The sequence below is a fragment of the Callorhinus ursinus genome, unplaced genomic scaffold (assembly GCF_003265705.2).
Source record: "Callorhinus ursinus isolate GAN/ISIS: 27379988/994484 unplaced genomic scaffold, GSC_fseal_2.0 scaffold1, whole genome shotgun sequence".
NCBI lineage: Eukaryota > Metazoa > Chordata > Mammalia > Carnivora > Otariidae > Callorhinus > Callorhinus ursinus.
The window spans coordinates 85323260-85377228 of NW_027397063.1; the positions used below are offsets into that span (position 1 = coordinate 85323260).

At 38.9% G+C, this 53969-nt stretch overlaps 2 protein-coding genes across 4 annotated transcripts in view; both read right to left on the reverse strand.

Moving 5' to 3' along the window:
- CLDN11 (claudin 11) overlaps window positions 1-832 on the reverse strand; it is a 15135-nt gene extending 14303 nt beyond the window's left edge. Inside the window, exon 1 of the mRNA XM_025869634.2 lies at window positions 348-832. Within this exon, the coding sequence (XP_025725419.1) occupies window positions 348-573 (226 nt within the window). The 5' untranslated portion in view covers window positions 574-832. The remainder of the gene's footprint in view (window positions 1-347) is intronic.
- Window positions 833-15885: 15053 nt separating this feature from the next.
- On the reverse strand, window positions 15886-46171 carry SKIL (SKI like proto-oncogene). Of its 3 annotated transcripts, none has more exons than XM_073897394.1 (7): window positions 45924-46171; window positions 42537-44323; window positions 27922-28015; window positions 25506-25738; window positions 21606-21847; window positions 21094-21318; window positions 15886-20229 (listed from the first exon to the last, which is right to left on the reverse strand). In XM_073897394.1, exons 2-7 carry the CDS (start codon window positions 43636-43638, stop codon window positions 20071-20073), a joined length of 2055 nt encoding a protein of 684 aa, XP_073753495.1. In that variant the 5' UTR covers window positions 43639-44323; window positions 45924-46171; the 3' UTR covers window positions 15886-20070. The 3 variants fall into 3 exon arrangements, with proteins under 3 accessions (XP_073753495.1, XP_025734831.1, XP_025734838.1); XM_025879046.2 differs by having other exon boundaries at window positions 27922-28019; window positions 42541-44323; window positions 45942-46167; XM_025879053.2 differs by having other exon boundaries at window positions 27922-28019; window positions 42541-44323; window positions 45924-46167.
- Between the last annotated feature and the right edge of the window lie 7798 nt (window positions 46172-53969).

The following is a 53969-nucleotide window of genomic DNA, read 5'->3' on the forward strand; positions in this document are numbered from 1 at the left end:
GGGGGGGGGGGGGGGGGGGGGGGGGGGAGGGGTGGTGGCGACACCGCTTCCCTATAGGACCGGAGAGGTGCAGAGTCAGGGAGGGGGCGGACGGACGCCCCCACTGCGGGGGCAAGGGATGGGGAAAGTAAGACAACCCCCCCACCCCCCCCAGCCTACGAGAGCAGACCTAGCGGAGCTGGGAGGGCCCTGACTTGGCCAGAACTAACCTTTACAAAAAGGTGGGACTGAAGGTGTCAAATATGTGCCCTAAGGTCTAGAGTGTTTCTGTGACCGCCATCTAATGCGCCCATCCAGTCTGCCCCGAGGATCAGGGTTTGCAGCAGCCACTCAGGTGGGGTCCTTACCGGGCAGGATGAGGATGTCCACCAAGGGCTTGCAGTGGTACAGCCCCGTGGCCATGACGCAGTCAGCCCACAGACCCTTGGAGCCCAGTTCGTCCAGCTTGCGGCAGGTGGGGATGGTGTAGCCGCAGGTCACCACCCAGTCATTGGTGGACGTAGTGACGATAATGCCGATCCAACCCACGAAGCTCGTGACGAAGCCCACTACCTGCAGGCACGTGGCCACCATCGTGTCCGCCACCCTGGCGTCCCCGGGCCTCGCCCCTCACTAGCTGTGCCCGCGCCCGCGCCCGCGCCCGCGCCCGGGACTGGACGGCGCCTGCCCCGGTCGTCTCTTGCGCGCGCTCGCGAGCCGCTGACCCGCGACGGCCGGACGTGGGACGCTGGAGGCGGCGGCAGGCCAGGAAAGGCTGCGAGCCCAGCTCCGACGGCACGACGGGCGCACGGCAGGGACAGCGGCGCGGCTGGGCAGTGCGCCCCCGCCCCCCTCTTTAAACTCCGTAGACCCGGCCGGCGAGCGCCAATCGGCAACGGCCCGGGGCGAGCCGGCCAATCGCGGGGCGGGGCCCGGGGTGGGGTGTGGGGGGGAGCGGGTTAGGGAGGGGGGCGATGCCTCCGCGCTCAGCCCCGTGTCGCGCGGTCCAGGTTGGAAAGTAAAATAATTCGTTCCAGGTCCAAGAAATGGAGAGCGTCAGGCGCGAGTTCTGTTTTGCTGCAAATTATTTCTCTTCTTGCTGCCCGTCTCACATCTCTGCCTCTGGGTCTCCTCTTTGCTCCATCCTCCTCCTTCTCCCCATTCGTTGTTTCTTCCCAGCTGAGAGCAGGGACCGTGGTCCTCCCAAGGGTGCCCGGTACAGTTCCTCTACCGCCCAGGACAGTAACAGCAGAGGAGCTGAGAACTGCCTGAGGAACAGAGGCGAAGCACCCAGCATTCCGTAGTTACCAGCGGAAAGAAAATGATCCTTTCCTGTGGGTGACAATCATCAGGGGTGGCCATGGCCATAATAACGGTGTCAATAACAATAGCAACTCACATTTATCCAGCTGTACTGTCATGTTCTATGTGCATGCATTATGTATCACCTCATTCTCCTAATAACCCTCTGTGATAGGAACAATTGTTTGCGCGTAATTCGCGTGAGGAAACAGCATGAGAGGTTAAATTGCCCAACGTCACTCAGCTGGGAAGGGGGAGAGTCGGTGGGCCCATCTCACCTTCCCTCGTAAACCATTCCTGGGAACCTCTCCTGATTATCACTTTCTGAAAATCCCTAAAAGGCTCAAGTTCCCCTTTTTGACACATTGAAAGCTAGGCTGACTGCTCTGACAGTAGGTTAGTATCTGCGCTCCACCGAGAGCTCGGCCTAGCCTAGAGTGAGCGCTCTAGGTGTGTACCTATCATCACCATCATCATTAAGCTTCCTTCTCTCCGTGCATTCAAATAAGACCCATTGTATGCCCTTTTATATCATGCAGAGAAGTCCTCCTTGGGCTATGTTTACATTAAACAGTTTCAATCCCCTTTGATAAATTTGGTTTATCTTATTCTAGCCCTCTATCAACAATCATGAGATTTAAAGATGAGGACAGTTTCAGCAAACACAAAACTTCCTATTCAATACTCTAAATCTAAGATCTGGATTGTAAATCACAGCTACTAAGCTTTCCCATATCTATGCTGGGTGTCAGGGCAAATCTCGGTATCTTCTAGGGAAGACTAGCCTTGAGGAAACCCCAAGGAAATCAGGTGCACAAAGAGAAAAGGCTGACAAATAGATGACAGAGTGTCAAGCAGGAGAGCCCACAATTGCCCCAGAGAGCACAGAGGATAGCAATACAGGCTGAGGTACCTGGCTTCAAATCCGGCCTCTACCACTTACTAGCTGTGACACCAAGTTGCTTCATCTCTCCGGGCCTCAGTTTTCTTGTGTAAAATGGGGATGAAAATAGTGCCTACCCCATGGGCTGCTTGATTATCATGTGAGTTAATATACATATAGAACTTAAAACAATGGTACAAAGTACATGCTCAATAAACCTGAAAAATGATCCAGAGCCCTTGCTTCTGCACTCTTATGTTCTCCCTGCATTCATACAATCCGATTTGTAGAAACTACTGTATAGGAATATGTCCTTTTTTTGAGGGAGCCATTGTGTTTGGGGGCGATGTTTTCAGATATTTCCTCATAACAGTTTTTAAAAAGAGAGAGATTTTGTATTAAGTACAATATAAACTATAAAACCCATGCAACATCAATTCACTGAGAAAGCAACTGTGAAATCTGCACTCTTGTGACTCCATTAGCATTTGACATTTGAACAATAAAGATTCGACCAATCAGAATTCAACAATGCTCAGGTCACCCACAGGTGACACACACAGGTATTTGTAAAGCCAGATTTCAGAACTCAGACCCTAAATGGTAGAAAGAGCTGTCAGTTGTTAAGAACTTGGACTAGAACCTCCTGAGTTTATATTCCAACTTTATTGCTTGGGTTGTCCCTTAACCTACGTAACTCTCAGGTTCTCCATCTATAAAGTGAGAATAGCAGATGCCCCACTGGGTTACTGTGAGGGTCAAGTGAGAGGACTTATACAAAGTTAGATGATAGACGATAGATAGATAGATAGATAGATAGATAGATAGATAGATAGATAGATAATTTATGTGTACATACACATATATATTATAAATGGGCACTCATGAATGTTAGCTACTGTTAATATATTCATAGGCAAAATAGACCAATTGAAAATATGAATTGCTTTTGATAAAGACTAAAGCTAAAATAATTAGGCTATAATTATCATTATCTATTAACAGAAGAGAAATCCTGAGATGAATGTCTAAACAATCACAACACAGATGTACAAAAGGTCACTGGAGGAAGACCAGCAAAGCATAACCTGTTTGAATAAATTAGCTCCAAACAAAGAGAGAGCATGTCCCTTGGAAAGGAAGTGGGGCAGCATGGAAGCAGCACAGGAGAAGGTTTAGTGGCCCACAGACTCCAAGGCTCTCTGTATCGTGGGGAAGTTCCTGAAGCTTTTAGCTGAGGGACTTTTCCTAAAATCATCCACATTCCTTGGCTGTGGTGATTCTTCTCCCCAAGCCTTCCTTGTGATTAGAAAATGACTTCCCATATAGTGTAACTTAACTGACATTCCTCGTCTCCCACACACCCAGGTACCCTTTTTGTTGCGAAAGTCAGTTTCTCAGGGTCCAGTCACCCCAGATCATTGTCAACAGTGGGTCCCCAGTACTCCCAGACAAGGTCTTTCCAGTTAATTTTCTCTCGGAAAACTGCCTTGCCATCTCTTCACATTTCTACAGTATATCACAGAACTAGTAAGATAAAGCTGAAATCTGATTCCACGTCTTCTGACCCTAAGTCCAATATTCTTTCTATTATTGAAAGTGTAAGAAGGGTCTTTCCTTCCTTAATCTTACTCAAAAATAGGGGCGCCTGGGTGGCTCAGTCGGTTAAGCATCTGCCTTCAGCTTAGGTCATGATCCCAGGGTCCTGAGATCGAGCCCTGCATCCAGCTCCCCGCTCAGTGGAGAGTCTGCTTCTCCCGCTCCCTCTGCCATCCCCCTGCTTGTGTGCACTCTCTCTCTCTCAAATAAATAAATAAAAACTTAAAAAAAAATCTTATTCAAGAATATGTGAAGGAGAGTGTGAGACCTAAGCCCCACAGGTGTACTAAACAAAGAAGGTGGCCTGGTTAACTGTTCTTCTACAATTACCATCTAAACCAATCAGTCATAACTTGTCATTCAGTTAGAGCACTAATGCACACGGCATTGGAAAGTGGGTTTGCTGACAAGCCGCAAAAAGCCCACATAGAAAGCAAAACTTGGGCCAAAGGAGTGGGCTTGCAGCGACTACTAGTGGTTGTATTTTCTCATTGCATGGTTGGTAAAAACATTTTCTGTGTAAAGGGGCCTATGACTGCGAGAAACATAATTAACAACTTCCCACATTCCAATGTGTGATCATTAGACCCAGATGGAGTGTCCGCTTCTTTGTAAAAAGCTTTCCTCATAGAGATGTCTGGGTGGCTCAGCTGGTAGAGCATGCAACTCTTGATCTCAGGGTTGTAAGTTTAAGACTCATGTTGGAAAAAAGTTTTCCTCGCATATTAGGAAACACTCATTTCTTTAGAAAACCAAATGTGAAAACTTAGGACATATACGATACCACTTAGGTGAAATTATTCATTTGAAAATTAAATACTTTTAGTAAGACCCCCTTGTAAAGGATAAACTCCTCTAGTAGTAACACAAAATTGCAAATACACACACATTTTTAGAAATACTGTAGTACAAATTCATAGTGTAAACAAATGTATCCAAACATAGACATTAAATGAAATGCCCTGTGAATTTGGGGGTTTTGTCTATCTTGTTGATCACTGAAATCTGAGTGTGGCCCAGCATCTGACAGTTATAAAGGCACTCTGTACATATCTGTGGAATGGAGCTGAATTGAAATGTTCCCCCAAAAAAGAGAGACTGCATTTGCAAGCCTCCAAGTTTCACTAGGATGCTGTTTTTGTCTGTCCGGGCTGCTAGAACAGAATACCATAGACTGGTTTATAGACAACAGCAACGTTTCTCAGTTCTGGAGGCTAGAAGTACAAGATCCAGGCACCAACGATAGATTCTGTGTCTGGTGAGAATCCTCTTTTTGGTTAATAGACAGGAGTCTTTTGGCTGTGTCCTTACATGATAGAAGGGTCAAGGGAGTTCTCTGGGGTCACTTTTATAAGGCACTAATCCCACTTATGAGGCCTACACTCTCATGACCTAATCACCTCCAAAAGATGAGGTTTAGCCAGTGATTGTTGGAGGACACAAATACTTAGCCCAGAGCAGCTGGGAATCTGAAGAAGAAGGAATCAGGAGGTAGGGATTAGAACTGGTCTGAGAGCAGGCAAGAGGCAGAGGGAAGGCCCTCTGTGGTCTCAGTACCCACCCGCTGTCCTTGTAAAGAAGAGCCTTCTCCAATAAGGAATGTGTGCTGCTCAGGTCTCAAGCAGGAGAGTCTCTGACAACCTAGAGATACTGGCTCCATCAAGGTATCTCCACCGAGAGCAGAGCAGAGCTTTCACGAATGACTTCCATCTAGAATTTCGACTTCAACTACTGGGGAAAAAAACTGCCTTTTCGGGGTCCCATTTCTTGGCCTTCTTGATGCAATTAAAAAAACCATTCCTGCAGAAGCCAATTTATTAAAAATTTCCCCTCCTTCCACTCGGAGATAAAGCAAAATAATGAAAAGTTGGACCTGGATTGTTAGGTCTGAGTCCTTTCCAGAATGTTTTCTCTCCTCTGCCTTCAAACAGCTGTTCATCTGCTTCTCTACCAGAAGTTTCAGAATACATTGGATGGGATAGGTCTCATTCAACCTCTAAGATCATACGTCCCAAAGACCGGTAGAAGTCCCTACTTTTAATTCAAACCAGAGATCACATTTTCTGAAAGTAGAGTAGTAGTGAAGTATGTAAGTACTAAAAGGAAAATAAGACAATTAACTCAAAGGCCACACCATTAAATTCTCTTCGAAATTAAGAGCAGGTGTTTCCATTTACCCACCTAGGACATCAAAATACAGAGCAATCTCTCAAACTGTAAGTCTTGCACTGAAAAATGTATGAATTACAAAATAATCAAAACTATCGTGTCCTCTTGTTATTCATTCAATACGTGATATAAGATCATAAATTATGTTATCAACACTACTTTCTGACTCCAGATCATACCACTAGTCACTAAAGAATGACTAGAAAAGAAGTCTACATCTCAATTGTACTGATTGTTTTCTTTTGTTTATTCATGTGTTTGTTACATAAAGATTCTACTTTATGAATTATCCTGAATGAGAACATTCCCGGACACCAAGATCCAAGGGAGACATTAGAGCAGGTGGTTAAGAGCACTGGGTTGGAATCCTAGCTCCATCACTTACTAGTTATTTAACTAGTTGGGCAAGTTATTTAACCTCTCTGTTAAGTTATTCTGTTTAGTAACTAATAATATTCTATTTCTTGCCAGTAAAATAGTATTTAAAATAGTAATTATTTTACAATAACCATGAGAATTACTATATGTAAAGTGCTTGGAGCAGTGCCTGACACATATAAGAACTTAATAAATATTAGCTTTTATAAGTAATCAGTTGGTTTTAAATCTATTTGAAACCAACATTATCTTCATATTACATAGCAGTGAAATTCAAAAACATTTCATAATCTGGTAGCAGACGAACAAGAATTTGAAAGGAAAGCAAATTGCATCTCTTCTCTAACTAAAGGAGAAGGCCTTTTTAACAGCCAAGATATTTCTAGCACTTCTCTCTTTTTGCCATTAAGATTTAACAACTAGATACAATTCCTTTTTAATTCTACTGTTGGTAATATTTTTGCAGAAATTAGCTTGGCCACTGGAGGGCTCTCATAGTCTCTCATTAACACTATATAAAAGTGATTCGATAAAAATAACACAAAGAATGAACATTACAAATACTAATAAAACATATGATACATCCTTTTATAAAAGTAATTTAGCAATATATAGCTAAAGGATTTAAATATGTATATTCTTCGATCCAGCTTCTAAAAGTCTTCCTAAGAAAATCATTATGAAAGTATTCAATTAGTTTTTTTTTAAGTATTTTATTTATTTATTTGAGAGAGAGAGAGAACATGAGCGGGCAGGGGAATGGGGACGCAGAGGGAGAGGGACAAATAAGCAGACTCCCCACTGAGCAGGGAGCCCCACGAGGGGCTTAATCCAAGGATCCTGGGGTCATGAACTGAGCCGAAAGCAGAGACTTAACCAACTTATCCACCCAGGCGCCCCCAGTTTTTCAGTTTACATTTCAATTAAGTGTTCAGCTAAGAAGCAAATATGTTGGGATGCCTGGCTAGTGCAGTCAGTAGCATGGGACTCTTGATCCTGGGGTCATGAGTGCAAGTCCTGTATTGAACATAGAGCTTACTTAAAAAAAAGAGAGAGAGAAATATATTATAAAATATGAATTTCAAAATGCAAATTGTTAAATTTCATTTAGAAATATCTGGATGGTTGGAGATTGGTTTTTAAATACATACAAATATATGAGGAAAATCAATGCTGAAATGATAACAAGCAGTTCCTTTAGGTAGTGAGACTGAGGGTTCTTTCCCTCACTCTTGTTCTTTAGGCATTTTCCAATTTTCCATAATGAGTATGAGTTGATTTTAAAATGAGAAAAAGTGGGATGCTTGGGTGGCTCAGTTGGTTAAGCGACTGCCTTCGGCTCAGGTCATGATCCCAGCATCCTGGGATGGAGCCCCCTGTAGGGCTCCCTGCTCCGCAGGGAAGCCTGCTTCTCCTTCTCCCATTCCCCCTGCTTGTGTTCCCTCTCTCTCTGTCTCTCTCTCTCTGTCAATTAAATAAATAAAATCTTTAAAAAATAATAATAATAAAATGAGAAAGTTTTTTAATTTTTTTCATTTAAAATGCTTTCAATATTTTTAAATGTCCATTATTATAAGGGTCTATAAAGAGTACTCATGTCCCTATACACTATGTGACCATCCTGATAATTATGTCACTCCCTCCCTGGCAGTCCTTTTCACCTTCAGAACATAGTCCGAACCCTTTAGGATGCAAGACCACACAGACCCTTTGTGAACAACCCTCTCAGCAACCTCTCCCCTCCTCTGTACAGGCCCCCACCCCAAGCAACCTCCATACCAGTCATAATGAACTTTCTGGCAGTTCCTCATAGAAGAATGCCACACTGTCTCATTCCCTATGCTTTACACCTGCCCTTCACCCTGTAGGAAAGGACCTTTTTCCACCCAGCTATTTTCCAGTCACCCAAAATTAGCCCAAGAACTTCCTATGACAGGACTTTCCCTGCCTTTTCCTATAAAGTTCTGAAGGTTTCCCAAAGCACCTTGTGTATGCTTATATCAAAACATAAATTACCGGGGCGCCTGGGTGGCTCAGTCATTAAGCATCTGCCTTCGACTCAGGTCATGATCCCAGGGTCCTGGGATCGAGCCCCGCATCGGCCCTGCTCCGTGGGAAGCCTGCTTCTCCCTCTCCCAATCCCCCTGCTTATGTTCTCTCTCTCGCTGTGTCTCTCTCTGTCAAATAAATAAATAAAATCTTAAAAAAAAAAAAGTCTGTGGCTAAATAGGACAGTGGTAAGCCAAACAATGAACCTGGTAGCTCTAAGCTCTCATTCTCCCACAGAAACATTAAAAAAAAAAAAAAAGGCACTTTGTCAGTGCTCTGGAAAATAGTCAAAAGTTTATAGCAACAAAGCAAACACCCAATCAAAAAAAAAAAAAATCTTCTAAAACGATAGGAATGTTTGGGGATGTTTTGTTCGCCCTTTCTCTTCCCCTCCCCAGTGTAGCCGCAGTCTTGATCTTGAAGCACCAGCCCAGTTTCCAGATCCCTCCCTTGAGCAAGAGGGAGCAGAGCAAACCTTATTTGAAAATCACTGTGTACATCTGGGGCGCCTGGGTGGCTCAGTCAGTTAAGCGTCTGCCTTTGGCTCAGGTCATGATCCCAGGGTCCCGGGATTGAGCTCCGCATCGGGCTCCCTGCTCTGCAGTCTATTTCTCTCTCTCCCTCTGCCCCTCTGCCCACTTGTACACTCTCTCTTTCTCAAATAAATTACTAAAAATCTTTTAACAAAAGAAAATCATTGTGTACATCTGTTCTGACTTGTCTGGGAATACTTGAACTACTGACAAAGATTCTCATCTTCAATTTGCCTAACTTGGAACTTAAGTGGAAAAAGCAGTGGGGACTGCTTATAAACAATGCAAGGTGAACTACAAATTCAAAGATGCCTGGGACAAGAGATAACAAGGTAGAAATGATCAACAGACTATCTAAGGACTGAAGGAGAAGCTAGGATGATATTCTTTGGGAAATTAGAACATTCAAAAGCAGCTCTGTATGTGAGGGAATTTAGAAAGCCACACACATGCTGGCAAGATGCATGCCCAGAAAAGACCCCAGAAGGCTTAAACTTTCAGTTTGGGCTGACTCCTAGGCTAAGTGTTGAAGGAGTGCTCCAACATGGAGTCAAATTGCAACAATTGGGAGAAATATTTGTACTTCTTTGTTTGCTTTTCTGTTTTTCTTTTTATATTTTTTGTGAGTTCTTGTTGTTTTGTCTGTTTAGCTACTGGCATTCAAGAAAATCTTTCAAAACATTAGCAGAACATGAACTAGAGGAACAGATACTTTGGTGACCACACACAATAAGGAACAGTCTTTGCAAAATAGTGTGGAAAAGTCAACCAGGAAATTTCTATTTGGCAAAACTGTCCTTCCAAAATGAGAGAGAAATGAAGACATTCCCAGACAAACAAAAACTGAGGAAGTTCATTTCCACTAGACCAGTCCTACAAGAAATACTAGAGAGAATCCTTCAGATTGAAACAAAAGGACACTCAATGGTAACTTGAAGCTTTAAGAAATAAAGATCTCCAATAAAGGTGAATACTTGGACAAATATAAAAGCCAGTATTATTGTAATTTTGGTTTGTGGTTACAGTCTGAGTTCCACATGATTTAAAAACCAATTGCATAAAAAATAATAAATCTACATTATTAAGCACACATATATAAAGATGTAATTTGTAACATCAATAATAATAAAGCAGGGGGAATGTAGTGTCATAAGAGCAGAAGTTTTATATGCAATTGAAGTTAAGTTGGTATCAATTCAAATTAGAGTGTTGTAAGTTTAGGATGTTAAACATAGGCTTCATGGTAACCACAAAGAAAATGTTTATAGAATATACACCCCCCAAAAATGAAAAAGGAATCAAAATATGTCATTACAAAAAACTCAACTAAACACAAATTAAGGCAGTAATGGAGGAAATAAGGGACAAAAAAAGAAAAAAGCCATAGGACTTACAGCAAACAAATAGCAAAAAAAAAAAAAAAAAAAAAGGAAGAAGAAGGAAACAAATAGCAAATGGCAATAGTAAGGCCTTTTTTTAATCGGTAATTACTTTGAATATAAATGGATTAAACTGAGATTGGCAGAACGGATTTTTTTTTATTTAAGATCCAACTATATGCTGTGTACAAGACACTTTTTTAAAACTATAAACACAGATTGAAAGTGAAAGGATGGAAAAAGATACAGGAATACCTCAGAGATATGTGGGTTCAGTTCCAGATTACCCCAGAGAAGCAAATATCACAATAAAGTGAGTCAAATGAATTTTTTTTGGTTTTCCAATGCATATAAAAGTTATATTTACACTATACTATAGTCAATTAAGTGTAGAATTCCATTATGTCTAGAAAGAACAATGTACATACTTTAATTAAAAAAAACACTTCAGGGGCACCTGGTGGCTCAGTCTGTTAAGCATCTGCTTTGGCTCAGGTCATGATCCCAGGGTCCTGGGATTGAGCCCCTCATTGGGCTCCCTGCTCAGCAGGGAATCTACTTCTCCCTCTTCTTCTGCCCCTCCCCCTGCTCATGCTCTCTCTCTCTCAAATAAATAAAATCTTTAAAAAAAAAAAAAACAGGGGTGCCTGGATGGTTCAGTCATTGAACGTCTGCCTTCAGCTCAGGTCATGATCCCAGGGTCCTGGGATCGAGCCCCTCATCAGGCTCCCTGCTCTGCAGGAAGCCTGCTTCTCCCTCTCCCACCCCCTGCTTGTGTTCCCTCTCTCGCTGTGTCTCTCTGTCAAATAAATAAAATCTTAATAATAATAATAATAATAATAATAATGGATAAAACAACCAGACAGAAAATCAATAAGGAAATAGAGGTCTTGAACAACACAATAAACTAATTAGACCTAACAGATACATACAGAACATTCCACTCAGTTAACATCAGAGTACACATTCTTCTCAAGTACATATGGAATTCTCCATGATAGAACATAGGTTAAGCCATAAAACAAGTCTTAATAAATTTAATGATTGAAATCATACAAAGTATCTTTTCTAATCACAATGGAATGAAACTACAAATCAATAACAGAAGAAAAACAGGAAAATACACAAACTGGAAATTAAACAACTCAATCTTAAACAACCAAGGAGGGGTGCCTGGGTGGCCAGTTGGTGGAGAGACCAACTTTTGATTTTGGCTCAGGTCTGATCTCAGGGTTGTGATATAGAGCCCCATGATGGGCTCTACACTGAGCATACAGCCTGCTTAAGATTCTCTCTCTCCCTCTCCCTCCCTTCACCCCGCTTAGGTTCTCTCTCTCTCTAAAAAAGCAAACATGCAAACAAGGAGTCAAAGAAGAAATCACAAGGGAAATTAGAAAATACCTTGAGATAAATGAAAATAAAAACACAACACTGCATACCAGAACTTATGGGATGCTAATTAAATTTCTATTCTAAGACAGAAATTTATAGCTGTAAAAACATCCATCAAAACAAAAAGAAAGATCTAAAATCAATAACCAAACTATAAATCCTGAGTAACTAAAAAAAGAAGAGCACACTAAACTCAAAGCTAGTAGAAGGAAATAATAAAGATTAGAGTGGAAATAAATAGAGAAGAGAAAATCAATAAAATCAAAAGTTAGTTCTTTGAAAAGATCAACAAAATTGACAAACCTTTAGCTAGATTGACTAAGGAAAAGGACAACTCAAATTCCTAAAATCAAAAATGAAAATAGGAACATTTCTACTTATTTTACAAAAATACAAAGGATTTTAAAAGAATACTATGAACAATTATATGCCATCAAATAAGACAACCTAGATGAAAAGGACAAATTCCTAGAAACACACAATCTACCAAAAACAACCCATGAAGAAATAGAAAATTTGAATAAACCTATAACTAGTAAGGAGATTAAATCACTAATCAAAAACCTCCCAAGAAAGAAAAGCCCAGGGCTTCACTGGTGAGTTCTACCAAACACTGAAAGAAGAATTAACACCAGTCTTTCTCAAACTCTTCCAAAAATTCAAAGCACAGAGAATATTTCCTAACTCATTCTATGAAGCTAGGATTATCCTAATACCAGGACCAAATACACTACAGAAAAAGAAAACAAAAACAAAAACTACAGACCAATATCCTTTATGAGCATTGATGCAAAATCCCTCAACAAAATCCTAGCAAACTGAAAAATATATAAATGCATCAAATTAACATGGTGTACACCTTAAATTTACATGTTGTACATCAAGTATAGTTCACATAAATAAATAAATAAACAAACAGCGTATTAAAAGAATTATTTACCATGAGCAATAGGATTTATTCTTGGAAAGCAAAAGATAGTTCAACATACAAAAACCAAGCAACGTAATACATCACAGTAATAGAAGGGGGGAAAAAAAACACATGATCATCTCAGGTGCTGCAGAAAAAGCATTTGACAAAATTCAACACCTTGTCATTATAAAAACACTCAATAACCTAGATATAGATGGAATTTCTTCAACATAAGTAGGTCATATCTGAAAAATCCACAACTAAAAAAAAAGAAAAAGAAAGGAAAAGAAAAAATCCACAACTGACATCATACACAATGATGAAAGATTGAAAGCTTTCCCTCTAAGATCAAGAACTAAACAAGGATTCCTGCTTTCACTACTTCTATTCAGCATAGTATTGGAGGTTCTAGCTAGAGCAATTGGGCAAGAAAAAGAAATAAAGTCATCCAAATTAAAAAGGAAGAAGCAAAATTATCTGTTTGTAGATGATGTGATCTTACACATAGAAAACCCTAAAAATTCCATGCACTATAAAATTGTTAGAGCTAATAAATAAATTCAGCAAAGTTCCAGATACAAAATCAACACACAAAAATTAACTGCATTTTCTACACACTAGCAATGAACAATCTGAATGGAAATTAAGAAAATCCCATTTACAATGCATCAAAAGGAAACTAATATATAAGAATAAATCTGAGGGGAAAGTCTTGTACGTTGAAAACTACAAAACATTGTTGAAATTAAAGACATAAATAAATGCAAAGCTATTCCATGGTCATAGACTGGAAGACCTAATATCGTTAAGATGACAATACCATCCAAATCGATCCAGACTTGGTGAAATCCCTATCAAAATTCCAATGGTGTTTTTGTAAAAATAGAAAAACCCATCCTAAAATTCATATGGAATATCAAGGGACCTCAAATAGCCAAAACAATCTTGAAAAAGAACAAATATGGGAGACCCATTTCAAAACTTGCTACAAAGCTACCGTAATCAAAACAGTGTGGTACTGGCATAAGGAGAGATACATAGACCAATGGAATAAAAGCCCAAAGAAAAACCTTCTCATATATGGTCAGTGATTTTGGACAAAGGTGTCAAAAACATTCAACAGGAAGGACAGTTTTCAACAGATGATGCTGGGAAGTGGATACTCATGTACAAAAAAAAAAAAAGAAATTGGACCCCTTAACCTTACATCATTTACAAAAGTAACTCAAAGTGGATCAAAGACCTAAATGTAAGAGCTAAAAACCATAAAATTCTTAGAAGAAAACATAGGGGGAAAGTTTTATGACACTGGATTTAGCAATGATTTCTTGGATAGGATACCAAAAGTACAGACAACGAAAGAAAAAATAAGTAAACTGGACTTCACCAGAATTTAAAACTTTTGTGCATCAAAGGACATTAGAAGTGAAAAGGTCACCTACAGAATGGGAGAACATATTTGCAAATCATATATCTGATAAAAGATTAATATCCAGAATATATAAAGAACTCCTACAGCTCAACAACAAAAACAAATGATCCAATTCAAAAATGGACAAAGGACCTAAGTGGACATTTCTCCAAACATATACAAATGGCCAATAAACACATGAAAAGATGCTTAACATCTAAGCCACTAGGGAAATGCAAATCAAACCACAGTGAAATAACACTCTATATCCATTTGGATGGCTATTATCAGTAAAATGGAAAATAACAAGTGTTGGTGAAAATATGAAAAAATTAGAACCCTTGTGCATTCCTGCTGGGAATGCAAAATGATGCAGCCACTGGGAAAGTTTGGTGGTTCCTCAAAAATCTAACTGTAGAATTACCCAATGATCCAGCAATTCCACTTATGGGTGTATACCCAAAGGCTCAAAAGCAGGAACTTAATCAAATACTTGTAAGCCAATATTCATAGCAGTATTATTCACAATAGCTAAAATGTGGAAACAACCCAAATGTCCATCATCAGATGAATGCATTAACAGAGTAGGATATGCATGTATATATACACACATATATTTACAATAAAATATTCAGCCATAAAAGGGAAATTCCAATATATGCCACAACACAGGTGTATCTTGAAAACATTTTGCTAAGTGAAGGAATGAAGGAAATCAAACACAAAAGGACAAGTATTTTATGATTCCACTTAATACAAGATACCTACAATAGGTAAATTCATAGAGACAGACATAGAATAGAGGGCATCAAGAGCTGGGAGTGGTGGGAAAAGGAAGTTATTGTTTAATAGGTACAGAATTTCTGTCTGGGATAATGAAAATGTTCTGAACACAGTGGTAATGGTAGAACACTGTAAATGTAGCTAATGCCACTGAATTACTCTTAAAAATAATTAAAATGTTAAGTTTTATGTTATGTATATTTTGCCATAAAAAAATTGGGAGGATATGGTAATCAGACTCTAGGATGGCCCTCAATAATCCCTTCCTCCCAGTATTCCATACCCTTGTGTAATACCCTCCAACTGCATATAGGCTGGACTTGTGACTCAAGAGTCTAAGTAACAAAAGAAACTGCCATCATTCTCTCTCTCTTTTGGATCATTCATTTGGGGGAAGCCATCTACCATATTGTGGAGAGCTCCATAGAGGAGGGAAGTAAGCACCTGTCAACAGCCATGTGAATGAACTTGAAAGCAGATCCTCCTGCTGTCAAGCTTCCAAATGACTTCAGCCCTAAATAACATAGTAACTGCACACTTGTAAGAGCTCCTGAGCCATCACTCTCAGCTAACCTGCCTTTGGGTTTCTGACCCTCAGATACTGTGTGAGATATCTGTTATTTTAAGCAGCTAAATTGGGAGTAATTTGTTACGTTGTAATAAATAATAATGGCAGAGGTGGGAGTAAAGGAGTAAGGGAAAGGGTGGCTCAGTTGGTTAAGCAACTGCCTTCGGCTCAGGTCATGATCCTGGAGTCCCAGGATCAAGTCCCGCATCGGGCTCCCTGCTCAGCCGGGAGTCTGCTTCTCCCTCTGACCCTCCCTCCTTTCATGTGCTCTCTCTCAAATAAATAAAATCTTAAAAAAAAAAAAAAAAGAAGTGAAAGCAAGAGACCATATACCATGAAAGAAAATAACCACAAAATGCTGGTATGTTCTATACCTGAAATATTGCATGAAATTTCGTATTTTGTCATTTAAAAAAAGATTCCTCAAGTTAATCATTTAGTGTGTAATGACTAAGAGACTTTAAAGGAACAAAAGGAGAAAATGTCATTCTTAAGGGACAAGAAACTTGAGTTCACACAGGATACTAAAAGGGCTTCAAATGAGTTTCATTGGCATTAAAAGTTTTTATTCTGAATTTAATCCACAATCTATACAAGTTATTTACAAGGCATGAAAATGGAAAACAGCACAAAATACGATTGAGGTATAAGCTGAGAGCACAGTATGTCATGTTTCAATAAATATAATTCAAAATTTGTAAACTAAGTGACCAGATAGATGAGTCTTGTTTTATAGTAAAACCATATAAAATATTTATTTCACGTGAGGTAGAGGACAGTTTTGTGTGTCATGTGATGCAACCAACCACAGCAATTTTAACCATAAAACTGTACATCATTGGCAAAATTTTAAATTGAATTATGGTCAATGTAGTCAACAACTTGTTTCAACAGTTGCAGAACAGATATTTCACTGCCTTCACAGGTTAGAAATTCAGAAATAATTTAAAAGACTACTGTGTTGGCTTAAAATTATCAGGATAAGCAAATACTTCTAACAGGATGGTTAAAAGCAAGTATATTTTATTTCTCCCAAACTATAATTCCCCCAAAGTTGTCCTAGATTAAGCAATTCTTTTAGCAGGACTTTTTTACTAGAACTACTTTAAGTATGCTGTGCTTTATTTTCAAGTGAGGTATCTATATTGAAGAAAAAAATCATAAATTTCTTTTACATTCAACTAACTTAATATACTATTTTGTTTTCTGGGCTTAATTTTTAAATTTCAGTTTTTACATTTGATCACTTTCTAATTCAAAAACAGTAGCACTATATAAGACATTTAATTCTACTAAAGAAACAAGCTCCAGATTGCATTACAGTTTCAGAAGCCATCTAAAATGGAAAGATTTTACAAAAACAAAACAAAACAAACAAAAAACTGTCCTTTAAACAAGATGTAATATAGAATACCCATACAAATTTCTTCCAATAATGGATATGCTTCAGTATCCTATACTAGAAAAAAATTTAAGCTGTTTAGTCAATCCCACAATGTATTAATACAGCAGTAATGTGTCCCTTATTGCTGACAGCTTCAATAAAAATTAACAAGTAGTTCTAAGCACAGAAATAGATGTACAGTATGAGCACAACTTATTACATTGATTTTTAATGTCCTGTCGTGCAGATTAAATGCGTAAGAGCAAATGAAAATGAGGATTTTCCCCAAAGCAATCAAAACATAAGTCACTGAGAAGAAAATTTTAGAAGCTGATCAAAAACCTTCAATTAATTTTAGGGAAATACCTTGAACGTGTTTCATATTACTGGAGTTTCCTTCCCATTCTACTTTCCTTCAAACAGAAGCCACAGATGTGCAAATAAATTGGTCGTTCTGTCATGACTTCTAAAACCTATCGATAACCTGCAAATATCATTGTACTCGTCTATTTCACCTATTTTAGTAACTGGTTTTTAATTCAGTATGTACAAATGATTTTATATCTCAACTGGTAATATATTAAATATGTTATAAAATTAGCTCAAGAAGCATAAAACATCATGACTCTCATGGACACAGAAATTCAAGCAAAAGAATATGCTCTACAAAACTAAAGCACAAGCCAAACTTACATTGTTGGTCAAATCTTTTCATAGTGTTACAAGTTGCATCTGTGAAATCAGGCTGGTTTAGAGCTTCCTCAATGACAGCAGATTTTACATTTACTACCTTTATAGATTTGGTACCTTTTACTCACAACAAATAAAGTACAGAAACTATCATCATCAAAATTAAACATCACCCATCACCCAGTAAGCTAATATTCTATCTTTTCTTCCTTCTTAAGATGCTCTAGCACTTTTGATAGGCCGTTCCTTTAATGCAGCTTTTTAAAGTAAATATTTTTATATTTTTCCTAAAAAGAATATTACAAAGTCTGAGGAAAAATCTGCTTGCCTAATAAATTGGCACACAAAAATTAACACCAAAACAAACTTTAAGCTAGCAACCAACACACAAAATGAGCATGCAAAGAATAGAAGAATAAGTTTATATGGATATTTCAGCAGAGGCCACTTTTAAAGTATTACAAAATCTATTTTCAACCTATGTGGTGCAGTTTAACTTAAAATTACTTTTAACTAGAATAGGTATAATATTTACAATTGACTAAAAAGCTCTATTTTCAAGGAAGTTAGAAACCTATGGCACATCAATGGATCTTCTGGAAAATGAAGACTATACAATTTTATGTGGCAAGTTTTCCTTATGCGAAGAACTAGAAAAAATATTTCTTTACTCAATTCTAACTTAAGAGTTTATGATAAAGATGTTTAAGCACTGTTTAGAATTTTAAAATAAAATATTTCAAAGATTAAGCAATTTATTTTAGAAGTTTTGGGTTGAAACTTGTCATTTACAAAGTAACATAAGCACAATGATTTTTTAGTAAATTAGAAAAACAAAATTATAGGGGCTTGAGTTTATCTCCCAAAAAGCTTAACTGTGACACAACTAAAATGAACTTTATCATAAAATGTCTTTTTGATTTTTCTTTCTCCAGATCTAAATAAAAGGTATTAGGAGGGTCTATCATTTTTAACATTTATACCTCCTTGAGGAAACCAAGAATCAACAAATTAAATTGCAGGGTAATATAGTAAAATTTAATGGAAAATAGAAAATACACATTTACATCACACTCTAGTAAAGAAACTATACTTTGAGAAGTACAAAAATTCTTTTAGGATATGTAAGTACCATTAAGTGAAATACGAAAATAACTGGCTAAATGATAACCTACTGATTTCTGAAGTTCTATATCAGTAGAGCATCTATTGTCTACACTGGAAATAGTATACAACCTTAACTCTAGCTGATTTATTTTAAAAATAAATTTAGCTCTCAAGTAATTTCATACAGTACCCTTCACAACATAAACATATAATTCCTGAAATAATAATGTCAATTAATGGTAGCTTCAGGAAACTTCCTTTAAAAAATGCATACTAAGAATTTTACCTAATATCTTGTAAGCCAATAATTAACAAAAATGAAATTTGCCATTAAAGAATGACAGACTTTTCTGTGCAAAAAAAAGTGCAGAAGATTTGCCCCTCCCCCAAACTATGGAATTCCTGTCTTCTAAAAATTATCTAAAAACCTTTTAGTAGCAGGTAACTAAACTTCCCTATATTAACCTACCATACACTACCAGTTGACTGTAAATTCCTGATTTTGATATTAAGTAGTAATTGAAAATGGTCCATTCGTGCAAATATTGATAAGATTTAACATTTAAACATACAAAAATCCAAAATAACCTTCAAGGTATTTAATATTTTACAATTTAAGGAAAAACAAACCCATTAAGGAAAACAAATCCATTATATAAATTTCAGTGAGACCCATAACTACATATAAAAACTGTACAGGAGGATTATGAATCGTATACAAACTGATGTACGTCAATGGTATCAGTTTTTCTCAAGAACATTAATATTTTCACACCTCTATTGACAACATAAAGTTCAAAAATTACATTTTATTCCCTCTTCTGAAGTTGTTGCATAAAAAAGACTTCTAAATATAACCACATTTAAACCAAAAAACAAATTACAACTGCTTTTTGTATTTAATAGCAGTGTATAATAAAGTATGTTATCCTTCCTCATTATGCCTATGGGGTGTGCTATAACCTCATCAATGAAATTCCTCTTTTGACAAAATGTCTCTTAGGAGACACTAAAAAAAAGAGAACTGGTGGAAATTCATTCTATAATATGAACAAAATAAAAGCAAATTTTATGTATAATAATGAGTATACTGTATCAATTTAGAAAGGAGACTGTTAACGAAAAAAATGGAGATTCAACTCCTTCAGTAGCTCTGTATATTTGAAATATGAAGCCACCATTGTATGTAAAGTTGAGTATGAAATATAGTTAACAAAACTGACCACAACTATCCATCACACAATGCAGCTTTTAAAAAGTATACAACTGCTAAATTTGCATTAGAAATATAGGCAGATTATCTAATAGTTCAAATCATATAGTACTGTTTTTAAGCCGGTTGAAAAAAAAGTACAAAGAAGCATACATTTTCATTCATTTGGAAAATGTAAAAATTTATGTACTAATATATAATCTCTTTACTTTCTCTGATCTACAAATGGACAGGATGCCTAGTTATCTTCATGCAGACAAGTTACTCAGAATTCAATAACCAAAGCAAACAAAAATAAACCCTGTTGGGAATACACAGATGAATCGCTTTAAAGGTTTCTATTCTTTAACAGTCTTAGATGATTTCAAAATTTGCAGCTTTAGCTCTTTTATCATCATCTCTAACTTCTGTCTTGCCTCCCGTTCCTGTCGAAGTTCATCTTGGAGTTCTTGCCTATCAGCCTCAGCATGGTCCAATCTCTGTCTCAGTTCTGCCAACTGTGAGATTTAAAAGACTGTCAGTTTTCATTCAGTTTTGTTTTTCCATTTAATCTTCACATCATAGCAAAGACCTACTTTCAAATTACTTTTTACAAAATGAACTACATTTGTAAATTCATGCATACTACAATCTCTTGAGTATCTAATAATATTCATCCAGTTTTGACTTAATATTGAACTGAGAGGGGGAAAAGGGTCAAGAGAACTAACACCTAGAGCACTTTCATTATGCCCTACGGTTTAGTATACCTCTCACACAGCCTACTCGCGTTATTTGTTCATCTTCCCCAAGTTGCGAGCTACTATTCATTTTTGCTCAAGTGCTTTTGAACATAGTGGGCAACAATTCATGTCTGTTAATTTGGTGATTTGAAGGCGCATAAACTACATTAAGATAATACAACATTTGATATTCAGAGAGCTAGAGATTAGCAATTTGGGCAACTAAAATACAGAAACCTAATGAAAGTTTATTAAAGCAATCAAAATAAAAAAAAAAAATCATCGTGGGGGGCACCTGGGAGGCTCAGTCTGTTAAGCATCTGCCTTTGGCTCAGGTCATGATCCCGGGGTCCTGGGACTGAGCCCCACATCGGGCTCCCTGCTCAGCGGGGAACCTGCTTCTCCTTCTCCCTCTGTCTACCACTCCCCCTGCTTGTGCTCTCTGTCAAATAAATAAATAAAATCTTTAAAAAAAAATCATGTTGGATGATATACCATAAACTTGTGTTTAACAGAATTATCTATTTTGAAATCTTGCCCAATGAAATGAGCTTGACAAAAAGTAATTTTAATAGAGAAGGTAACAGCTTCAATTTCCACATTGAAAGGGCAACATTATACAAACTGAGTAATTCTTACCTGTGCTGCATATTCAGCCTCTTTGTCTTTTTCTAAATTTGAATCACAGGTACATTTTTGCTTCATTACCTGCTCTAATTTTTTCTCTAAGTCTTTCTGTTCAATATAAAATTCTTCCATTCTATGAGCATGTTCATTCTGCAAAGATTCAAGCTCTTTCTGTAAATTTTGCTGTTCTTCAGTGAGTTCCTTCATAGCTTTTGAACTACTCAACATTTCAACTTCCTGTAATACGAAGAATAACAATACAATTTTTATTTTGTTTCCATCATGCTAAAAACTTCTATACAGGAAAAAATAGGACAGAAAACATCTGAAATTCAGCTGTCACATCAGTTTTATATATAAGTAATTATCCTGAAAAACTATTTTCTCTAAAAATTTGAAAGAAAATTGCTTATGAGTATAGAACCCTAAATCTTAAACACATTTATAATATCTCTCTTGACTTTTCTTGAGAATGTGCAAAAGTATCTTTTCATAACAGACTATCATTTAAATAACAATTTTACCATCTGAAGTTGTTGCTTCTTCTGCAAAATTGAGTTCAGTTTTTCCTGTTGTTTTACATAAGTTCTCATTACTTCTTCCATGATCTTTCCCTTATCATCCTCACAGATGATATCTTTGACAAGAAGTGGAGATGAAGCTGCAGCATCATGGTCCATTCCTGCCTTGCTTGTGTCTCTGATGAAACTGCAAGTGGTAGACTCGGGTTTCTTTTTACTTGTAGAATTATTTGAGATTGATGGATCTTTGAGAGGCAAAAATGAAGTAACAAAAAATGAACATCACTGTTAAAAAGTCACTAGAACCCACAAACAAAATGAAAAAAAAATTCCATTTACAAATGAAATAAAAAATAATGAAATAGTTAAGAATAAATTTAAGAAAGGTAGAACAAGACCTATACAATGAATACTACAAAACATCACTGAAAAAAATTAAAGACCTAAACAAATGGAAGGGCATCCCATGTTCATGGATTGGAAGATTTAATATTGTTAAGATGGTGTCATGAATTGAATGTTAGTGACCCCAAAATTCGTATATTAAAATCCTAATGCCCCATGTGACGGTGTTAGGAGGTGGGGCCTTTGGGACATAATTAGGTCATAAGGGTGGAGCCTCCATGATAGGATCTATACCCTTATAAAAGAGACTCCAGAAAGCTCTCCTGCCTTTTTCACCATGTGAGGACTTCCACCATGTGTCTGAAGAGAACACAGACCTTTATGAACCAGGAAGCAGGCCCCTACCAGACACCAAATCTGCTGGTGCCTTGATTTTGGACTTCCCAGCCTCCAGAACTGTAAAAAATAAATGTTTGTAGTGTAAGCCACCCAGTCTAGGGTATTTTTGTTATAGCAGCCTCAACAGACTAAGATAGATGATAAATATTCCCCAAACCGATCTTTTTTTTCAATTCCTATTGAAATTCCAGCTGGCTTTGTGGCAGAAATTGACAAGCTGATGCAGAAATTCATATGAAAACACAAGGAATCCAAAATAGCCAAAACATAATATTAAAAAAGAATAATAAACTTTTAGGACTCACAATGCCTAATTTCAAAGCTTATTACAAAGCTACAGAAATCAAGGCTGTGTGTAGCATTGTCATAAACATTTGTCCAGAAATAAACCCATACTTTTATGGGCAACTGGTATTTAACAAGGGCACCAAACAACTCAATCAGGAGAGAATGGTCTTTTCAACAAATAGTGTTGGGACAACTGTAATCACATACAAAGAGTGAGACTGAACCTCACATTGTATATAAAAATTACCTCAAAATGGATTGAAGAGACCTAAATGTAAGAGCTACAACTCTTATATGTAAATCTTTGTGACCTTGGTTTAGGCAATGGTTTCTTAGACATAACATCTACATAAGCAATCAAAGAAAAAATAAATTGGACTTCTTCAGAATTTAAAATTTTTGTGCTTTGGGATGCCTGGGTGGCTCAGTCTGTTAAGCGTCTGACTCTTGATTTTGGCTCAGGTCATGATCTCAGGGTTATGAGACTGAGCCCCACTTTGGGATCTGTGCTGAACGTGAAGCCTACTTAAGATTCTTTCTCTCCCTTCCTCTCCCCCTCCCCACCCCACTTGCGCTCTCTCTAAAAAATAAAAATAAAAAATAAATAAAACTTTTGTGCTTCAAAAAACACCAACAATAAAATGAAAAGACAACTGATAGAATGGCAAATCATATATCTGATATGGGTCTACTATCCAGAAGATATAAAGAACACTTATAACTCAATAGTAAAGAGAGAACCCAATTTAAAAATAGGCAAAGGATCTGAATAGATCCGATAAAACATGGAAAGGCACTAATATCATTAGTCATTGGAGAACTGCAAATCAAAACCATGAGATACCACTTTACAACCATTAGGATGGCTATAATCAGAAGAAAGACAATAACAAATGTTGACAAAGATTGCAGAAATTGGAACCCTCATAAGCTGCTGGTAGAAAGGAAAATGGTACAGCTGCTTTGAAAAACAGTCTGGCAGTCCCTTGAGATATTAAACATGACCCAGTAATTTCACTCCTAAATATATACCCAAGAGAAATGAAAACATGTCTATGTTAAAAATTGTGCATAAGTGTTCATAGCAGCATTATTCATCACAGCCAAAAAGCGGACACAATTTGGGGCACCCATCTGGTTCACTTAGTAGGGCATGCGACTCTTAATCTTTCTAATCTTGGGGTCATGAGTTCAATTCCCACATTTGGCATGGAGCCTACTTTAAAAAAAAGTGGACACAATTTAATGTCCATCAACTGGTAAGTGGATAAACAAAATGTGGTATATTTATCTATACAATAACAGAATATTATTAAACCATATAAAGAAAACAAGTATTAAAATATGCTACAACATGGACTGAAAAAATATTATCCAAGTGAAAAGCCAGACAATAAAAGGTCACATATTATATGATCTCTTTTATATGACATGTCCAGAATAGGCAAATCTATAAAAACAAAAAATAAATAGAGGCTGGGGAAAGAGGAAAATAAAGAGTAACTTCTAATGGATTACAGGGTTTCTTTTTGGGATGATGAAAATGTCCTGAAATTAAATAGCTGTGATTGTTGAACAACTTTGTGAATTTACTGAAAGTCACTAAAGTATACACCTTTAAGTACATTTTGTAATATATGAACTATATCAACAATTTTTTTAAAGTCACTAGAATTAATTTGGGAAAAAAATATAACACCAATATGACATAACAGTATGTTACTAATTAGTGTTCACCATATTTATATGAATCCAAAGAAAGTTGAATTTTAAAAATCTCAAAATTAAAGTACAGAAACCCCCCAAAGAATCTCAGTTATCTATGAAAACAGTTAAATGACTAATGGACACTTCACCTACTCCAAGATAGCTGAAATAATTGTCACACTTGCTTAAGCTGTAAGCAAAGCTCTGCTGCTATGTACAGGGTAAAACAGGCAGCATTTGAGCAGACATGTCTCCTCTGGTCCACAGTATTTTAAAAAACATTGTAACTAGGCGGTTTTTTTTTTAAAGATGTCCAGCCAGCATTCTGCTTTTTATGCCATCTGCCTGGCTCTCATAGCTATGAGTTTTCAATCCTTGCTTATAACATGGCTGTTTCCCTGAGTCCTTTACCTAACAACTCTTACATACTTCTTAGCATTATTTTTTTCTAAGACTTTCATTCTTTCTTTTTTTTTGAGTAATTTCTATACCCAACGTGGGGCTCACACTCACAACCCTGAGACCAAGAGTCACATGCTCTATGACTGAGCCAGCCAGGCACCCCATTACATACTTCTTAGCATTATAAAATGGTTTCTCAATTCGCAGCAAATTAGATAGGACCTTCTGAAGAAAACTGACAGCAAAAAAAGGGCAGGAAAGGAAAAAAAATCACGCAAAAATCACTTGCAGTATGAAACCATGTAGACTACATAACTACATCATTAACCTCTATAGCTGTAACTGTTCTAAAAAAAAGTATAGGAACTGAAGTTCTAAGTAGTCACTCAGAGTTTTGAAAGGTGCATTTTTTTAAGATAAAAGCTTCAATTATCTGGAACTCTCTTAAACAAAAATCCTCTTTAAAAATGCTGACTAAGGGCTCCTGGGTGGCTCAGTCGGTTAAGTGTCTGCCTTCAGCTCAGGCTATGATTCCAGCTCAGTGGAGAGCCTGTCCCTCCCTCTCCCACTCCCCCTGCTTGTGTTCTCTTTCTCTGTCAAATAAACAAATAAAATCGAAAAGAAAAGAAAAGGAAAGAAAAGGAAAGAAAGGAAAGAAAAAGGAAAAGAAAGAAAGAAAGAAAGAAAGAAAGAAAACGAAAATGCTGAATAAACATGTTTATTAAGTGTATGATTTTAAAAAAATAATTTCTAAATACTTACCTAAATGGCTACATAATTCTCTACTTGTTTTTAAATCCATTTTCTCCTGTTCCTCCAGTGAGACATCTGGGTAAGACACCATTTTTTGATGTTTCCCACTACTATGAGGCTTCTCTGACTGTCTTGGTATAGATCTACTTGCCTCCGTCTTTGTGACCTCTTTAGACTGGGATACAGCAGAAGTAATCGACACATTTGGGGCAACCACTTTATCACACATGTATAAGTAGTAGCTAAAAGCAAAGAAAGGCAAAATAGTACATATATTACATTTGGGTAAAAAGTAAAATATGTTAAATCTATTTCTATGGTTAAAAAATTTTATACCAAAACAGACAACCTAACACCTCAGAAAATAAGGATCATAAGGGTATGTGTTGTGGGGAGCGCTGTGCATTGTGTAAGACTGATGAATCACAGACCTGTACCCCTGAAACAAATAATACATTATATGTTAATAATAAAAAAGAAAAGAAGGATCATAGAATTCTTTAAAACTTCAGTACTTTATCAATCAGAGAAAGACATGTATCACATGACCTCACTGATATGAGGAATTCTTAATCTCAGGAAACAAACTGAGTGTTGTTGGAGTGGTGAGGGGTGGGAGGGATGGGGTGGCTGGGTGATGGACATTGGGAAGGGTATGTGCTATGGTGAGCGCTGTGAATTGTGCAAGACTGATGAATCACAGATCTGTACTTCTGAAACAAATAATGCAACATATGTTAAGAAAAAAGAAAAAGAAGAAGATAGCAGGAGGGGAAGAATGAAGGGGAGTAAGTCGGAGGGGGAGACGAACCATGAGAGACGATGGACTCTGAAAAACAAACTGAGGGTTCTAGAGGGGAGGGGTTGGGGGGATGGGTTAGCCTGGTGATGGGTATTAAGGAGGGCACATTCTGCGTGGAGCACTGGGTGTTATGCACAAACAACGAATCATGGAACACTACATCAAAAACTAATGATATAATGTATGGTGATTAACATAATAAAAAAATTTAAAAAAACTTCAGTACTTTAGACAGTAAGTGCAAAATTATGAGTAATTTTTGTTACTTTGCAAAAAGTAATTTCTAGGCACTAAAGAGATACTCACTGGGAAAGAAAACTACAGTCTCATCTCCTTCCCTCAAAACCACCTGAGAACTAAAAGCATGAAGCACTTTAGTGCTGTTTAATAGTCTGAATAGGTAAGGTTTATGCCAGAAAGGACATAGACCATATGCTACTTGGAGAACTATTTTTTTGCCCCCCCCCCCCCCCCCCCCCCCCCCCACGCCCCCCCCACTCCGTGAAAGCAAGGAATCCTCACTCTTTGTTAGAGGCTGATTCAGTCCCACACCACAAGGCTATGGCCTGATTCACCACAGGCCCAATGAGGAGCTCCCAAGGCCCTTCTTACATAGCACTCTGAATACCGCCCAGCTACTGCTACTGGGCAGTCAGTCCTACTTGTTTCAAACCCCACAGAGCAATTTTCCTAAAATACTTTAGTACTTCCTAATTTGATAAAATTTCGATAGTAAGTTGCACAAAACTAAGATTGAAGGGATAACTACCAATTTTGCTCAAAGCTCACATAAAATTGTTCAGCAAATTATCTGAAAGACCCACGGAACACATCTGAGCTAAACACTGAAGCACCGTATTATTAACTATAATCTGCATAACCTTTAGCCAAAAAATGCAACCATTTAACTGATGTACTACTTCATTCCCTAAACTCTAAATGATCTCCTCTTACATCTTATTTTCTTTATACAATAATCTGTATTGTTCTTCTTTACTAATTACATGAATTCTGAGATTTATTCTCAGATTCAGTATTCTGCTAAAAAAACTGACAGGTTTAATAATGCCCAAAGATTTACTTCAAACACAACAGCAATGATGGGAACTGTGCAAATGTAAATAAGACTGAGATTCTTCATCACCATGTTTGAGGGGAATATATATCTACAGCAATAAAAACCTAGGAATCAATAAAAAGTTTATCATCTAAGGTGCATTTTTATTAAAAATAGGAAACTGGATTTTGAAGGACGTGGTTACTATGAAAGCTTCTAAGTTTCAAAAAATTTCTTTGTAAAATACCAAAGTTGCATACCAAACTCTTATTTAAAGAGTTGGTTTACCTCTTACAGGGAAGAAAGGAAATTAAAGGAAAACTTCCAACTTTTAATTAGGGTGAAAAGGAAATGAGGAATTCCTAGAAAGAACATAAAAACACCAAGAAAAGGTTATCTCAAATATTCAACACAATTTACAATTCATTTCATTAACAAGCCTAAAACTAAATAATGAATTCCCAGGAACTAGAACAGTACCTGACATATAGATGTCGAATGAATAAATGAATGAATGAATGAACAAATGAATGAATGAACAAACAAATGAGTCAATACCCACTCACCTGGGGTGTAAAAATGAATGTGTCTGAGAAACATGGTCACCTTCCTGCTTTATAACAGGGTACCATGACTGTAATTCCATTCCTGATGGTGTATCTATCTGTAGAAAAATGTAGAAGGGAAAAAGTTCATCGAGGGAAGATGTGATGGTTAATTTTACGTGTCAACTTGACAGGGCCAGTGTATGCCTCTGAAGAACCCTGACTAATAAGAGTTACATTATTTGAGAGTCCTCTTGTAACAAGGCAGCTTTCCCTTAAAGTACCAAATCTAGTCACTCACAACTATGTAACCTATCCTATCACAGAAACCGTTTCAGTATGCATATTAACATGGATTACCAGAAATGATTTCATAAAATTTCATACTAAGTAATCTATTTTTAAAATCCATTTTAAGGGCGCCTGGGTGGTTCAGTCAGTTAAGTGTCTGCTTTCAGATCAGGTCATGATCCCAGGGTCCTGGAGTCGAGCGCCCGCTGCATCTGGCTCCCTGCTCAGTGGGGAGTCTGCTTCTCCCTCTCCCTCTGCCCCTCATCCCGTTTGTGCACTCGGTCTCGCTCAGTCTCTCTCCCATAAATAAATAAAATCTTTTTAAATAAAAAATAAAATCCATTTTAAATAGTACCTTGCAAATATACAACATTGGTAAGTTTGGATTCTTCTTGCTACTACAATCGGCTAGAATAAACCCCTTCCCTACGGTATTTGTTAGTGGATTAGATAACATTCTATAGCAATAAATACTTTGCCAGGGGAGAGATGTCACTAAGATGGCAACATAGGTTGTTCTTGACTTCACACCCCCTCACAAGAAAAACAACTAACATCTATTCAAGAACAAGACACCACTGAGAGAATCCTTTAACATGGGAGTGTGGAGGTGGTGAGGCTGAAGCACCTCACTGCGCCTCAGAGACCAAGACAGACTGCATTACAAGGATGGATGTTAACTGAACCTACTGTGGTAATCACTTCACAATATATGTAAATCAAACTATCATGCTGTATGCCTTACACTTATACAGTGATATATGTCGATTACTTCTCAACAAGACTGGAGCGGAAAAAAGGTGGATAGACAGATGAATAGGTAGATTTATAATAAAAGAAGTATGGTGAAATGTTTAAAAAAAGAAAAGAAAAAAACAAAACTTAGAAAAAGGGAACCCAGTCAGAGCCTCACAGAGTAACGTGAGTGGAGGAGACAGGACAGAACATCCAGAAAGACCAAGGCAAATCAAGTCTGCAGGTCAGAGGAAGCTGCCCAGAGAGAACGCTACAGATCTGTGGAGGATCCACCTCAAGGATTCAGCACAGTACCTGAGCAGCACATGCTCGTGAGGAAACGCCTCAAAGCTGAGTCATGCTTTTCTGTGGGCAGCTGATATGGTGAGTGATATGAGGGAGGTAGGAGTCCAAAGGAGCAGCCATTTTATCCTAACATGGTAAACTCAAATGGGCATTATTCACTCCACAGCTCTCTGCTAACTTGGCTGAAACACTGATGGGACTGCATTGCACATTTTTACCTTCCCTCTACAGTCTCGCCTCCACTCCCTTCCTTTAACAGGTGATTGATCCTTAACAAACATTTTACACACCAACAAAACAAAACAAAACAAAACAAAACAAAAACTTCACCAGGCTAACCTTGAAACTACTTTGCTTGCTAACACTTATCAGTAAACCATATTTCCTCATAAACTATACATGTGAATAAAGGAAAAGAAGGTAACTGGGTACTTAATGAACATTTTTTTTTTAAGATTTTATTTATACATTTGAGAGAGAGTACAAGCGGGGGAGAGGCAGAGGGAGAGGAAAAGCAGACTCCCTGCTGAGCTGGGAGCCTCACCTGGGGCTCGATCCCAGGAACTGGAGATCATGACCTGAGTTGAAGGCAGACACTCAACCATCTGAGCCACCCAGGCGCCCCTACTTAATGAACATCTATATACCTGATAAGTACTTTATAAACCCTACTTAATTCTAACAAGTACTTCATTAAGTAGGTGTTATGACCTCCATTTTACAGATTAAAAAACTGAGGTTCAGAAACTGAGAAAGAAAAGAATAACCTGTGACCACAAACTTCTCCCTTATTTTCGTTTGTTTTATATGGTCTCCCCACTATCACCAACAACCAGCGCCACTTTGCACACACACCATATTTCAAATCACAGTAATTACCTTGCTCTTTTGGGAAAAGAGTATCTTACAGAGGGAATAAGACTCACATGGTAGAGGAGGGAGCTGAAAAGAGGTAAGGTTTGGGTGAGCAATAAAGACAGGAGGAGGTTAATGGACAACCCCAGTGGAGTAAGAGAGGATGGAAGTGAGATTGAGATAAAGGAAAGATGAGACAAAAATGAGAGCTGGATATTCCTCTGAATGTCTCCACTCTCTTCTGCAACTAGGTAAGGTGTGTGGGAAATGACATCCTCATCCAGTAATTCATAAACACAGCACTCAGGGGACAGCCACTAAATACTAAGAAATTAGGAAAACTATTTTGCCTGATGTCCCAATATTCCAGTTCAGAACCAAGAAACTACATAAAATGGAATAGAAACAGATCTCCAGATGCTAAGCAGTTGTGATTAAAGCAAAATCAATTCGTAAAGTGTCCATGGTTTGATTGGGGGGATCCTGCTAATGGGGGAAAACAATTAGGATGAAGAAACTCAGGAGAAGTCTGATAACCCACGGCCCCAACAAAATGGGTTGAAAATTAAAAGGAAACTGCTTCTGGAGCAAACATTACACAACCTGATCAATCAGGAGAAGATTTAAGACCAATGAAAAGCCAAACATAAAAATATGGTAACTTCTATTGGTGAGAAATCAACATTTTGGTTAAGAATGAACAAGGAATTTGAAAAACTAACGAGATCACAAGATTAGGGAAAATAATGATATTTTCAAAGGATTTAAGAGTATTCAGTGGGGGCCTCTAGGCTCTATACAATTAAAAAAACAAACTCAGGGTGTGGGGAGGGGGGAGTGGCTCAGTTGGTTAATCGTCTGCTCTTGGGCTCAGGTCAGGATCCCAGGATCTTGGGATCATACCTCCCCCCCAACCCCCACCCCACTGGGCTTTTTGCTCAGTGGGGAGTCCGCTTCTCCCTCCTCTGCCCTTTCCAGAACCCTCCCCCCCAACCCCCTCATCCAACCCCCTCATCCAGCCCCCTCCCCCAACCCTGTGCCCATGAGCCCTCTCTCAAATAAACACAATCTTGAAAAAAAAACCACAATCTAGATCAAATATTCTAAAGAAGTTCAGAATCTGAGGCAAAATCAAATGCTTATTTATAAAATAAACCAATCACTTGTTCCCATAGTTTCTCAACCTATAGCTCAGTTCTACAAGTAAATTAGAAAGGGTATTGCTGGCAATGGCAACACTAAATGACAGATGCCAGGTGACAGCTGATAGCCTAAAGAGAGGAGAATGACAAGATGCAAACCCAAAACCTGATTCAAAAAGCAAGACAATCTGAGGGCTTTATCATAGACCAGGGCAAATAATTTATAAATTATTTATATATATTTATATATATATAAATATATCTCAATTGTCCCCTACCTTCATCACAACACGTACAGTAACTGATGTTTAAGAAGTCCTGAGTTAACATGACATGGTTGAATTATATTCTATATTTATGCCAGGTATAAATAGCATACTATATACATATATACCATAACTATATACCTACCACTTAGAAAGATTGAAAACTAAGACATTTTAGAATTCATGAAAAAAGTTAGATTTAAAAAATACTCTGCTGAAAAGAGTAGCTTCATCATCCAGAAAACTCACTTAGGCAGAACATTCTTCACCACAACACTGTATGACAAGAGGTGTTAATAAGCATGGATAAGCTCTCTCTAACAAATCAGTGAAATATAACATCAGCTTGAATTAAATGAGAATTTCTTTTCTAGAAGTCATTTGTTAAACTCATTGTTTAGAAAATAAAGCTCCACTTTAAATGAGTTTTATATCCAAAACAATTCTGGATGTACTGCCCAAAATGTCAACTGTTTCCAGATTTTTTAAAATTCAAATTACTAAAATTGACATATATTCAGAAGTTTTTTCTATTATATCTGGAATCTCAAATCTTCAAAATAGCAAGTTGTAAACTTCTTCACCCGAAGATCTTCACTCAAACTGACTCAGTTTAAAGAAAAAAAAAAGTGACTCACTTTTGATCACATTCATTTCAAAACTCTACAGCTTGATTTGTTTTACTTTTATTCATGATCCAAACTCAGCGTATCTTTATTTCCAGGTCTCTAAACTTCAGATGCCACTGTAAATAATTGCTAGCATGTTAAACACCCATCCCTCTCTAATTTCTGTCCTTTATTTTCTAATATCACACCATCCTACTAACAAAATCACAGTCTAGAGATTTTATAGAAACCTTCCTTAAAGATCACTTAGTGCAATCTCCTAGCCAATGTCTGAATTCCCCATTCAAAATCCCTAACCAGAGGCTGTCCAGCCTCTGCTTCAACAGAGCAGCTTCAGGTCAAGGACCAACTTCCTTACTGTTGTATTTTCAGTACCCAGCACCTGGCATAAAGTATTCCTAATACTAATAAATATTTGCTGAATGAATTCTGAATGACATCTTAGTTCATTAATTCCCAGAGTGGCCTTTTATCAGGTTACTCTGCTACCCTGAAACTGAGAAGACAGTCTCTTTCACACTCAATAAATATCCTTCTACTCCAGGAAGTACCAAAGAAGCCCAACAGTCTCTGGGGCATATTTTTAGAAATTAGATCTACAAATTAAATAATATAAATGATGGGGAAATGTACAACACTAACCATGATAAAATGATGGGATTTAATTTTATCCAACATGTGGTAAGCCATAAACACATCTATAACAACTTATCCTAACTGTGTGTTAAAAACAATTAAGAAAAGCACATATTATACAACAGAACATTCAAAGGCATGCCAGATTTTTTCATTTATTCTGCATTTGTGTCAACATACAAATTAGGTCTTCAAAAAAAGAACAATATAATTAAATGGCACAGCAGTAATGCTACTACTGATCAGGAATAAAAATTAGATACCAAGATATGAGCATCTACTGTCTCTTATCTTACCTTTCAATGTAGGAAAAATTTATTCACTTTGTGTATTTAAAAATTAAAACAAAATACATTACATTACTTGGCAAAGGAGAGAAATAGATCACTTAGTATCTTAAGTTGGAGTCTTAAACATTTTAAAATGCTTTTATTGCCCAACTTCCCCACCATTATCTATCACAAAATGAACAGATGGCATCCTCATCTGAAACACATAGGAAAATTTTCAGACATATTATTTCACTTCAACGGTTCTTTCTCTAAGTCATAAAACAACAAATAATGTCTATGAAAGCAAAATTTAAATAATCCCAAAAAGGTAGAGAAGAATTCATCTTAAATAAATAAAAATTAAGAAATGTTTTGAGTTTCTCTAAATTTCAACTTACTGTGTTATGTACACATGATCCTTTCATAATCAGATTTCCTAATAAAGAACTATTGTATTTTGGTAGTACAATGCTTATTAGTCTTACAATGACAAATAGTTTAGAGAACTTGATTTCATTTACAAAAAAAACCACAATACTTTAGTTGCCACTTTCTAGATACAAAACAATCCCACCCACTCAGCACTATTCATATATAAACATTCCAATTTGTACTGGAATAAATAAATAAATCAAAACCCTTTACAATTCCTAGACTTATCTCCAATAATAAACTTTGCTTTTATGTGGTACTCTAGTTTTTAATTACAATATCAGATATTATCTTTAATGAATGACAAATATTAATGAACTAAAGAAATCAAGGCAATACCTCAAGATATTGGTGGGACTTCCAAAATCTCACCAAAAATCAGAATTAAATTTTTTTAAATATGTGGAAAAAATTTTAAAAACAGAATTTATAAAGAGCTATAAAAGATATAGATTAATTTTTACATTGTGGTGTTCATGAGACAGTAAGCATACAAAGAACTAGCAGATTGGTAAATTTAACAGGTTATCTTAATGATGTGCTTACATAAGAAGTAAAATATAATGCATATTAAATAATCATTACTTTGTACAAGCCCAACATAAATCATTAGCAACCTTACAAAACACATGACTAAGCAATAGTTCCTTAGATATAAAGTGAATATACCTGTCAGGGTCTTTTTACTGTGTTATTATAATACTAAGACATTCAAGTGGCCAATAAATGATTTCAGAAGGACACAAAGACACCCTACCACACAGCTGCCAACAACTCTTACTGAAAGAAACTGAATCTCTCACTAAAGGATCAAGTTTCCTCTATACTTCCAACATGTTGTGAATGAGTGTTTCAACAAATGAAACAGGAATAGTGTTACAAGGTAGCAAATAGCTACTTAAAGAGATTTTAAGGCTTAGTCTTGTGCCTTGTTTCCTTGTAATTATTAGAATTAATCAACCCAATGAAAACTGAAACAATATAGGCACTAACTGCCCAAACACAGATCTTCAGGAATTAGAGCAATGTCTGCTGCTCCCTGGCACTGAAAGATAACCACCTACCTCACAAAGCCAATTTTAAGTTTAACGTGCTTAAAAATGTCCCCAGGAAAAGCAAAGGCTCACATTTTTTTTTAAGATTTTATTAACAGACAGAGAGACAGCGAGAGGGAACACAAGCAGGGAGAGTGGGAGAGGGAGAAGCAGGCTTCCCGCAGAGCAAGGAAGCCTGATGTGGGACTCGATCCCAGGACCCGGGGATCATGACCTGAGCCGAAGGCAGACACTTAATGACTGAGCCACCCAGGCGCCCCAAAGGCTCACATTTTTATAATGTGCAACTATTATCTTAAATCCTTTATGGAAACAAAACCATGCGAAGTCAGTAGTATAGTATCACTCCCTTTACAATGTGAAGGAAAAAGGAGCAAACTGGTAAAAAGTCCTGTTAATAAATTCCTGGTACCTTTAAAAATAATTTTTAAAGTTTATTTATTTATTTATTTAAGTAATCTCTACACCAAATGTGGGGCTGAAACCCACAACCCTGAGATCAAGAGTCACAATGCTCTTCCAACTGAGCCAGTCAGGTGCCCCTAAAAATAAAATTTTTTATACTGGAATTCTACAGTGTCCAATCCATTTAGTATTACAATAACTTAGCAATCTCCATATCACATACATCTTTTCACTAAAATATCTGTATAAATCTAAGGTTTTGCTTTTCTATCCCATTTCAGCATATATGCTTTCTAAAAAATGATGATCTCAGATTATTTTGATTTTCAATTAAAGTATACTGACAATATCAAAATGTAGATTAATTTTATTAAGTGCAATGTAGTCTATTTTTTATTTTACTCTATTTCATTTTATTTGAATGCTGGTAACCCACTAAATTGATTTCATAACCCTCGTGGCCCTTCTCAACTGGGGTTCTCAAGAGACAAGCCCAAATGCCCCAAGGCATCCATTGTATGCAACGAATCAACTTCACTCCAAAGCATTTAGAACGGTACTATATACCATCTTTAGGAGAACTGATGAAACCATCACTCAGATCATTTTCTGTAGGGCTTAATTCTCCTCTCCCGGAAGCCCGGATGAAAAAGGCTGCATGAGTGAAAAATTGCAATTTGAAAAACCTTGCTCCAAGTGAACTGCCTTAAAATTGGTTCGAAAATATTATTTCAACAACTGGTCCTGTATTAATAACACCTGTGTACTGGGCAGGTGCTTTTGCAGATTTACAAAGCATTATGTATGTAAAGGAATTATCACTCTATGTTGCAATTATGAATTACGAAATTTTGTTTTCTTCTTTGCACTTGTTTAGGATTTACTACAATGGGCCTATACTGCTTTCATAATCACACCAAAAAAACTTTTTAATATGGAATAAAAGTCCTAGTGTTACCAAAATGGTCTTTAATGAGTTTCCTAAATTTTTGTATTCCTTGTCCCCACAACATAAACAAAATATGCACTTTTAGTGCTATTTGAAATCTCAAAATAATTTCAATACCATAAATAAAAACAAAATGCTGCCTTGCTTTGAAACTAAACCGGGTTTTCTCCTCGAAAATCACTGGTAACTTTATAGGGCTATTAAGACTTTTCATTCAGTTATTCAAATCTTTATTAAACATCTACCACATTCTAGATTCAGAAACCAGAAGATAAATTCCTGCCCTAGGGTGCCTGCATTTAGTCTTTATGTACATATTTCTGTGACGCACTTCTAAATCTAGAAATAGTTGGAGCCACCCTCCACCCTCCAACCCCTATAAAACTGGGCGCCTGAGGCTCAGTTAAGCTTAAACAGGCTCAGGTCATGATCCCCAGGTCATGATCCTGGGGTCCTGGGAGTGAGCCCTGAATTGGGCTCTCTGCTCAGTGGGGAGCCTGCTTCTCCCTCCCCTTCGCCTGCTGCTCCCCCATTTGTGCTCTCTCTCTCTCTCTGTCAAATAAATAAATAAAATCTTTTTTTAAAAAAGTAATTTTATATTTTTCCTAGTCATTCTTTTTTCTGCCTAGCATGGTGCTGTAATACTTTATTCAGTGATTGAGGCAAACCATACCTTAAGAAAAGGTTTAGAATTTAATTATATATTTTCTTTTTTTGCTTTTTGTAGTCTAATAAAATCCTTAAGTTATTTTATGTATGAACCTTCATTAGACCAAAATTCTGCACGTGGACAAAATACAGGTTCCAGCTGTTACTAAAGCTATTCCCAAACTAGTTCCACCTCTTTACTTGAACAAATTGAGTTCTGGCTCCACGCTTTCCTCTCCCAGAACTCTAAAAGGACTGAAATTAACCCAATTCTTGATTACTTCCTTGTTCTCCCAGTGGCATAAATCATAATGTATGCACAGCTATGAGAACACTACTGGCTGCCTACACATCGATTCAGGTGTACCCTTTTTCTTTTTCCTTGAAGTTTCTTAATTTTTTCCAATTTCTCAGACCAAAAAGAATAAACCTCTAAGTTTTTTTTCAGAAGCCTTTTTAAAAAAGTTAACATTTAAAAAAAAAAAAGTTAACATTTATAACTTTTATATATTTTTTAGTGGTAAAAACAAATATAGGCTCTGTATTTTCTAAACCATAAGGGGGCACTATTCCCAAAGCCATTCTAAAGATTTTATTGGACCGTCTTTAACATAATTCTTATAATAGACCCGTTTCACACTTTTCTTCTTGCATAACTTTGTTTTAGTAAGTAAATATCCAACTAGTATAATTACTGTGTACAAATAACTAAGAGTGAGATACATATGAACCCAATACTGTTATTTTATTTGTGTTAGAAATATCTTCACAGGGCGCCTGGGTGGCTCAGTTGGTTAAGCGACTGCCTTCGGCTCAGGTCATGATCCTGGAGTCCTGGGATGGAGTCCCGCATCGGGCTTCCTGCTCAGCAGGGAGTCAGCTTCTCCCTCTGACCCTCCCCCCTCTCATGCTCTCTATCTCATTCTCTCTCTCAAATAAATAAAATCTTAAAAAAAAAAAAAGAAATATCTTCACATAATTCTAAGTTAAGTCAAAAAGATGTTTGGAGAGAGGCGCCAAGGTGGCTCAGTCAGTTAAGCGGCTGCCTTCGGCTCGGGTCATGATCTCAGGGTCCTGGGATCAAGCCCCACGTCGGGCTCCCTGCTCAGTGGAGAGTCTGCTTCTCCCTCTCCCTCTGCCTGCCTCTCTGCCTACTTGTGCTCTCTGTCAAATAAATAAATAAAATCTTTAAAAAAAAAAAAGATATTTGGAGAAAGGAAAAGTTCCCAAATACATATTAATAAATATTTCAATAATAGTTTGAAGCACCACCCTACATTCCTAGACTCTTCCAAAATGCTTTCACTTCCATTCTCTTACTGGATCAGTTATCCCATTCAACAGTTTATCTGCAAATTATGTGTTTATTTCCAGATCAAACCATCACTTTTCCAAAAAACTCCACATATTCTAAAATATAATGCACTGTTGCTTTTCAAAAATTTATTCAGTTAGTGGGGTGCCTGGGTGGCTCAGTCATTAAGCGTCTGCCTTTGGCTCAGGTCATGATCCCCGAGTCCTGGGATCGAGCCCCGCATCGGGCTCCCTGCTCAGCGGGAAGCCTGCTTCTCCTCCTACTCCCCCTGCTTGTGTTCCCTCTCTCACTGTCTCTCTGTCAAATAAATAAATAAATCTTTTAAAAAAAAATTATTCAGTTAAAAAAAGGAATTCGCTGAGTGCCTCTGACGTGTCAAGCACTAAACTATGTCCTGGGAAAATAGGAAAAAGATAGTCTCTAAATTCAGGAAGTTAGTTATTAATTTTAGAAAGTTAGATAAAAATATTCATACTGGTCCCCCATATGAGCACAAACACTTCATCTGATTCTAACCTTATTTATGCCCACTTAATCAAAATTTATGCTAATCACAAAATGCAGACTATATCACTGATACAGAAATTACCACCAAATCTGCCCCAACTATTACTGGAACACATTTTGTCTCAACACTACTGTTTGTAGTTGCCCATTCTCTCTAGTGTATTTCTTACCTCATTTAGGTTTGGACTAAGAAACGCATTTCCTAAACAGAAAAAAACAGTTTACAAGATGGGAAAATTTTTTTGTACTATTATTATTCCAATGACCTCTGCAGAAATGATGAACTGAAAGGAAAAAGCAAAACTCAAAGTAGTAAAATGTTTAATGGGCTTAAAAAAACGATTTAGTTGATATCTTTAGATCATCTATTTGCATCACATATAATCTGTAGGGTTTTTTTTTCCTAAGCAGAGTAAAAAACCGTATTATTTTACTTAAGAGTAGTCCAGCCTAAATGTTAGAAATCTAAATTTTAATAAAAAAAAAAAAATCAGGGCATGGGGCACCTGAGTGGCTCAGTCAGTTAAGCAACTGACTCATGGTTTCCTCTCAGGTCATGATCTCATGGGTTGTGGGATGGAGCTGGAATCAGGCTCCACACTCAGCAAAAAGTCGGCTTGGGATTCTCTCCTTCTGCCCCTCCCCGCCCCTTGTACACAGGTGCACACGAGCTCATGTGTGCACCACACTCTTTCCCTCTCTAAAATAAATAAATCTTCAAAAAAATATATAAGGGTATACACCATCCTTAACTTAAAGATTGTCAGCCACATTCTTTAACAGTAAAGAACCACCTATGACTACAAGTGGACTTTTCTACTATGCTTGAAAATAATCTTAAGTAAATATCACCCTTCAAATTTTATTTACAAATAACCAATTTGTAGGGCATCCGGGTGGCTCAGTCAGCTAAGCATCCCACTCATGATTTCGGCTCAGGCCATGATCTCAGGGTCATGGAATCAAGCCCTGCATCGGGCTCTGGGCATGGCATGGAGTCTGCTTGGCATTCCTCTTGAGATTCCCTCTGCCTCTCTCCCCACTCACACGTGCTCTCTTTCATTCTCTCTCTAATATTTTTTTAAATGAGCAATTTGCTTAGCAACCTTTTTTCCATAGATAAAACTGTACAAACAACAAAATCAGAATTAGACCAAATAAATAATACCCACTGAAGATGTGGAAAAGAAATATAACATTCTTGCATACATCCACACACTGTAAAATACAATAACCTTATTTCTAACAAAAAGCACAAAAAGCTCTGGTGATATGAAGAAATAAATAGTTTAAGAACACCATTTTGCAAAGCCACCTAGGCAGATCTAAAATCAAATGTTTCTTGTCATGACCTGAGTAAGAAAGAGTTCAAAATATTACCTTTAGTTTCTACACAGAGCCAGTCCCTACTTAGAATACTGACTTTATACCACTTATTTCTTCCATCTAAATATAGCTACTAACTATGCAAATTAATGTAGCTATTAGTCATGCAAATAGTTTGGTGATTGTTACTAATAAATTTCCATCCTTGGAAATAATTTTTAACAGTTGCTACATTTCAATCAACTGCCTACTGAGTTTCATAATTTTGTTTTTTTAATCTAAAACAATACTTTGACTACATTAACTATATAAACATATTGAATTACATTAGTATTTATACTAAACATAAGGTTCTTTATATGAAAGATTAATATATTTAGCATACTCTTCTATTTAAAAAAAAAAAAGAAGAAAGCTTGTCTTGACTTTTTCAAATGAGCTTCCACAAACCAAATAGGTTTGTTTGGCAACCAACTCACTGACTCACAGAAGATAATAATAAATGTTCCCCAGTCAAGGATCTCTCCTAGACCCCCTCCCAGTTAAATACCTTAGTCTTTAATTCAAGTTAATACAGGGGTTATGAACCAATATGCTAAGGGAAATTGATAAGAAAAGTTAATGTTTCTCAAAATTCAGTTTCTACTAAGTTTGCTTTAGGAAAAAGCAGTGAAAATTACTAGACTTCAGTCAGAAGAACTGCATTCAACTGATTCTATCACCCAATAGTTATACAACCAGGAACACGTGACACATCTGGGACTGGTTTCTCATATGAGAAACCTTGATCACAGACCTTCAAGCAAGAACTACCTCACAAAGTTTTAAGGAGAAAATTTTCAAAATATGAAGTGGCAAGCATAATAAACCACTCAAGTATGTATTACACGTGAACCCAAAAGTCTTCTTTCTTAAAGATTTGATTGCTAGAAATTTTCTTAAATTCCCTTAAATTGCTTAAAATTCACATAAAATTGGAAATAATACCAAAATACACTAAAACACTGAAGTAAATCCTGCAAAAAGATAACACAGCCAAAAGGTGGGAAAAAGAAACTCACACCTTCCTCAAATAAAAAAATGAATTCAAATTAATAATTTCTGAGACAATAAAGGACTACATCCAGATGAAGAATGGTTTCAATTTTACCCAAACCCTAGCACATTCAGTTTCAGTTAAGTAAATTCACCATCTTTTCCTTTTTAGCCTTTATCATGGTTCTCAAATGTTTTTCTCACAAACATAGAGCAGGAATATCAGGCAAAGTAGTTCATCCCAAAAATGCTGTCAGAGCAATGAAGATTGGAGCAAGAATATCTGGCAAATAATGTGGTCACCTACGGACATGTAAGAGTAGGGTCCCTAATTAGCTCAGGGCAAGATATCATAAATATCAAAAGGGGCATTCCACATTTTGAGAATATAGATAATTTCCAAGCACAAGCTTCAGCGTGGGACCAATCCAGCTGTAAGCAAGTCCAGCAATTTGAGAACTGGCTTGAGGTCAATTCTGCTTCAAAATCAGTCAATAACTGCACATGAACAATATAAACTTATCTAGGAGCCACTGCCATGGAATTTCCAAGTGCTGACCCTTTGGAAGCAGCAAGTAGCAAACTATCCTGAATTAGATCTAAAATTACCTTCTTGAGCTTCAGAAGCAAATCACAGTTTTATAACTAAACTGTACCTAAATTTCCCTCAAAACCTTAAAGGAACTATAATAAAGCACACGACACCAAATCTTAGATTCTAGCCCAAGTTCTAAGGTTGCTATGAATAAGCTTCAGTCATTTAATACACCTCATTCATGTCTTCTGTGAAGTAGAAAAGGCAGAGAGGATTTCAAGAAATAAAAACTAACAGTGGAAAAATTGGACTCTTAAGATGAAACATGGCCAATCTTTTGTTGTACGAATCAAATAAAATTATACATGTAAAACTGCTCAAGAACAATTTCTGCCACATTTTAAGTGTTAAATAGTGCTAGCTAGTATCTGGTTTTAATCAAGTAGAAAAACACATATAAAAACCAGATCAACAAACTGAATATTCAATAATCCAAATCCTGTTTTATCCAGACATTCAAACTCTTAGAATAAAGATCTTAGTTACCAGATAATGTGGTGGAAACATAATATTTAAGATCTCTCTGCTGACAGGTTTGTATCTTAATATTTAGTCTAAAATAATCTTTTTATTCTAGCTGTCACAATTTTTTAAAGTTATTTTTTCTTTTAAAAAAAGAAAATCACAAATTCTTCAGATAAAGCCACCTTTTCCATTAATTTCCAATACTGATCAAGCCTGAATAGCTAGATATAGAAACAATGTCAGAAATCTGAGATCTACCTTTGAAAAATGCTGTTTGAAGCCCACAGCCAGAATTGTTTTGGCTAGCTATTATACCATTTGCAAATGGAAATAACACCAAAGTGTAAATTATCTTGAGTCCTAGGACAACAACAGATCTAGTCATCAAAAAGCAGGATGTGTGAAAAAGAAAGAGAACATGACTTGAGAAAGAAAGCCCCAAATCCTCCACTCCCTGGCTATATAATATTGGGAAAGCCACTTGGTCTCTCTGAGCCTCATTCTCTTTATCTGTAGAATGGGAATAATCCTACTTCTTGCACTAGGTTGTTTGGAAGATCAAATGAGCACACACACAGGAAAGCACTTTATAGCCTAAAATGTATAATACAAATATAACACATTACATAGAGCAGTATTTTTTGTTGCTGTTGCATGAGCAGTAAGTTTCTTAAGTCACAGGTTAAGTAATAGTCTAAATATAGACTTGATTTCAAGGTAAACTACTGCCATTATTCAAAATTACTATTAGAAAAACAAAACAAAACAAAACTTGCCTTGGATTGAGTTCTCTTTCCATTTCTCATGCTAAATTTCTCCTTCATTTCTTCTAAAATTATCTTCAGTTTCTTTTCTTCAGGTGTCCCTAAGTATTTCTGGTTCACATGAAGATAGCAATGCCATTTGGCTGACTCAAAGCCCCAGTGGCAAGTCCTTTTGTCAGGTGATCTGTGAGAATGCATCACAAACGTCTGGGGCGCAAACATTCCACAGCATTCCAGACACTGAATACATGGAGCATCAGGCTGAACATAAAACTGGGGTGCAAATAGACCCTGACATTTACCCAAGCATTCATGTTCCACTTCAAAGGCACTGCCAGTTTCCTTTAACTGGGCCAATGAGTTTTTAGCAGGAAGTACGCTACCATTTTGAGGAAAAGTGCGTGGCCGCAATAAAGCATTACATAGTCTTTGTGCATCAGTTAATGTGATCAGCCCACAGGATGGGGCATTGAATGGAAGTATTCCCAGAACCTTTAAGATATGAAGTTGGTCTGAGGTACACCGTGAACAATAGATGTACAATTCGTCACACACTGTATTTATTTGCTGGAGTGAAAATTCTCGGAGAACAGAATTTAAGACTTGGGGCAAACAGAGTCTCTTTTCTCCTCCAACCTGAAAACAAGAAATAGACTCCCCTTCCAACACAGTCTGGGTGAGTTCTGTGGAGCTATCAGAAGGGATGAGCAGTGGGCCAGGAAGAACCTGAGGAGATGGAAGAGGCAGAAATACAGTAGGTGACATGCTTTCTTGGGAATACCGAGCAGAAAATGCCGCTGGTCCACCCAGAGAGCTCTGACTACTTAAATGGAATTGCGCCAAAGTGTGTTTCAAACTGGGATTTAAATGTAAAGGTTCAGGCACAGAGGCACAGGTTCGCTTCACATGTTCCCCATCAGTTTCCATTGGCACTTCATAGTCATCCAAGTGTTCCTTCTTCACTGTTGGCATCTTGTTGATCATCATTTTCCCATTTGCATGAATGTCTGTCATCATTTTTTTCACTGGAGGGCCGCCATCATCTCCCATCCCATTCAGTTTTTTATTTGAGCCTTGAACCAAGGAAAAATTTGTCTGTAGGTTTGCCATGGCTAAAAACTGTTGCGTTAAATAAGTAAGTCTGAAATTTGCATTGTTCTTTAGTCACTCATTCGAAGAGAGAAAACCAATGTATATCAATACTTATGGTAACTTACTCTCATAGAAAATTTAAATTTTCAAAGAGAAATCTCCCTAAATTACTGGATATATTTTGCAACTTTATTTGGTTCTGCTTCTACTCTAATATAATTTCACTGCCAGTGCTATAAACTTTCTTCTTTTGTCTCTAATAATAAAGAATATAATTGTGAGGCACACCTCTGAGGAAGCCTTTTTTCTTAATTCTTCAAATATATGCATTAAAATAAACTTATCAGTTCTCTCAATTCAAGAAGTCCAGAATCAATGCAATGGTTTGGTTTGGTTTTAGCAAAACATGTGAAAAGTTTATGTGGTTACTTGTGTCATAAAACCTAGACACAAACACAAATTAAAATGTCACACCCAAATTTAGTTTTTGGCACCAGGGACACCAAAAAAGGGGGAAAAAAATTATCCTCTCTAAAAATGATGCTCTGTTGGTCTGTGTTGACAAACTGAAGGCTTGTATAAATCTTCACACCAGTAAGAAGAGCTTCTGACTCCACTTGAACTTCTACAATTAAAAATGATACCTAAAGAAAAACTGCCCAGTTATCTTCATGGATTACTGTTCATTCTTCTTTTAATTAATCTGGAAGAGAAAGGGGTGGGAGAGAGTTACATTTGAATTTGCTCCAGAGGCCAAAGGGTCAGTTTGAAACTAGTTTCTTAATCTTATACCAAGTTCACTTTACCAAAGGTGACACTTGAGCAATTTCTTTAAATCTAACACCAGTTAACTAGAAGAACTTCATTTAAACAGGAAAGCAATTTGGCGAATGAGTAAAGGGAGCAATAACATCCCTCAAAAGAGAAAGGGCTACTCCAACCCAGAATAGGAAGAACCTTAAATAGATCATCTCACCCAAAACTCAGTACCAGAGGCTTTCTCAGTTATGCCATTTTAACTACAGTAATCCCTTACTTCATCCCTTAATTTTTAAAAAATATACCAGTTTCATCCAAAAAAAAAAATCAGATAGGAGTTAACATATCTACCATATGTAACTAAGTTACAATTTTAAGTGCATTAATTCACCTAGTCAGTGTATGCTATTTTTTCTGGAATGACTGTAGGCAAAAATTAACTTTCCCTTTAAAAGGTTAGTGAATTTGCTTAATGGAAGCCAAAAGCTATAGACTCCACTCCTGGGAATCTCCATCCTTAACAAGACTAATCCCGGACAAAAAACACAAGGCAGACAGACCTCACAAAGAATGCAAATGGAGGAAGAGGGAAAAAGAAAAGATTCTTCTTCCACTTCCTTCCTTCTTTTCCGAAAGAAATCCACTAAACAGAAATTTCTGCCTCCCAAACTCCCAGCAGTTCCCCCTAAAATATACCCAAAGGGTTACGGACCAAGGCCACTAGCCAATGTTCTGACTTTCGCCCACCACAGGAACACCTAAGCCAACGCAGGCCGAGAAAGAGGGCAGGAGGCATGACCTACAATGGGGAGCCCCCACACCCTGAAATCCTCGGCCCACGCAAATCCACCCACCCATCACAAACCCGAGGGGGAGGGCGAAGTGGTGGACAAGGGACCCGGGACGCCTTAGGCTGTGCAAGCGGGGAGCGGGAAGTGGAGGAAGAGGAGTCCCCCAACCCCCACCCACAGCCTCGGGACAACCCCAAGTGTCCTCCCAACACTGCCCCACTGCGGGGGCCGCGGGGAGGACTGTGGAAATCCCCCGCGTACCCTCTCCCCGGGAAGTTCTCGGGTGTTACCCCAGCACTCCTAAGGCTGCACCTCCCCCGCGTGCCCGGGGCCAGAAGGGAGAAGGGTCTGCCGGCGGGTGGGGCGCCTAGTCGAGATCCCCGCGCCGCTGGGCGCCGACAGACGCCTGGGGCATCCCGGAGGAGTGCAGACAGGCGGCTGGGGGAAGGTGGGGGGAGTGACGGGCGTCCGGATCTCCGGGGTCCCGACGGCTCCGGTCAAGTGCAGCGCCCTTCCCATGTCCGCGCCCACCGCCTAGGGTCAGCGAGGCATGATCCGCCGTGGGACACTCGCCCCGCACGCCCTGTGGCCCCGACCCCACCCGGGACCCGCGCATCCGGACCCCCGACTCCGGCCTCCGCGCCCGGAGTAGCTCGACGAGCTTTGTTAACTCCCCACTACCCCCAGCACCGCCGTCGGGCTCCCCGAAGGCCGCGTGCCCCCTGCCTCCCGCCGCGCCCGCCGCGTCCTCACCGCGAGCCGGGGCCGCACCTGTGCCAGCCGCCGCCGCTCGCCCGCTCCCTTCGGCTGTGCCGGCGCCGCTCCGAACCCCACACACATCGCTACACACAGCCCTCTGACGTCACCGAGCCCTCGGCCCGCCCACGTCACTGCGGAGACACACGGCTTCCCGCAGACGCCGCCGCCGTCTCCGGCCGCCCGGGGGAGAGCGAGGGCGGCGGGGAGGGGGAGGGGTGGGGAACGGAGCCAGAGGCGGCACCGCGCGCGCGGCCCCGCCGGCGTCGCTGCCGCCGCCGCCTCGCGGCTCCCAGCCCCTCGGGGACGCGCGCGCCGTCTGGCCTATTGTGGCTCCTTAGGGCTCCCCCCCTCGCCCCGTCGTCTCGCGCGCGCCCCTCCCCCCAAGCGCGCGCCCGGCGCTCCTGGCCTCGCGCGCCGTCTGGGCGGCTGGCGCGCGGCGCTGTCTGCGGTGCACCCGGCGCAGACAGGATGTTCCCTCCCCGCCCCACCCCCCACCGCCTCCCTCCCTCCTTCCTTCCTCGAGTCGCCCAGCCGGCTGTCTGGGGCCGCCACCGCCCCGCCCCCGCCCCACCCGCTGCTCTGTGGTGACGGGCCAGACCCGGGGGCGCCCTGGCCGCTCGGCTGCCGCGCGACGGGGAGAGAGGGGGCAGGGCGGCCGCGCGGTGCACTGTGCGCGACCCCAGCAGCCGGCAGGGCCCGCCCGGCAGAGCGCCGCCGCCCGAGGTCAGGCACCGGCGACCCTCCCCCCCCCCAACGCGAGGCCACAGCTGGGCCGCCCCGCCCCGGAGGCAGCCGGGTGGCGGCCGCCCTGCAGCGCCCCCGGTGTGGGCCCTGTTCCCCCGGGCGCGCCGGGGCTGCCCCCCCGCCCCCGCGGGGCCTCCCGCCCGCGGGCCGCCCTGCCAGCTGCCTGCGCTCCGCCCCACCTCGGCGGCCCCCGCCTTGCTCGGGCGGCCTCCGCCCAGACGCCTTCCCCGGACTGACCTCCATCCGCCATCCGGCCAGGCTGGAGGGCTGGCCAAAGTTCCGGCAAAACCGAGAGAAAACATTTTTGTCCCTACTTCTCAGCCTCCCTCCCCCCACCCTCTCTCCCGAATAGGCTTCTCCCTCGGTTCCAAAAGGGAGCTAGAAATTACAGGTTTCTACAGTGTTTACTGAGGGCTTTTTATTATTTGGGTTTTGTTTTAGAGGGGAAAACGAAATGAGATGAGGAAAGGTACGACCTAGGAGCTTTCGGCTTTGACCCTCGGGGCGAGCAGAGTGGTCTTCCCGGTCAGTGTTCCCAGGATAGCCAATTAGCATGTTAAACTCTGCCGAGTTGCTCCGTCATTTTTCGAAACACCAAGAAATCCCCTTTTCTCCACCCCACCGCAAGATCAGGAACCGAAATAGTCCACCGAGTTGCACTGCACAGAATTCAGAGGACTCGAGCTTCGTCTCGGGTTTTGTTTTGGTTTTTTCCCCCTTTTCGCCCATTTTTGTCCAATATCTCCTGGTTTGACTGCTTCGAGGTCGCTCCTACGGAGTCCGCATTTGGAGCTCGCCGACTGGGAATAGTCCTATGCTCACAGATTTTCTTTTTCCCCTCTTTTCCTCCAGGAGGCCTGCCAAAGGCTCACAAACCTCTCATTCGCCCCACTCCCACGTTCCCGTCCTTACGCCCCCGACGTCGTGCTCCCGGGTCGTGCCCTCTCGCCCACCCCCACCCCCCACCTTCCCTTCCTTCTTGCTGCCTCCTTTGCGGAACATGAATAATTCCGCAGCACTTCCCATCTGTTATTGCCATAGAGACAGAAGCTCGGGAAAGATAATGATGTTCTGTGCAGAGCCAGTGGGGGGAGAACAGCATCTGTGAGTCTGGGGGATAGATTTTCTAACCGCGAGAATATTTAGCAGGCCCGGCTGCAGATCCAATGTGGAAGACTGGACAGTTCTGAGACTTGGCGTCCGGGCAACTCTTGGCACCTGGCTGGTGTCTCTCGAGAAGAAATAATTTTGGGGAACCAAAATGACAGATTTTTTAAAAAGTGATTCCAAACTGCAATTAATGATAAGTGTTTAGTACTCATTTTATCAGCCATAAAATTAATTACTTGCTAGTATGTCCAAAGGCCTAAGGACCAAAGTAAACTGGACAGTAAATAGACTTTTGAGAAATCAAACGCATTATCCCCTCTACTGTTCTTTTGATTTGCTTTCCCCAGGAATCTATTTTTTGAGGGAAGGATCTTTTGTGCCTGTTATTTTATATACAATGGTTTGAGAAATAGTGACAGGCAAATGTAGCTAGACCAGTCAAGCTTGGAGGGCATTTATTTCCTCATTATTCATCAAAGTACAAAACGTACCAAATTAAAATTCACTTTGCCCTCGAATTCCCAACGTCTCAGTCTCAAAGGTACAGGTTTGAACATAAGTGAAACTAAGCAGGGTACATTTACATAGGTCTCATGCAGATGGGGAGGCTCTTTCTAAGCCAAATTTTTGCAGGCCTACTTAAAGATTTTCAGGAATTATCAGCAAAATTGATTGTATAATATGAAAAAAAGAACACAGAAGCAAATGATAACGGTTCTTTATCTCAGAATGAAGTGGACACAAAAATACAATCCGTAGAAAAAATAAGCACTGTTAGGTAATGAATATTATAATTCCCATATACTGATGGTCTTCATCAGTGTTGAAAAGTCAACTCAAGTATTGGTTAGTAAATAGCTATTAGATAGGTTTCCAATGGCCTCCTACCTCATCTTGTTGGCTGCCAGCAGGAGTTGAGCAAGACCACTGTGAGAGTGTGTGCCTGTGTGCATTTAAGAATTCCAGGGGCGCCTGGGTGGCTCAGTTGTTAAGCGTCTGCCTTTGGCTCAGGTCATGATCCCAGGGTCCTGCAAGAGAGCCCCGCAGCGGGCTTCCTGCTCAGCAGGGAGCCTGCTTCTCCCTCTCCCATTCCCCCTGCTTGTGTTCCTGCTGTCGCTATCTCTCTCTCTGTGTCAAATAAATAAGTAAAATCTTTAAAAAAAAAAAATTCCAAATGATTGGAAGGGAGAACTTACCCATTGTCTCATCTTCCATTAAGCAGTACAGCTAGAAGATCCAAACTGATACTAGATAGTCTAGAACTTCTTCATTCGTTATGACTCTGTGGTCATAAGAGAAACCAAGAATTCAAAGGTTATAAATTCAAAGACTAGTTCTGACCTGTGACCTGATAAATGATTTGGGGCAAATGCTTTCTTCTTGTCTCCATTTACCCATCTATTGATAATGACCTACCAATATTAATTATGAAGAATACGAAAATGAAAAGGATAGGGTAAAGTGCAAACACTCAATGTAAATTAATTTTATTTTCACGAAGGAGGGGGAAGAAAGGTCAAATAAATGTTAACAGAGCACACCAACACTGACTTGTGTTTTTGTTTACACCCCTTTGTGCTCTTTTCCAAGGAAGAAAAACCAGTTGTAGCTTGATGGTTCTAGAGCCCCTCTCCTTGATCTTCAACAAAAAAACTTGTTTGACATATTTTCTAGCAGCAAAATCGGATGCTACAAGGTCCTTCAATTTCACAAAAGAATCTCAACTATTTCCTTTTCCACCTCATTGTTTTCTGTAGCTTTTCATTTATTTCTACTTGTCTGAATTATGATGCTGATGCTCTTTAGCCTCCTCACAGCACTCTCTTCTTTTTCCCACCTATCACCTCTCCCCCCTTCTGTACCTACACTCCCCCACCCCACCCCCCCCACCTCCCAAACCCAGTGCACTTTAAGCCCCATATTAGTTTAATGCTTCTGTCCCTGCTGGTGCAGAGTTCTTTCACCTCACTGGCCAGTCTTGCTCTTCTTATCTGCCAAATCAATACTATACTTACAAGATCCTAATCCCTATATTCATGCCTTAAATAAGATGAGAACCAGATACTTAAAAACTATTAACCTCCTCTTCCCGAATAGTGTCATGCAGCACTTTGGTTTTTGTGTGTTTTGTTTTTTTTTTTTTCTTTTCAGGTTTTCACTTGGGCTCTGTGAAACTGGAAGGGAAGTATGAGGAAGAAAGCAAAAAGGAATAGCCAGAGAGGATAAAACAGAGAAAGATCATGTTAGAAGTGTTTGAATTTTCAGTGTATAAATTGCAACTCTAAAATCAACATAACAGACACACGAAGTGTATTTCATTGTCAATTCTAGGAATTTCATGAGCGTTTAGAAAGTGTGGCAAAGTTTGACTTACTGCAAATCCGAGACCTTTTCTCTTTTTCGGGAAAAAAAGTCATAATTAGCCCTATGATATTACCAAACTATGATTTGAAACCTGCAGAGGCAAGAGGTGTTGTTTAATTGTGGTGCTAGACTATAAGTAGCTCAAAATGCTTCACATTTTCCTTTGAGATACATACAAGAAATTCCCTTTTGTTAAAAAAGAGAAGTTGAGGCAGAGTTTAGGTTACAAGCCAAACCACTATGCTGATCAGTGGCAGAACGGGGGTTAGTAGGACATGCATTTGACCCACATCACTGGGGTTTCCATTCTTCATTTCCTCACTCTTCTTGGTGCTCAGTCCCATAAGCTGTAAGGACAGATTCAAATTAGCCAAAAAAAAAAAAAGCAAATATTGAAATTACAGGTTGGTAGCATTGTACCAAGCTTTGGGGAATATTTATCACAACCCACAGTAATACCCTTACTATGGAGTAATGCTGTCTGATAGTCTACTCTCTATTCTGAATCTTTATATTTCAGTTCACTACTAATGCATGCAACCTACAATTTAGGAAACAATCCATTAAAGAATAATAACCAGTGTTAACATTTATATAGTATTTACTATTGCTAGGCTCTGTTCTAAGCATTTTATGTATAACTCACTTAATCCTCAAAACAACCCAATGAAAGAGTAGCTATTATTACCCCATCTTACAGATGAAGAAACTGGCACAGAGTTGTGCTCAAGATCATACACCTAGGAACATCCTCCCCTTCAAATTGTGAAAAATATTATATATGATTTTCAAATCTGAGTTCTATGTAAGATCCATTTGGATGTAAGAAATAGGATTAAGTTTTATGTTATATGATCTGATGGTCCCAAAGAGTCTATCGCCCCCACTGCCCTTCTGACATAGTGTTTGAGATTCCCATGGTATATTATTTTCATTAATATCCAGGTTAAACTGCAAATGTATTACATAGACGGGAATAAACATTATCATTAATCTCTATTATTATATAATAATTAATCTCACAACACTGTCTCAATTTAGGTAATATTACCCCTACTTATCAGATGAGAAAACTGATATTCTGGGTTTATCTGAAATCTTTGCTCTGCTTTGCTGTCTACATCAGATTCATTGGTCACCTAGCAGAATCCTATTATAATGGTACACAAGATAGGGAAACTTTGAGTAGAGGAGGATGTAGAAATAGAAGGTATTCATGTATAGCTCAGGGAGGGAAAGCACAGGTAAAGGACCAAAGCAGGGAGTTCTGGGCCACCAAATGATAGATTGAGAATTGTAGTGGCTTCCCATAAGGTTGGCTGCCCAGCTCTGTGTCTTTTCCTGGTTCCTGTCCCACTCTGAGCCACATGGCCACAACAGCAGGGCTTCTGCAGCTAAGGCTGACCCTGACCGCAATCATAGCCAGCTGGACCAGGAATAGACACCTGAGCCAAGTTAAGGCAATGAGCACCATCCCAGAAGTGTTTGGAACGAGGACTAAGAGTCTAGCCTCAGCCTGGCTGGTGTATTGAATGGAGAAAATATAACCTCCAGAACTTTTGGTGGTCATGCTTGCTGTATCGTGGAGTGGAAAAGCAGTGTAAGCCAGTCTGCCGGGAGAAACCAAAATGAGGTAGGTATAAAGAGAAGAGCAGATAGAATGCTAATAAGATTCGAGGTTTAGGCTCCAGTGTGTTCTCATCCTGAGCTGTACTCCTGTCCTTGGATGCTCCTGTGTCCCTGAACTGAATCCCCTTTTACGCTTGAGCTAGTCCCAAGTCCTTGCAATGGAGAGTCAGAAAGAAGTGGAAGGATGGGGTAGCGGCAGAAAGACCTGCCCACTTCAATTTTACATATCACTGGACTTAGTTTCAACTACCAAATCTCACTAGACTTAGATTCCTCAAGCAAAACCAAAAACCAAAAAACAAAAAATCAACTATTAAAACACCCCATCTGGGATGCCTGGGTGGCTCAGTTGGTTAATTGTCTGCCTTCAGCTCGGGTCATGATCCCAGGATCCTGGGATGGAGCCCCACATCGGGCCACTGGCTCAGCAGGGAGCCTGCTCCTCCCTCTGCTTGTCGCTCCCCCTGCTTGCGTGCTCTCTCTCTCTCTCTCTGACAAATAAGTAAATAAAATCTTTAAAAAATAAAAAATGAATTAAAAAATAAAATGCCTCATCTTTTTTGCCTTTGGCATATAAAATATTTAAAGAACTTCGTGCTTCTTTTAAATGTAGGGGTCTTCAGGCTAGTGTTGTCCAATAGAAATCTCTGCAATGATGGATTCATTCTGTATCTACATTGTCCAATAAGAAGTCCATAGCTACATGTGGCTGTTGAGTACTTAAAATGTGGCCAATACAATTAAGATACAGAAAATTTTAACTTTATTTTAGTAAATTTAAGTTTAAATAGCCACTATATGCAGCTAGTGACTCACAATGGACAGCATAGCTCTCTAGTAATTAAAAATAGGTTTTCTGCTGTGATAAAATACAAATAGTACAGTTGGTTTGCAGTGTCAAGATGAGAATCAAAAGAAAACTGGGAGCAGTGCAGAAACACCAGGGAACAACTGTAAAGTGCCTAACTCAGTCATTGCAAACTACATCCCTACCTCCCAATCCATATTAAGCTAGAAAAGGATAATAGGAATTACTTGCAAAAAAATAAAAAGAAAGAAAGGAACAACATAGGGAAGAAAAGAGAAGCCTCTGTGGCTCAGTCAGTTAAGCGTCTGCCTTTGGCTCAGGTCATGATCCCAGGGTCCTGGGATCGCCCCATATCAGGCTCCCTGCTCAGCGAGAGTCTGCTTCTCCCTCTGCCTGCCATTCCCCCTGCTTGTGCTCACTCTCTCTGTCTGTCTGACAAATAAATAAACAAAAAAATCTTAAAAAAAAAAAAAAGGGAAGGAAGGAGGAAAGCAGAGAGAGGCAAAAACACTTTGAAGACATAAAATGGCTCTCTGGGGGCACCTGGGTGCCTCAGTTGGTTAAGTGTCTGACTCTTAGTTTTGGCTCAGGTCATGATCTTGCAGTCCTGGGATGGACCCTGCATTGCACAGTCTGCTTCAAATTCTTTCTCCCTCTTCCCCTCTCCCTTTTGCCCCTCCCCACTCTCTCTCTCTAATAGATAAAATCTTTTAAAAAAATAACAAAGAAACATAAACATGTAAAATAAAATAATGTAAAATAAAATAAAATTGTTCTCCAGTCAGAATAAAATTTACCTGATGGCAGGGGCGCTGGGCTGGCTCAGTCAGTAGAGCATGTGATTCTTGATCTTAGGGTTGTGACTTTGAGCCCCACGTTAGGTGCAGAGATTACTTAAAAATAAATCCTCAAAAAAAAAAAAAATCTTTACCTGATTGAATTAACAAACCTACAAAATAAACGTATCCCTCAGAAGGCATGACTGGTCAGCAAGATTAGCAAGGCTATCATCAATTGTGGAGATAAATGAATGCATCAGCCTTGAGGTATCCAGAGAGCAAATTGTGTATTTAACCTTCCTTTTTCTGAAGCAAACTTCTGATTATACTTGAGCTTCCCAAACCACTGGCATGTGGAGAATCCATGTCAATGCAAATGTGCAGTTCCTTTCTAACTATAAACAAATGCATGCCGTGCTGATTGTGTGCACCAGATGTTGTAAGTTTGGTTAAAGTGAACCTGCTCACAGACCAGATCCAGCCTTGTTTGTTGACAATATCAAGGACCTGAATCTTCAAGGCCAAAAACCAGGTTCTAATTAATCCAGATAATGGGGTCTATCCCTGGCGGACAGCCAAATGGCCTCCTCACACAATCTCTGACCT

Excerpts from the sequence above, each read along its gene's own strand:
- SKIL (XM_073897394.1), bottom strand. The coding sequence starts at position 43,638 with ATGGCAAACCTACAGACAAATTTTTCCTTGGTTCAAGGCTCAAATAAA. Across the intron at positions 25,739-27,921 it reads CATTCATTTTTACACCCCAG|CTACTACTTATACATGTGTG; the intron begins GTGAGTGGGTAT and ends CTTTGCTTTTAG. Across the intron at positions 21,848-25,505 it reads AGAATTATGTAGCCATTTAG|ATCCATCAATCTCAAATAAT; the intron begins GTAAGTATTTAG and ends TGCCTCTCAAAG.